Below are 64115 nucleotides of genomic sequence, written 5' to 3' on the forward strand. Positions count from 1 at the left end.
GACTAGGTGCAGTTTTCATGGCTGGTTAGGGTGCGTGCAGCAACTACTGCAGCATTGATTGTTTATTTTTAATTTGATATTCCATAACTCTGGCTGCATTTATTCAATTTTCATTCTGAACAGATGCAACTTTTCTTTAATATGAATGTTTCTTAGCTGCCTTATTTCTTATGTGCAGTTTTGTGCGATCACCTTGGTTTCCAGTAACAAGTATCCAATTACAAACTGTGGTAATTGGACACCTATGCCATTTTAAAAAATAATGCATCAAATGATAATCACTGTTATTTATGTCAAAATCTCACCTGCCACTGAAATTTCTAATACCAAGGAATGCGAGGCCTTATGTGCTACTGAGCATGACAAGGCAGTGAGTGAGTGAGTGTGAGTGAGGTTTACAGGTTGAGGTCCAAAATGCCAGTATTTTAATACATAGGTATAGATGATAAATTTCTTAGGTTTGTATCATATTTGACACAATCCTATGGCTGTATCCTTATTGTTAGGTCAGACACAGAGGAGTCAGTCCTTGGGCAGCACTTGTTTGGTGATAAGAATGGGTGATACTTGATGTAAAGTGAATGATGTCATCGCAGCCCAAAGATTATGACTTAAGTTACAAAGTTCTGCTGATTGGAGAATCAGCAGTTGGCAAATCATCTTTGATAAGATGCTATTCTAAGCCAGATCAACCTTTCACTTCAGCGCTTATGCCAACGTATGGTGAGTAGTTTTTATAGCTAATAAGTAACACTTGAGTTGACTTAATAGTCCATTTGATAGTTGTCTGCTTAGTGACCTGGCTTTTAAATGGCAGTGAGGCTGAAGGTGACCTTGTCTTGATACAAACCTCACTGGTTTTGTTGTGTGAAACCAAGCTGTTCTTATCCTAACTAATTGGCATTTAATGAGAAAAGTGGAGAGGTCTGTGTCAAAGCAAGGTCACCTCCAGCCTTGCTTGCATTTATAGGCCAGGTAACTAAGCACACAACTGTAAAATGGCTTATTGCTGGTCTTCAGTTTCTATGATTGTGGACAAAAGTCCTTGGGACACTTAATATGTTATTTAACGAATTGTATGTGTTTTACTACTGAAGTTTGAGAAAAGGGCTGCATTACTGTTCCCCCTCGCCACCCAATACCATGTTGAAATGAGAAGAAATTGCAGGTAGTAGTTTCCAACATCGTATGGGGGGCGAGGTTAGGCAGGTGAAGTTGTATTTGCGTCTGGCGTGTGGGCAAAAGTGCCAAAAGTGCAAATTTGTCCATGATTGTCTGTCGAGCAGTCCTTCTTGTGGATTGTACAGTAATGTATGGTCCTGAACCCTGAGTACAAGCATACTTTTTTCATACTTGATGGACAGGTGAAGGTTTTTGGCAGGGGTATAAACTTTAATAAGATTCAAATTGCAGAATGAAGTACTGTCAATAAGAAATCAACTGAAATTGTAGTTTTAATTGTATATAATATTCTATTTTGAATTAATTTATTGTGCCCGTGAGCAATTTTTGGGGGCTAGTGAAAATGACTGTCAGGCTAATACATGTATTATACTACTCCCCAACCTGTTCCTAAACAGGAAAACCATGGGGGACCTTTGTTAAGTAACCTTCTTTAACTTTGAAAATCTTTGTAATGAACCAATTCAAATGCACTTGAAATGCATCACTCGCCTGTGAATACTTCATGAAAGTTGCAATCGAAATTCCAAAGTTTTTACTTTTTAACCCCTTTCCTCCAAATAAGCATTTATTTCACATTATTTCAGAGAGGTAATGGCAAAGAACATATAATTTACTACCATACATTGTTTGCAATTCAACATTAGATGAACAGTGAAATAAAGTTTATTTAATAAAACTAGTCTTATACATAACTAACTAACTAGATCGTAACTTGAAATTTACTTTAGCTTCATTGATAAATTCTTTGTTAATTTGTCATCAAAGCCTGGTTACCATACTCAAATAGTAGTATTGTAAGTAGCATTTGTAACTGCATTGTATTGTAAGTAGTGTAAGTAGTTGTATTTACTGTTGTAAATAGTTATTACTGTAAAATTATTAGTAGTTGTATTACTGATGTTAATTGGGTAAGTAGATGTACCAGTGTTGTAAGTAGTGTGAATCATGATTAAAGTTAAAAAAAAAAAGAAAAATACTCAAAATAAGTTAGAGTAAATACTTAGTAAAATAATTGTTTTATTAATGTTAATTTAGTTTGCTTTTGTTTTTCTCTTATCAGGAATTGATTTTGTGAATGTCATTACCATTATGGATGGAGTTCGTGTCCGCCTACAAATATGGTTTGTGAAACTTATAATATGTCATTGAGACCTGTTAAAACCCTATATTCCAAGAAACACGTAACTGTTAGGTTTTTAGGCAAAACATTTGATTTAGAGTAATAATTGTTTTAATACAGTACATGCATGTTTTGGCTTGTTTCCACCTAAGGGATACAGCAGGACAAGAGAGATTCAGAACCCTGACTGCCATGAACTTTAGGGGCACAAAGGTGAGTTGCAATGTTGACCAACAGTTGTTAACATTTAATATATATTTTTATAATAGCCTGTGGCAGGTTTATAATAGCCTGTGGCAGGTTGCGGATTGGGTTATTGGACAAAAAAAAAAAAGGCAAGAGCAGTCTGGGGAGGAACAAATGGCGCAGAGACTCTCATCATGCTTTTGTGAGGAATGGAAAATGAGCTCATATTGAAAGAAATCTAAGTCAGTAAGCATGCATGTTTTCTCAAGCTAAGAAGAAATCTTCTTTCAAAACAGATTTGTAGCAAATCAAAATCATTCTACTGACAGAGCAATCAAACATACTGTGATAAAAACTTAAAAATAACTAAAAGTATTTTCTTATTACTCGACTACAGCAGACTACTGTTGGAGGGTTGTCCCAAGGTTTCATTGCTGTTATGTATCTACATATGTAGTGGAATTGATTGGCCAATAAATCATTAAAAGTAGTAAATAATTATGAGGTGGATAATACCTAGGTATAAATTCTTGTAAAGGACTGGCACTGAAGTCTATGACTGTATGTCAATTGTTACGTTTTCTAGGGTGTATTATTGGTTTATGACATTACAAATGCTCGCTCATTTGATCAACTTCAATACTGGCTGAGGGCAATGAATAAGGTACTAACAGTATAATAAATTTTTATTAAATAAATCTAATTTGCAACATTTGTTTGGGCAAGAATAAAAATATTGTTGACAAGCTTGGTGTACTTAACATAATAAGGCTGGAGAGATTGAGTGATATGCGTGGGTGACCTGTTTTATTGTTAGTCCTGGTCTATGTGTACAATTGTCTTAAATGAATGATTTCGTGCAAAAAGGGCATCGCTTTTTGGGCCGATTTTCATTTTTTGCAGGTTAATTTTTGGTTAATTTTTGGCAGACTGACTTGTTTTGACATGAAAAGCATCATTGTATAATTGTTTTTGATTTGCGCTTCGTTTTTTCGAGAAATAACGTATGCAAAAAAGCTCAGTTCTCTAAGCGGCATCTTTTGGAGCAAATCCTTCAAAGGTGGATTTCGACGTGGTGCAAACTTAAATGCTTCCTTTTAGCAGCTTTGACAGCACATTTTTTTTTTAAAAAAGATGTTTTGATTTTTGAAAGTAGTAGAGAAATATAGACTGGAAAAAAAATCGGCTGACCTCGTATCGAACCGGTGTCCGACAAAACAAACTCAAATCCAGCCTGTTCAGTGCCTTATTCACTTGCGCTAACAAAGCAACAATGAGCGATTAGCGTAATTATATGAATATTAAAAACTTGTATCAGTTCGAACAACTAGCGGCAAGTGCCACGCTTTGGTTACTTCATCATTTAGCAAAACAAAAGGTTTCTTTTGTTTTTTGTCCAGCAGAAGATCTCCAAAAGATGCCCTTGGAAAACTGAGTTTTTTGCACATGTTGTTTCTCCTAAACAGAGCGCAAACCAACAAAACAATTACGGAATAATGCTTTCATGTCAAAACAAGTCAGTCTGCCAAAAATTAGCTCGGTCCTGCAAAAAATGAAAATTGGCCCAAAAAGCGATATACGCCCTTTTTGCATGAAACCCTTCAATTGTAAAGTTTTCCACTAACAGGAACTTAAGGGGAGAATACTGACCTACTAGTCTTTCAATTCATGTATCAGGACCTCTCTATGCTTGATTTGTACTCTGGATAGTGGGCAAGACCCTGGAGGCTGGGCAGATATTCACCCAGTATAGCCCTCTTGTCCATTATTAGCCTCTGATAATCTTACTTTCAGAGCATGACTAAAATGTAGAACTGAAATGTAAGAAATTTATATAAGACATATCAGACCTGTCTCTCTCCTCTCCCCATCCATCACATTGGGGGGAGCCATTATTGATATCCCTTTGCTGATATACAGTACATCATACACTTCATACTTTAAACAGTTTGGAGAGGCCCATGCAAGTGTCGAGGTTGCCAAGTCACAACTAAAGTAGATTAAAATCAACAAATCTAAATTTTCTTTTGTAGCATGAGCTAATGTATGAAGAAGTAATCTTAGTGGCCAACAAATGTGATTTTGATGAAAAAAGGTGGGAAGTAGACACTCGTACTGGAGAGGAGGTAAATATTTACTACATGTAATTAAAAAATGTCTTGTAAAATAATATGAGTACTTACTGGTCTTTTTAATAATAATTAATAGCAGGATTGATCAGTAGTTTTTTTTTTAGTCCCAGCCAGAAGTGATTGTCAAGAATAAATCCAGGATGTAATTGAAGTTAGAACTCTGACCTGCATATATCTTCAGGATTTCTCTAGTGTACTAATAGTGTCCTTTTTTGTGCCCCTGTAGTTTGCAAGTCAGCTTGGTTTGAAGTTTTATCAAACAAGTGCAAAAACAAAGGAGAATGTTCAAGCGGTAAACAAACGTTTTGTGATATAAGAATTAATAACTTTCATTTCACCACTCTTTAATTAAAGTGTAATAAAAAATAGCAAGTGAAAAGAGATAAACCATGAAGACCAGATCATGAATGAGTGTGTGGGAAGTGCATCTGCGTTATCAAAGATTGACTGAATTATGAACAACAACAACAAAAACTTTATTAAAGTGTCTGGGGATATTTAGCATTGCTGCTAATTGGGGACACAACATGACGGAAATATAAATGTGAAAGTGAATAAGTACATATGTACAAATTAGTACAATACAATCCATGAAATCACTTAGTGAATTTATCAAACTACATGCTATGCAACTAGAGATTAGCTATTAAACATTAATTTAAAACTTAATTTAAGGTTAGTGACTAGCTCCTATCATACATTAAATGCTATACTTCATTTTCAAAACCCCCAAAAATCTAAAAAAATACCTAAATGGTGTGTGGGTCATCTGATTGTGTACTATAGGTATTCCAAGAACTTGCAAAAAACATGAAGTTTGCAAATCATCCTGATCTGGTAAGAATATTTTTTAAATTTTGCAGTGTGGTGGCTCAAGAGGTTAGCATTTCACTCTAGTTTCTATAGCACTGGCTCTCCCCTCAGGCTCTTCACTCAGTCCATTGTGCATGACACAAAAGAAAACTTATAAGATAAATAAATCGCTGCGTAAAATTCTTGGCCGATTTTGCATGACAATTTTTTGCCCAGAGGTTTATTTTGGTTATACTCAATGGACTAAGCGAAAGAGGGACTGTACTTGTGGTCTAACTAATTTTTAAGTTATTTAGTATCTGCCAGTAGTAACTGCTCAATACTAGTAAGAGAACTGTTTTGAATTGCTGAGAATCATGGAAATTACATCTGAATTCTGATATACTGACCAGGAATGACAATAATCGACAGGTAGCTCCTGATTCAAGATTATCCTAGCAATCTATTATCTTTGCAATGCTAATGTTAAATGTCCATCAAGGTGTACTTCCCATTGATTGATATTTGTCATTATGGGTTAATTTTAGGTTGTCAATGACGATCAAGTCGGGGAGGATTTTGATATGGTAGATGGTGGGATAAGATTGCCATCATTTGATTACCCAAAAGACAAGAGACAAAGGAATTCTACCCGCTGCTGCTATACCAAATAATTCATCATTAGTTTAAAAATTATGTACTATGTCGTGCTCAAATTAACTTTATTATAGGGGGTTGATAACAATTTCCTGCTTAAAAGATTTTTAATATTAATTTACAAAATAGCAGCTACTAGTATTGCGAACACTATTAGACATCTTCAAGAAACTTTCTTGAAGCAATCTGTTTTTTTTTCTTTTTCACTCAATTCTTGGTGGCTTTTGTCTAGCTTCATCAGAGCTACAATGTAGAAAGGATTGTCAGTAACTGCTTGTACCACAACCCCATGCTGTGGTCATTTTTAATGTTGAATCAGAGGTATGCAAGCATGAGGGAGCATTTGATAAGAGGAAACCGTTCTTCTGTGCTTATATTCCAGCACATGAGTTTGTAGCACTTGTAGGAACCTTTCTTCATGGTAGCTCTGATGAAGGTGGAAAGAAGCTACCGAACATTTAGTACAAAAGAAGAAAAAGAAGACTGATTGGTTTCAGAAAACATGTTACAAATTAGAGTTAACTAGCATATGAAGAATTGCATCAAGTGTGGCAAACACTTTATTTAAAAAAAAAATACTGCAATAAGTTTCCCCCTTAAAGTGCTACTATGATCAAAAAATTCACTCCTCTTTTTCCTTCAGATTTTAAAAGCGTGTTTGACACCTGATTGGCAAAATCTTGAGCTTTGAATTTTATCCAAAGGTTGTTTTCTTTGAGTGCAAGTTTCGGATTTCGAGTTTGTTTCAAGGAGTGCAAGTTTCTGCTATTTCACATTCAAGACTGACCGTTTGGACCTCAGAGGGTTGGATCGAGGATAAGATGATGTCAAAGACTCGCTAGTTTAAAATTGGAGCATGTGAACGCAGCTTATGGTGCATGCAAAACATGAGTTTAAAAGTCTGAAAGTTCGAAACTCCCGTGCTGCATATTAATTTAGGCACGTGCACACGCATTGCATTTTTAAACTAGTGAGTCTTTGACGTTGTCTTATCCTCGATCCAGCTCTCTCAAGATTTAAAGTTAGTAATGGCAGACCATTAATTAGGAAAATTTCAGTCAAAATAAACAAGTGTCTTTTTGAAATGAAGGCTTAAAACTTCGGTCACTTAGTGGTTCAGTTATACAGTTTTGAAGTACAAAGAAAAAGTAGAATTGATTTTTGGTCACAGTAGCACTTTAATACTCAGAGGACATATATCATATATATCCCAAGATAATTGGGAATTCTATCTGTACCTAGGTTGTGCAAAGCATAACAATTTTATTGTCAAAGAGTCTATTAATGAAACAATATTGTTATTCAATTAATGGAGATTAAGATTATAGCTGGACATATAGATCTCTACAACAGGGCTAGAAATATAATGTCTTTTTCAATATAAATTAAGGAACGTTTCTTCATATTTGTCAGTAGCTCTGATGACTTTTGGTAACAACTATTGTAAAAACCCGTTTTTTTATATGGTTACAGAGTAAACAAGTCTTATGCTAATGTGAAAAACACTAAAGAATGCCCATACAGTATGAAAAAAAAAAGCCACAGGACATCCACAAGCAGTAAGTAACAAGGCACTAATCAAAATTAAGGTTTGAATGCTCTTGAAATACAGATGACAATGGAACAATTTAGAAAAAAAAGGTTGGAACTGAAGGAAATCTACTTTCTTTAAATAATTATCTGCATGAATTGTTTCTAAGCATAATATTCATTTGTACATGCGTACTGCATTATTGTTCATATTAGCATTTAATAATTCAATTTCAATATGGTGAGTGTGAAATCACTATATTGCATGAAATGTCCTGTGTTGTTTGAAAAAAAAAAGTAAAAGTTTGATGTCATGAAAAATAAAGTCTGGAACTTACTAAATAATTGAATAAATGTTTGACAAATTCTTGTTACAGAACTTACATTTAATGGGTGGACGAAAGTAGAGAAATCGAAGACCCGCGGGTTACCTGGGATTATTTAAAATATAAAATACGCTATGAAACGATTGGTTATAGTAAGAAGAAAGCAAAAGAGAGAAGGTCAGAGCTGGTAAATTTGGAAATTAGATTAAAAGAGTGTCAGCGAAAATGTGACGAACACCCAAGTGCTGAAAATCTCTGCGATTTAGAAGTTCTCAAATCAGAATACGAACGCCATTATGATTATATAACACAAGGAGCAATCATAAGATCTCGGGTGAGTTGGTATGAAGAGGGCGAAAAGAATAGCAAGTATTTTTTAAATTTAGAAAGTGCTAAAAAGAAAAAGACATGTATACGGAAATTATCCGTGGATAATGATTCATATATAACAGACCCAAAAGAAATAATGAAAGAGATTCATGATTTCTATGAAAAACTCTATGATAGAGACTCGTATAATTTAGGTGAGAATTCAATTGATCGTTTCCTTAATGAAGTGGATACTAAAAAATTGTCTGATGAAGAGAAAATGACTTTAGATAAACAACTTACTAGATCCGAACTGTACGAAGCATTGAAGACATTTCCGAAAAACAAAACACCTGGAAGTGACGGTTTAACTGTGGAATTTTTCTTGGCGTTCTGGCACGTGGTTGCAAAGTATCTCGAAAAGTCTCTAAACTTCTCTCACCAACACGGGCAACTATCAACTTCGCAAAAGCAGGCAATGATTACCCTATTGGAGAAAAAAGATAAAGATAGACGATTTATAAAGCACTGGCGACCTATCTCACTGATCAACGTAGATGTTAAAATTGCATCCAAAGCGTTTGCTAGAAGGCTGGAGCCAATCCTGCCAGAACTTATTCACCATAATCAAAATGGTTTTATCAAAGGAAGGTCTACATTTGATGCAGTTAGAACAATCGATGATTTACTTGAATTGGCAAAACTCACAAATACAACAGGTATTCTAATAGCAATTGACTTTGAAAAGGCATTTGATTCTCTGGACCATACATATCTATTTAAAGTATTGGAAAAATTCAATTTTGGACCGTATTTTTTACAATGGGTAAAAACATTTTATACAAACATATCCAGCTGTATCTTAAATAACGGCTTTACTACAGATCTTTTCTGTATCCATCGTGGTGTACGACAAGGTGACCCTCTATCACCTTTATTATTCATCTTAGCTTTGGAAGTTCTCGCATGTCAAATCAGGCAGGATAAAACCATACAAGGAATAATGGTCAAAAACGTGGAGATCAAACTCACGCTTTTTGCAGATGACATGACTTGTTTTCTAAAAGACATAAATGCATATTCGCGACTTTGTACAACTTTAAAGGTTTTTTCATTGCATTCTGGTCTCCGAATTAACGACGATAAAACAGAAGTTTTTGGTATCGGCCCACATAAACTAGTACAAAATGACTTTACTCACAAAGTGCGAAAATCAATCAAGATATTAGGTACCTTTTTTGACTATCACAAACCATCACGAGACAAAGCAAACTTCGACTCAATATTCAAATCTATTAAAAAAACGCTGAGTATGTGGAAGTGGAGGGGTCTTACCCTGATTGGTAAGATTCAAATAGTTAAGACCTTCATTATTCCAAAATTTTTGAGTAAAGCGACTGCAATCTCAATATCAAACGATCTTGTCAAGGAGATAAACAGACTGATTTTCGGTTTCATTTGGAAAGGTAACGATAAAATTAAACGGACCGCGCTTATCAATGATATTGAAAATGGAGGACTAAAAATGCTTGATATTGAATCCATGATATCGGCTCAAAGAGTGATGATCTTAAAAAAGTATCTAGGAGAGAGCAACAGCACTTGGAAAACTATTTTAGATGATTTCTTTTTTGGAAATATAGGTGGAAAACTCATCCTGTTCTGTGATTTTGAAACTAGTAAACTACCGGTTCATCTTCCAATATTCTACAAAGAGTGTCTAGAGGCATTTCGTAATTTAAAGAAATCCAAGGTAGCCACCTATGAGGATGTTGTAGACCAAATTATTTGGAATAATAGGAATATTGTGATACACGGAAAATCTCTTTTTGATAAACATTTGTTTACTAAAGGAATTGTTAAAATTGGTGACTTGTTATCCGATACGGGTAAATTTCTTGAAAGCCCTAAAGTGTTGGAAGCGAATCTATCTCCAATCCAGTACTTCAAATTAATAGGAATTGTAGATGCCATACCAAAAGAATGGAGATTAATTATCAAAGAATCACATATTCAACATCAGCAACTATATCCTCAACAGCATTTGGATACAGTGTATATTTATATCGACGAAACCAAATCGGATCTGTTAAAAGCCTCTTCAAAACTTTTGTATAAAGGATTTAAAACAAAGAAACAAACTCCTCCAACCGCCAAAAGGAAGTTGAAGGACAAATATCCAGAGGTTATAGAAGACTGGAAAAAAATTTATTCTTTACCATTCACTGTCACACTTGAAACAAAAATTAGAGAGTTCCAATATAAATTATTAAACGATATAATTTTCACAAATGAGAGGTTATTCCGTTTTAAAATGATTGAATCACCAATGTGCACCTTTTGTTTGAAAGAGGTCGAGTCCCTCGAACATTTGCTCTTTTATTGTGATACAACAAAAGATTTCTGGCGGGCTTTTTCTTCTTGGCTTTCAAACCAGAATGTATCTTTGGACACTTTGACATTTGAAAATATATTGTTTGGAGTGTTCAACAACAACGAAGACTTTATTATCCTGAATCACTTGATACTGCTAGGAAAGTTTTTTATTTATAAATGTAAATTAAATAAAATTAAACCAACATTAGCAATATTTTTAGCAAAGACAAAAACCGTTTATTACATTGAAAAAAAAATAGCTACCAAAAATAACCAACTTTATAAACATTACAAAAAGTGGGAAAAACTAATGCCATCTCTTAATAATAGTTGAGCTTAATTTGTAATTTCTCCTTCTCAGCATGTCACTAACTTACTTTTTTTTTTTTTTTTTTTTTTTTTTTTTTTTTTTTTTCTGTATTTGGGTAGCTGCACTATTGTAAACAACGCATTGTATATTCTTTAGGTATAATTAGGCTACGATTAGTAATTATAATTTGTTGTATGTAATCTATTGTAGTTATGACGTATTGTAAGTATTGTAACTAGTGTTATGTCTTGTGTTGTATTGTATGTATTATAACCCAAAATGTTGAAAAAAAATAAAAATTACAAAAAAAAAAAAAAAAAAAAAAAAAAACTTACATTTAATAAGCTATTTTGTTCACACAGTTAATCTAATTTCTACATTAATTTTGAATGGAATATACTAGTTACTTCCGTGTCTGCCAACACTGTAGTCAAAGCTATTGTGTAACCAAACTACCTCAAACTGGAAATACTGTGTCATAATTTATACAGGATGTTTTGTTGGATGACAAATGAAAAACTCTAACTTAAAGTAACATATATTTTACTAGTAAATGGAAGGTAAACTTGGTTGTCTTAATAAAGCCGGTAGTGGGCCAGTGTATACTTTTATTCATTACTGCATTAGTAAACACATATTTAAAGATTTGATGGTAATAAATATCGAACAGTGATCAAGTTTTATTTTCTTTCCTTTTATATTGTTTAAAATACAATTTTTAAAGGACAATGTGCTAAAAATATAGTTTTTAGAATCTGCTGTAGTTAGTAGTGTACAGTCTCACACTTTTGTGATCAGCAGTGTTGTTACATACATCTACATTATTATTAGTTCATGTTGTTTTAGTCAAATTTATTAACATCCTAACAGTTGTATACAAAAGCAGCAGATTTTGCTATTATCAATATATTTGTCTTGCTGTAAGTTTCAATTGGACCAGCCAAATCAAGAAACCTTGAGTGAGAAATTGAAATAAATAAAAGGTACAAGTATTCATCAATTCTTCATGAGCGCTAAAATATCTATGGTGTGAGATAAAATTAATGTTGAGCTGTCAAACAACACGGGATGTATACTCTGGTGAAGGATTGTCCTTTACATATTTTTGCAAATATGTGCACGTTAGTTTAACCTTGGCATCTTGGACAACAGCATAATCCAGTGCTGCCTAAAGAGGAATAAAACAGTTCTTTAGTAACAGAAATGGCACGATGATACGAAATTTCCTCACTGGAAAAAATTAAACAAAATTTGTAGTATGCACATTCCATGTAGAAACTTAAGATGATTTCCCCTGTAAGGACTCACCTTGGCCAGGTGACCAGCGATACCCTGCCCTCTGTATTCTGTAGGTACGCCGGTGTGGTACATGTTCATGGTATTATTCCCTTCATTTTCATATTGCAGCACAGCCTTGCCTAAAATGGTTTGAAGAAAAAATTACCAGTCACACTATCTATCACTAAGTGTGGCATCATGCTAAAAATACGGCAATTAAAGGCGAAGTGCCCAGAGCCTCTTGTGACTAAAATTTGGCCATCTCTGTTTTCTGTCTCTATCAAATTATGAGTGAAACTTTGGGAAAACGAGGACTGCTGTGGGAGCATGGGCTGGATGTGAGAGTTTCCAAAGTTTTTTTGAGCGTTCCCACAGTTTTTTTGAGTTCTCTCAAACTTTTGTGAGTGCTTCCAATACTCGATAGAAACACACCAACCTGTCAAGCAGTTTTCGCTGAAAATCAATATGAACTTGTTTCGTGCATTACTTGGACGATATTTGGTGCAGATGGATAGTAATTAAGGCATTCCTGCATTTGCAACATCCCTTAAGAAAAAACTGCAAAAGGACATAATCGTTCTTCCCTTTTCCCTGGAAGATTTGATTCACTGCTTGGGGATGGCTCCCCTCTCCCCTAAGGACTTTAGAAATGCCCTTCCCCCCACCCTGTGATTTGGTAAGATGCCATCAACAATGTCATCTGCAAAATGAATTTCCAATACCTGTAAAAGAGAGGATGCACATAAAAAAGAATGGCTCGTTATTCAGAACAAACAGTTCAAGTGAGCTTGATTCAAAATCTTTCAGATCTTTTCAGGGACTACGATCTCAGTTCGATGTTGGTTTTAACTGCTACTTATTAAAATATAAATTTACATACACGATTCTAGAATATATACCTTTCTCCAAGGTAATGTAAAATTCACGCCCCTTCACATTATGTTTAACCTCGTAGGAACTCATCGCAATGTAAGACGAAAATCGACGAAGAAGTTGTCTCATAACTTCATGCATCAAAATTTCGCCAAATTGAGTTGTACGGGAGAAACTGGAACCTAGAGAAACCGTCCCAGGATTCTTAGCAAGCGACGATGTTTTGAAATGTTTGGAATGACTTCCGGTTGTGTTCGGACAAAGCCTGAAGGCTTGGTTACATGAACGGGCAAGAATGGCGGATAAAGAAGAGGGGAATCGCCAAATTTTCAGCCAATTTCTCCTTTGCTTACAAGGCCGTCTTCGTTGAGATGCCGGCGAATGTTTCGTCTAGTCTCTTAGTTACTTGTTATGCGCATTAAGCTGCTAGAATGGCGGCTATTTATGGCTTTGTACTGGCATGTTTTTGCTCTATTGACGTGTGGACCTTATTATAGCAATGGACTCGACCATAAAAGAACTTCGAACTCATCCAGTTTCACTTCATCATGGGCGATAAGGATACCAATGGAACATTATTCTAATATAACTGATCTTCATGCGCTAGCAGACCGCATCGCGGACGAGGCAGGCCTTGTCAACCGCGGCCAAATTGGAGGTCTTATTGGACATTACCTGTACATACATAATACTTTCTTTAACCAAAGCGGGATCAAAAGACATGAACTTGGAAAAGTGCAAAATGCTATCTCGGAGCATTTAGCGAATCATCCAGAAATCGAATGGTCAAGACAGGAAGTTGTTCGAATGCGCTTTCGGCGAAGCCTTCAATTCAAGGATCAGTATTTTCCGAGTCAGTGGCACTTGGTAAGAGTGAATTTCCTTATTATTAATTTATTTATTGAAATAGATCTAGAATATCTTGAATTGAAACTTTCAGTAAGTGAAATAATTGACATTTTCTTCAGCGTTTCTTTGATTTTTTTAATTTTAAATTGGCCACCGATCCTCTTGTTGAGTTTTTAAATTCGAGAATTCAGGGTCTTTTAATTAGTCACATTTCAAAAGGTCAATGACTTATCTCAATATTGAGTGTTACAATTAATTGGAGAGTGTCAATGACAATAGCTCGGCAGTTGAAGATACACTTACACCAGATGTGATTCAGATTTTGTTTTACAAGGCTGGTATATTAACTTAAATACATGTATATTAAAAGAAGAACCATTGACAAAAGAAAGGGAACAAAATAAAAGGACTGCAAATCACAAACCTACAGTTTTTAATAAACTGATAAAATACAAGCTTAGGTGAGTTGACAGACATCCTGTTCTGTGATTAAAGACATATGGCTTGGCCGTGACAAATTAAAGTTCTGTTGTGGTTGTTACTTGCACACAGTAAAATGAGTTCATTAGGAGATGTATGAATGGATCTCTTAACCATCATCATTGTGGGATTTTTTAGCACACAACTTTGGCATTTTTAAGTGGTTTAGATATTAAAATAAACATATAACAACCAGTAGTATCAATTTTGTCACCTATTGATTTATTACAAAGCTATGATGTTACTGCACTAACCTACAAGGTTTCCAAATTGTTTGTAAATCTTTTGAGCCTTAGAGTATTCAGTAGTTCACCTAGTGTGATCGTCTTGGTTTGGGTCAACTTCGAAAACACCAACAAGTGTTATTACACTAGCACATTTTGTGGCAAATAGGTGTCTCTCTTAACTCACAAACTGCTGATCAGGAGAAGTCTCCTTAAAGAGCATTCCCAATTTTGCTGAACAAAAAAATTATTTAGTTTCTGCTTCTTTCAGATTAGCGTAAGTTTACCAAAAATACTGAAAGTCATGAATTTTTCTAAATGGGTGATAAACACTACCCTAAGCTTGTAAAATGAGGACTGTCTAGCATCTTGGCAGGATCCCAGTAGCTATTTTACAAGTAATTAGGTGACATATTATTTTGCTATTAAGTCATAATTATAAATGAAGTTACCATCATGGATCAGTGTATTGCGTCCAAATTGTGGATTTCACGTTCAGAATAGACTATTTTCATATTTTCAGTATCAGTCTGGAACTAGCTTACAACTGAGGCTTATGCCAGGACTCTTTTCAAATGCAAATTACGTTAATCTCTTTTTATGATATTCTACTGCATTAGCCTCCATTGCAAGCTAGTTCCAGTCCAAAACAGAGAATATGAAAATGGCCCATTCTTAGTGGCTGCATTTTTGTCACCTTAATTGCAGGACAATTTACGGTTCATAGGACATGATATTAATGTTACTGGTGTTTGGGAGAACAATATAACAGGACGTGGAATAGTTGTTTCGGTGATTGATGATGGTAAGTAAATTTCTATTAGACAGATATGTGAACCACCTTACAGGGCTCTTAAAGCTCAAGTTTCTCAGAAATCACCTTTTGGCAACCTCCTTTGGTAAAGTGGTCGTTGCTAAGACCACTCTAAGGGTTTGCCAGGAGGAACAATGTGTGTCACTTAACATGGATTTAATACTGCTGACAATGATGAGCCCATATTGAAATTGTTGGAAGAATGCCCGATGCTGTTGTAAAGGATTTAGCAAATAAAATAAAATGAAAAAAAAAAAAGGGTAAGGAAGACAAATGTGCAGAAATTATGGTGTACTTTCTTTGGCGTATTGATTATACTACAAAAAAAACATTGTTGATGAGCAATCATTCAACTTTTGTGCTGCACTAGTTGTCAAGTTGGTGACCTGTTTGGAAAATTTAATTGCCAAATGTTTTTTCACTCACTCTTAATGACGACGAAAATGGTCGCAGCTTGGAGCACTACCTGAGGAGTAAATTGCTCAGATGACTCTGTAGTTAAAGGTAAAGCCAGGTACCCATCTTGTTGGCAGGAGCTTATTCCACCTCTGTATTATGTGACAAGGAGTATTTCTATCTGAGATTGTCTCAGTAGTTACAGTCACCATGTATTCTCTGCCAACTGAAGTGAAATGAGTCAATGTACTTGCATGTCAGTATAACTTTTAAGTTTCTATGGTGAGCTCACCTGTTTAGTTAGCAGTCTCTTCTTATTCTGCCTATCCAAGGTGTGGAATGGACCAATCCAGATATTCTTGACAACTACGTAAGTATGTAAGAATAGTCTCTTCAGTAAGTGCCTTGGTTTTCCTTCATCAAGAAAGAGTTCTCATGAAGACTTTTCAAATACCAATAATAAAAATAAAATAGAACCTAAATCAACAAATGAATCAAATTAATTGTTGGTTATAAAATGAGTGAATTTGATGATACATGAAAAGATGTACATGTACATAAAAAAAGAGCTGAAGTTAAAGATCTGAGTTTTGAAGTGTCTGCAGTGTATGTGAAGTGAATGATCGCAGAGTCCGAAAGAGAGCTTAGTTTAATTTATAACAATAAAAGAACATTTAAACATGAATGTTTAAAAACTATAATTTAATATTTTGGTAATCAAAGAATGCAAGTGCAATGAAGGATTTACACTAAGAGCTGAACAGTATATATTTTGAACATCTCTTGAAATTGCATGAGCCTTCAGGCAAGTGTGATGTAAAAAAAACAAATATCACAAGTAGTGTGTATAGATCCTTAATTGCTCAAGCTTTGGTATGTCAATTACTCATTTCATTATATAACAAAAAAAATCAAATTAACAATAGAAAACCTACATGTACATTCATATGTGAAAGTGAATTAATCAACATGACACGAGTGTGGGACAAAGAATGTCGGGGACTCAGAATTTTTCTTTGTCCCACGCTCGTGTCATGTTGATTAATTCACTTTCACATTTCATTACCGAGCTTAAGATTCACCATCTTTATTAACTTATCACTACTCTCGATGAATTCGATAGCATTGATCCTAGCAGTATGCAGGACACCTATCATATATGAACTCAGTTAAATGACCTTGCTCTCCATGAGTTCTCGTAGCTCAATGGATAGAGCGCCCGCCCGGTGTTCGGGAGGTCATGGGTTCAATTCCTGTCGGGGACTCAGAATTTTTCTTTGTCCCACGCTCGTGTCATGTTGATTAATTCACTTTCACATTTCATTACCGAGCTTAAAATTCACCATCTTTATTAACTTATCATGTACATTCATATATGTATTTATTTAGTTTCCACTGAGATCAAATTAGAAATTGACAATGAATCTGCCTGCTCTGAGGTTATCATAATGAAGTAATCTCCCAGTAATATGGTAAAAGTTATTATTAATTATGTTAATAATAATTATAGTAAGATAATAATTCAAAGAAAAAGAATACGTAAAATCATTTAAATCCATTGGTAACCATATCAACATCAATATAGTCTTCAGAAGGTAGCTGGGACATAAACTCTAATGATGATGATCCTATGCCGAGAGCAGATGAAGCTGGGCTAAACCATCATGGAACAAGGTAGTCAATAAGCATTGCTATTTTTCTGAATCACCATCTGATGCAAAAATGAAACCAATAATTCCAGTATCAAGATAAATTGACCATGCTTGGTAAATGTGATACGACCATGTGAATAATATTTTGAAAAATTTAGAAAATAGCATGCCTGTTAATATACATAATTATTTTTTCATCCTGATTTAAACATGGGAGGAAGTAGAGTCTGAGAATTTTAGATTTAAAATAATGTATAAAATACAAAGCTGCAGTCAGACTATTAACTACAGTGACTACTTTTGAGTTCTTCCAAACTAGCTTGTTTGCATCAGGCTGTGTAAAACTAAGATTAAAGCAGTTGTTTGTATTTCTTTTATTGTTACAATTTAACCACAATGATATAAAAATTAATGTGTTTACAAGTATGGAAATTGATACTAGCAATAAATTAGAACATGCATAATGTTATAAAAAACATTTAAAATACAATTTTAGCTCCATTCAAACATCATTGTTCAAATATTAGAACAGAACCATCCCTATTGATCAGATGTTAATGAAAATTACAATCAATGAATAATCATGTCCTGTAGAGCTATAGTATTACTACTAAAATTTATTTGAAAACATGTTAAGTTATTTTTTTTTGTATTTAATAATGGTTTTGATCTACAGGTGTGCTGGTGAGATTGCTGCTGTGCCTAACACATACTGTGCAGTTGGGGTTGCTTATGGGGCAAAAGTATCAGGTAATGAATTATTAATAGCTCCATAGATTTCCTCCATATTAATACCAGCGGGTAATTGACTGATGGTATTTTTGTCTTGACTGTTTTTAGGGGTACGGATCTTAGATGGTCCCATGACTGATAGCCTTGAGGCCATGGCATTCAACAGCAAGATGCACATCAATGACATATATAGCTGTAGGTCAGTATTGATAATGGAAGTAAAACTAATTATATTTAATAATTCATTAATACGATGGAACCCCATTAATCCAGTCACCAATGTGCCACACAAAGCTGGTAATATTAAGGGGGTTCTTATGTACAAAAATGACTGACTGAGCATTTGTTTGGGCCAGAATAAAGTGTCCGTAATTACAAGGTGGTCTTAAGGCGGGGTACCACTGTAATTTATTTTGATTCAAATTTCGTGTCACGCTAATATTGTTCTCCTCTTTAGTTACAAATTGTAAAGCACAGAATATATATTACAGTTAAAAATAAATATTATTGCTACATAATGCTTCAAGTCAGTTATTTTTTTCAGCTGGGGACCTGACGACAATGGAAAGACTGTTGATGGGCCTCATCAGTTGGCACAGGTTTGTGACTCATCACAGCTACAACTAGCTCATTAGAGGTGCAGGGGGTAAGGTTGAACTAGTTTAGGTCAATTGATGTATTCTTATAAGGATTCACTTTTAAACATACAAATCTACAAGTATTTACAAAAGCATGCAAATTGAAACAATGGAAAAATACTATTTTTATAGTAGCTTTGATTTGAAAAGTCGCATAGTTTTGTTTCTTGTTGTGGGTTCTGAGATAAATAAACAGTGGGAGATGAGTATAAGCAGTGGGGAGATGTATATATAAATGATAAAAAATATTACTTTTTGATCATTGGACTAGGTTGGGCTCCTAACTTTTGAATTCAGGACACCGAAGGGCTCCTGAAAAATTTCCTCAGGCAACAGCCTTGCTCTTCCTATGAAATACCACCTATAGTTTCTGGGCCAAACTCAAACAGTCACCATTTCTTATATTACAACAAAACAAAACATTGGAAATCAAAAAGTCCCAACTGTCGGAAGGTGGACCAGTCAGCTACATTGTAGTTACAGAGCGTGACAGAGGAGTTGAACTCAAGGCTACCGAGAACAAATCCATCTATTGACACAATGGAGACCTCCAGACACCCGAGGCTGCCGAGACATATTATTTTACTTTTGCACTGCACATTATTTTAACTTTTTACCATAAATTTTTAATAATAGGCCATTTTTTTTTTGTTTCATAGGCTGCCCTTGCCCATGGTGTTCTTGCTGGTAGGAAAGGCTATGGCAGTATTTTTGTGGTGGCTTCTGGTAATGGAGGACATTTCAAAGACAACTGTAACTTTGATGGATATGCCAACTCCATTTACACTGTTACAATAGGTTAGTGATCATTACTAACATTAATGTCTCTCTACAAAAATTACAGAAATTACTTTAAGCACATACATACAGACATACAGATAGAGAGACATACATACATACACACATACAGACATAGAGAGTTTGGGAGCATGAAGAAGACTATGTGCAGTAGCTGTAGGGCTTTGCACCTGTGCTTGGGCACCAGGGCAACAGTGACATTATTGTTAGTAACACTATATAGGCAACCAATGCATGCATAGAAAATTATACTTACAGAGTACTGTGTAACTACAGCCCTTAACACACATTACAGGCTTATGGACAATATGTAAACATTCTTTTCACTCATGAACACATAAACTGCGCTTCCCCTGCTGAAAGAGAAGACTGAGATTCAATCAGAAAGTGCTTATAATGTCCCTGATGATGGCCTACACCTAGATGTGTGCTTTTTACAGACAAGTGGTTCTGCGGAACTAGTGCTGCATATGGTTACTGGTGTACATGTACTTTGTCAGTAGTCACTTTATCCTAGTCTCTTTCAAGAGCATGGAGTCAGTCAAGAAAAGAGTTTAGTGTGGATAGAGATGTCAGTTTACTTAGAATACATTTAAAAAGTTCCTATCTCAGCTCAGAGCTGTTCCTAGAGAGGTTTACTTTGATTCCATCAACCAAAATAATGTGTCCTCCTGTTCATGCAGGTGCTGTAGATGAGTTAGGTGATATGCCATATTATGCAGAACACTGTGCTGCTATGCTGGCAGTCACATACAGCAGTGGACAAGGCATGCAGAGGAACATAGTAAGTGGTTATATTACACATCCAAACCGTACGTCTACTTACATTGGCACTCTGTGTATTAACAGTTTTAGTTTGACGTGGGGATCGACTATGTTTGTCCAGGTGTGGGACAGGAGATTTTAATGTGAAACCACAAACTTGAGAAACATGTTCACTTCTATTTACAGTCAAGATCAACGTATTGTTGTCACTAGATGGCAAAGCTTCTGTGAGAGAATAAATTTTTTGACATCTTTTTGACAAATTTGGGCAATGTAAACTTGCAAATCCAATTGCAAGAATTGTGGGAGGAAGAGATGTTAGAACACAGATGAAGTGAATTGAAACTGAACATATGCTAAGGGTTAAATAGACCAGAACTACGTACCCTGTTGATGTTGATTTTAATGCTATTTTCCCAGGTGACAACTGATTGGCGTCTCGGAACAGGGACAGGCTGCACTGATAAACATACAGGCACTTCGGCTGCGGCACCCTTAGCAGCTGGAATGATAGCTCTTATGTTACAGGCCAGGTAAGGCTTAAAACTACAACACAACTGATTGATTTAGCCACGAATAAAGAAAGGAATACTAAGATAAAATTTAATGTATCTGCCCAAATTTTAGGGATTTTTTGATAGCATTGAAGAGTAGTAAAGTATTTACAATAGTTGAAAATAAATTATTGGAATTTTGTGAATTATCCTAAGCAGTGACAATGAAGCGTACTAAGTATGGTTATTTTTGTCAGACCTTGTCTTTCATGGAGAGATGTTCAACATATTATTGCTATTACTGCTGTCAAGGTATGGAGAAATTACAGTTGTGTTCTATTTCACTTTTTTTTTTCACGTTCCGTTTGTGATAACTAGCTAAATTGTTTCATTTGAAGGGACATAATTATGCGAAAATCTGGCAGTGAGAGATCTGACGACAAGCGTTATTCCATGAGTTACCGTAAATCCTCGAATTAGCGCCCGGGGCGCTTATTTCAAATTTAGGAGAACAAGGGGGGTACTTATCCGAGGGGAACGCTTATTTAATTTTTCTCAAATCGTGGCCTGACATCATAATTTTGTATACACAATCTGCGCGTAAACAACAACATAAGTTGTTCATCGACATAAAAAGCTGATCCTAAAGTTTAAATCGCGGCACCCTTAGTACTTGTAATTTTTTTTTCAAACTTGTTCACAAACTGAAACAATGTCCTAATCTAATACTACCCGATGAAAACTATACATCCTTTGCTGTCTCATTACTCGTCCACAAAATGGGGGGAGGTTAGGGGGCGCTTATTCGTAGGGGGAGCTTATTCGAGGGGGGCGCTAATTCGATGATTTACGGTATTTCTTTACTGCATTCTTTTAGAGTTCGTACAAAAATGTTTGGATTAGAATAGTGGCATTGGAGTAAAATAACCCTTTTAATTACTAAGTATATCTTTGATCTGTCATGTTTATGGGCCATTTATTCTACCTGTTAGGTTAAGCTTTCTGTGCAAGACTTACCTTTTTAGTTGTGGTTAGTCAAACTATGCTCATGCTAGAACTGAACTGCCAGAAAAATTCCAAAGTTGGCATAATATTTGCCATAATGATCAAATGGTAGACATTCAAGGCTACAAATTTGAAAACACCGCACAGTTTTTATCGCTGTGTTCCGCTGAGGGGTGTCGGGTTGTTTCCTTTGGCAACACACCCGACCAAACATTTTCGCTCCCTTTTTGAGTGCACGTGTCAATCACGTGAAGGGTCGTGAGGCGTTTCACTTTCTTTCGCCCTCTTCCACCATGGTTTCACGAAAGTAATGGGCCGGAGTGAGTCGCCTCTGTTCTTATTCTCATGTACAAAAGAAACAAAGATAACGGAGGTTTTCTTTTTCTTTTTTTCCAGCATGATGTAGATGACAGTGATTACTACACAAACGGAGCTGGGTATCACCATAGTCATAAATATGGATTTGGACTTCTGGACTCCTGGCGACTGGTTAACACCGCTAAGGTAAATGTTGGATGCTTTTGAAAAGTTGTGCCGATAGCTGCAAGTACTCTATAGAACGGTCATGAATTAACCCTGTGTAACAAATAATTTCTGTTTGTTTGCTCCAGGTCTGGGAGGCAGCACCTTGGATGACGTCATGGTCAACACCTGTAATTCATGTTGGCAAACAAATCCCGTTATCAACCAATCAACTGATTGAAAAGTACTACGGTATGTCGGCCAAATGGGGAATGTCGTCATACTGACGTCATTGTTTTTAACTATTTTGTTATCAGCATGCCACCTTTATGTCGAGAATGCATCATAGTACAGAGATGCAAACTGACTTTAAACATGTAAAGAGCTTGTGAAACTTCGTAGTTTACAAAATTTTAAGTCCTTTGGGTGTAATAATCCCAAGTAATGAAGATATATTAGTTTTCAAAAAATGAAAAATCTTTGGGTAGCAAAAGCACCATACATTTTTTAAATTTCTTAGTTTTCAAGTCCGCTTTACACAAAGAGTATTTAATAAATCGGGCTCAAATTTCTTGGGACAGATAATCGTGCCACTACCTTTCAATATTGGGATTTGACATTTGATATTTTTGTAGCTCGTCCGAGATTGAAGGGCGCAAGTTATGCTGATGAGACAAATATCGTAAACAAAGATTCTCCAGACCTGTAATTTGCTGGGTCAATCAATCAAACAGACTGACAAACAGGCAGCTAATAGTGCACGCGATAACAGAGATATCTGCCCAGAGGAGCGTTGAAAACTCCTTCCTTCCTTGCATACACACATGCATACACTAACAGTATGTTCATTAACGCCTCGTTGCGTATCTCTAAAAACATGGAGGTACAGATGATTCTGACATGACTGCTTTCATTTTCAGTCTCTAAAGACAAAGTTACTGAATTGGTTACTTTAGAGCACGTGACGGTCACCGTAAGTAGAGATTTCTGTTTATCCTTTTAAAAGAAAGCCTCAATGTGTCCCAACATTTTATCCGATAGAGCAGCCTTCATACCTTTTTCCAAAAGTGGAAAGGTTAGTGGACAAGTCAAAATTGATTTCTGACAATTGTTTCTTCTCGAAGACTTCGAAACGATATCTAATGGCAAAGCTTAAAGATCGAAAAATCTAAGCCAATGATGATATTTAAATCGTAAGTCGTAAGTCTGCACTTGTTTGCTTCGGTTTAGTCTCCGATGATCTCCATAGATTAAATGGCAGCTTACTCGGTAAACGCGCTCTTTTCGCTTTAAGACTGAAGTACATTCATTCTCAGCTCTTTTAGCTTAATTGAATTGTTTCAAATTCCATGCTCACCTTTAAATATTTCTACCATCCTTTTCAAGGTGAACCTTAAGCATCGACGCCGTGGAAACTTGATGGTTAGTTTGGTGTCTGCTGAAGGAACAACCTCGAAACTGGCTACAGCAAGACAACACGACAGGTAAAGCCAACTTTGCGCTTATTGCTGTTGAGTTACGATGTTAGCTTGACATGGTGTTGTTGGCAAGAAGTTGCAAACTCTGCAACAGGATTCGAGAGCTATCTTGACAAACGGTAATTAACTGTAAGTTATTCTTGGACTGTGAATGAAAATACACACATCAAACATACACACTGCTAAGATTATGTCTCATCAAAATCCCTAGCTGACTAGCAAGGTCAAAACAAACCAGGAGTGAATGGCAGGGGTTATATAGGAACTGCATGTGTTACGAGTACTGCGTCAGAGCTATACATGACACTCTGCACTATCTGAGATTGTCTCACTAGTTTCTTATTCACCGTAGGTCTCCGGATGGTTTCGTGGACTGGACATTCTCCACTGTGCGGTGCTGGGGAGAAAAGCCACAAGGAACATGGCAACTTATTGTTATTGACAATGGTATGTAATCGAGTCGTGCATATCTTAAACATAGGATTTATGTGAATTGATCAGTCGCTTTAAAGTATAACTTACAATGCATGTAATTGTGCGGTAACTACGACTGTTGTCTGTGACAGCGAATTTCTTCTAATTGAGCAGTCGGGGTAAGTTGTTAGAGCAGCCTTGTGTCTGTAACAAAGTATCTAAGAAACTGAATCTTTTTAGATGACTTGATATCGTGCAGGATAGAGCGGTTTTCAATTGAGTGTCGGAAGTAATCAGGCAATTTCTTTGGTTTTGTTTTTGGTTTTACTACGGTCTGAGTTTAGCTGAGTAGTCTAATTGGTAAGTATGGTCTGGTTTTGGTTTCGGACACTCAGTTAAATACCCCTCTATGACTAAAATGTCTTATAATGCTATATTGCTTAATGATATCCATTTAACCTTTTGTTGAGTTGTTGCGTGATAATTTTTCTCGTCCCCGTAGGATTTGATAACAGCCGAGGTTTCTTGAAAGACTGGAAGTTAACTTTTTATGGCTCGTCCATGACACCAGAACAGATACGCAAAAGACAGAGGTACGATTAACACAACAAACAACTTGTTCCAAAGGGCTCGTCCGTATAGTGTTTGCTTGTTTGTTTGTTTGTTAGTTCGTTGGTTGGCTTCTTTGCTTATTTTTTTATCCTTGTTGATAAGTTACTGTTGCTAATTTTAAAATTGGCAGCGTGGGACTACAGGTGATTTATCTCTTGGACTTATTTCTTTTTTTTTAAAGAAACACAAGAAACACTATGATGTAATTTAAAGTGAACACGACATTTTTTTTTTTAGATTGGTCGAGAAAGCGGCAAGTGGCCGGTACCTTCACAGTAATGACACACCGCCATGTCCACCCAGGCCACCGCTGTACACACCACAAGACGTTGTATCCGAGAGAACGCTCAAGGTAATGCTCGGATTTCGACTGAAAGACGACTTTACATCATAGAAGTCGCTTCATAGTCTATATTTATGGCTTATTGACCAAGCTTGTTCTGTCAAGATGGCTGGATATTGGCCAAGCTCCATCTTGACCGAACAAGCTTGGTCAATAAAGAATTTATTTATTATATGGAAAAAGAACAGTTTCCTTGTGCGACATAGCGAGTAATTCCAAGCGGGCAAGATAGCGCCCTCTTGCCCACTTGGGTAGCCAATCACAGTGCAGGATTCAGTTCATTTTGCCCGCTCACGGAGCCAGCTATACAATTTGATTTGTCTTGTGATCGTTTTGCCTGAAGCTATGTAAACATTACTGCATTTTGTTGGCTTTTTGAAAAAACCAGTTGACTTAAATTCAGATATGTTAATTGACCACTCCCACAATGAAAACAGAAAAAGCCTCTTCCTTGTTTACAGAGTTTGATGTAAACATTCATGAAAGTTCGGGAGGATTCATTGGTTCCTTCTTAACTAGTGACTTTGTTTCTTATTTAAGGTGCTGCTTCTGTTCGGCGGCTTCTGTCTTCTCGTGTCCATCTATTATTCTGTTGACGTCATGTTCGATAGCGAGGCTAGTGACGAGAAAAGTCTCGATTCGACGAGTGCGGAACCACAAGAAGAGACCCCACTGTTGTCAAATAAACTTGCCGAAGAGGATCAGATCAGACTCAGGTCTGCTTAGCCAACATCTTATAGGGTTTAAGAATGACGTGGAGCAAACGGGAAATGGCAAAAGTTGCCCCTAATTTTGCGTTCTTTTCGTAGTCAATCCAACACAACAAGAGAAAAAATCCCCTATTTACAGAAAATGTAAATAATTTCACTTTCGTGGCCTAACAGCCAAACGCAGTCAGCAGAAGGTTGTTTTTCTTTTTTTGTTGCCGTTTGTCTGTGGCCGTAAACTTCATCCTCAACCTCTTTATTATGTTTTCTTATGGCGTAACTTTCTTAGTGCTCCTAAAACTGACTGCTAAGCAGGCTGTTGCAATCAGTGGTACAGTTATTACCGACGTAGAGCAAAACCGATGACTTTGGCGGTTTTCGTCTGATTGTTGTAAAACCAAAACCGATCTAATCACTCCAGCCAATCACAAAGGACACAGACAATCCAGTGAACCAATCAAAGCTCGAAGTAATTACATGTAGCTGACGCGAAGCGCGGGAAAACGCGGGCGAACGATTCACGATTGGTTTTGGTTTTACTTCTGATTGGATGAGGAAGTGGCGCGAGTCTTTTTAAAGCGAATCGTGTAGCGTAGTGAGTACAAAGCCAACTACTTTTCGACACTCGAATGAAAACCGCTTTAAATAATTAACATTTTGATTAAGAACATCGCAACTATCTAGAACTGTTGAGCGTCAAAACCATCCTTTACAGAGATACCGGCCAATGCCAGTTAAATACATATGAAACCTCGCGTTAAGGGTCCACGTTTTCGAAAATCAAGAAAGCTTGGTGATTTGCACGGCACGGCAAAGAAATTTACAAAGATTTATAAAGCGCGTGTAACGTTGGTGTATCACTCAGGTTCTGTCCACTCTACGTTGGGGGAATTTGAAAACGGAAGTATCACTTTGAAAACGCATCAAATGTTTTGCCATCGTTTTCGAAAAATTCCGTTTTCAAATTGTTTTCCGTCCCCACGAAAACACAAAAATGGCGTTTCCAAATTCCAGGTAGAAGAGCGTTTTCAAAAAGCTCTGGTTTCGTGGTGGATTAGTGTGGACGGCGGGCCTAACCGTAGAAATAAAGCTGGGTTTTCAATTTCCCACAGCGTAGTGTGGACACTGCCTCATTTATAAGCTGTTTTGGCGACCTCGCTGCCATTGTTCGGTGTGTAAGCTCCCTATCAACATGAAATACAAGTGACAGGTGGGATATTTCATGGTATACCACGAGAGAGCATTGCATAACTATATTATGTCATGCCATGGAAAATGCAGTGGATGACACACTCAATGCGACATTCGCGCGGTGTATGATTGGGAGGTTGGATGTAATACCGTCGAATATACGACGGGTTCTTGTATTCTGATTGGCTGTATTATCTATGGTGTGGCATAAAATAGCGTGTTGTATGTTTTCTTGTATTCAGCCACATACTGGAGAGAGGAACCAAGCAGGAGGTCACACACGAAGATCGTTTAAAAGACATCGGTCATTCAGCCCAACCCAAGCATGCTCCCTCTCCCGTGGACGAGAGAAGACGAGTCGAAGAGTTCGAAAGAAGGCTTCGCTTTGCAATGGAGCAAAGTTTATATTTACAGGCGCAACACTTGAGTGCCCTGGACAAATTTGAGATGGATCTTACACAGGCCAAAAAAGAGAGCTTACTCACGAATGCGCTCCATAAGAGCCGCTTAGAAGAGGCGCCTGCGAGCAAGAAGAGTAGGGCACCCCTGAAGGGAATTCTAAAGAAGTCTAGAAGGTAACAACGATTCGATTATACTTGACATGTGGTGTGAAAGACCAGGCCAACTTCTCTGAATCGATTATTAAACTGGAAAAGCTCACTCCTGGAAAATGTCACATGTTTGTTGCTGTTTGTTTGTTTGTTTTTTATTACCACGCGACCATTTTATCTTCTAAATGCCTTTAACCATGGTAAGTCATAAAGCTGACGAACAACATGAATGTTTGCCTACTGACAGCGTTTGCCTGTCACGGACGTCAGTCTTGGTCTCCCGCCCTGTTGTCACGCAATGCTACTTGGCGTGGCGTGACTGGGAGAAGTGTGAATTTTTATCCATGATGTTTTCTTCATTGCAGTAAAAGCTCAAGATAACCATTGCCGATCCTCGTATTGGTCTTAAAGACGTCAAATGGACGTCATATTACAGCCATGCAGGTTATGCTTAAATCACACGAGAAGCTTTGGACACTGCTTTCCGCTCCTTTATATTTTCGCGCGCTCACTCGATCAAGACCGCTTTCTCTTTGAGACAATGCAATGTGACCAGTAAATAGCAACTGAGTACGAGTCTGCAGAATAAGCGTATTTAGTGAACACCCGGGGGGTACTCCCAGAAAAGTTGGGTGGGGGTGTGCGGCCCACTTCCCAAACCCCTTACCCAATTTATGACCAAAATCTGCGATTTTTGCTACCCTATTTATGACCGTTGCGGCTGGCACAGTTACCCTAAGCATAAGTTATGAAGGGCTTTTGTTGAAGGTCTTATTGATAATGATGAAAAAGTAGCTTCGTCTAAGAAGCATACCCAATTCAAGACTAGAGTCCTAAAACCATACCCTATTTGAGACCAAAATGGCCAAAATCGATACCCTATTTATGACTAAAACGGCTGAAAAACCCTACCCTTTGGGGCCGCACATACCTATATAGCCCATATAAGGGAGTAAACCCCCCCCCCCCCCCCGCCGGGAGTGAACACAAGCAGCAAGTATAACGAATTAAGATTCAAAGCGTGTAGCAATTTGTTTTCATTTCCCACTTTTGTTTGACTGGTGCAAGGAATTTGAGCACGGTTCACTGATAACTAAGTTCCTTGTTCGACGCTCGAGACTTGCACAAATATTTATTACACTGTACTTATATATTTATTTATTATTTTCAGTTGTTTTAAGCAACAAGAAAGTTATCCTCTACGTTATGAACAAAGTGCTTTCTAAACAGCCGACAAACAACGTTTTTTCAAGAGTAACTATGAGGAGGATTTTGAACTTTGTCATTCCCAAGTTAAGCTTTACACTTATAGGTAGTATAGTATCCATTTTGTCGTGGCTGGATATAAACCAAAAATGAATGCTATCTTTATTTTTTCTTGCAACCGTTAAGATTCCATGACACAAACAAGAAAGAAAGTAATAAAAGTATTTTTTTCGATGCTGGTCTACTTTGTTGATGAGCCACAAGAACATATGTAGTGGGCGCTTAAGCTAAATTAGCTCAAGCTTGTTGAAGAATCGCGATGGAATTTACATAGTGTTAAGCCCTGGCCAAACGGACTCGCAAGTAGTTGCAAGTAAGTAGCCGCAAGTTGAACTTGCGCAGAGACTTTCATTGGGTGACCAAACGGACTCGCAAGTACATGCAAGTCGCAAAAAAAACCATTTCAAGGTTACGGGCGTAATTAGTGCCGCACGGCCAAAATGTAGCCATCACGCACTCAACTTGGAAGTCACTTACATGTAACTTCAGTGTTAACTTGTGTCGAGTTGGGTTGGGTGGCCAAACGGTAGCTAAACGGTGAAAAGGTTGCGTCGAATTGCGTGCAAATTCATTTCAAGTGTACAACGGACTCGCGCGTAGACCCAAGTCTCCTTGCTAGTTCGTTTGGCCAGGGCTTTTGTAGTCCCTATTCAATCCGGACACAATATGGAATGCCAGTGTATGCACGGAAGACTAAACGTCTTTGTCTGCAACAATTTTGGTAGATTCAAATACCTCATTCCAGGGCCCGGAAGGGAAAAACTCATTATTAAACCATTTCACTCTGATATAATTTAGGACAACAGACTTAAGCTTAGAGACTTAAACTTAAGCCCACCGGCTTACCGGCCTTTGTTCATTTGTGTACTTAACTCTGCTTTCTAATAGTGATGTTTAGGGCGTGGGAGAAAAATTCGGGATTAAACGTGGAAACCTAGCTTTTCTTCACAATCTTGAAACCTCAGCGCCGACTTGAACTTTTCTGTAACGTAGTTTACCACAGTTTTCGGTCCACTACTTAGAGCTGTCTTGTGACAGAAATCCACTGGGAAGGATGAAATCTTTTTATCTTCATCTAAAACACTGTTTCTTTATGATAAACCCGCTTGTTTGCAGGAAAATTTTCACAGATGAGTACTATCCAACCGGGTATTTTCCTCAGACGGACACTATTTAAACAATAGAGTGTTTCTGTCGAGGAACTATCGGCTGATAGTTGCCCCGCGGAAATTTGATGTTCTTAAAACAAATATTTGCCCGAGAAGCTTCGCTTCTCGGGCAAATATGCTAGTTTTAAGAACATCAAATTTCCAAGGGGCAACTACCAGACCGATAGTTCCGAGACATAAACACTCTATTGTCTTTATTGTTCACCACTAAATTTTCTTCCGTGCGCCAGTTCAAAAATCATATTGAATTATTTTCAACTTTTTTAGATGAAAGCCGTGAAAGCCAAATGTAGAATTTGAAGAAGAAAACAAACAAAAACCCTCTTAATACAAATTCACTCGTTTATTTTCTATAAGCCCGCTTGTTTGCAGAAATATTTTCACGGACGAGTACTATCCATCCGGGTATTTTCCTCGGACAAGCACTATGGGGTGCTAGTGTCTCTCCGTGGATGAACACTATCGCGTCACGTGATCAATTTAAACCAATGAGAATCGGAGAAAATTTAGTGGTGAACTATGAGAGCTGATAGGGTCTATCTTCGGATGAACACTTGCGGCACGTGATCAGTTTAAACCAGTAAGAAATGGACAAATTTAGTGGTGAACTATAACGCTTGATAGTGCCCGCGCGAGATCGCACCACGTGGTCAGTTTTGGCCAATGACAACAACGGAAAATTTAGTGGTGGGTTGATAGGGTACGATAGCTCAGCCAATCCGAGTGCTGCAATTGCATTTATTTAGTTTACTAGTAGGACTTCACTAATGTTTGAGTGTGTATGTAGCTTAGCCAATCAGATTGCATCATTTGCATCAGTATCTTAGAAGAAATTAAATCACCTCCGACAGTTCCTTTATCTTCAAAAAACCTTGCACTAAATAGCTATTTATAGTCAGTCTGCATTGCAATGTATACTTAATTTTTTATTAAAATGTAATTTATATACATGTATAAGCTTCTTTACACTCAGTATTTACAACACAAGCTCGCCTGGTGAAAGACTGAAAACACACAATGGCGCAGCTTGGAAACACTAAATACTTACTGGCTAAAAATTCACCCTGAAGTGACGTCAAAGGCAAGTATTTGAAAATCTTGAGGTTATACCTCAATGTTTCACAGAATCTAAAAAATGACATAATACTGTAAACTTCCAAAAGTAGTGACCCCCCCCCCCCACCCACCAACATTAGTGATAAAATCTCATAGCTGCTAGAAATTCACAAACTTAGTACACTCCAAACGTAGCGTCCACCCGAAAGTTAAGCAACCTCACATAAAATTTGACTCGTTATAAGAAACAAAAGAATGGAAATAACAGAAATGACACTTAATACGAAGGCAATGTATTACTTTGTTTTGGTCTAACATACATATGGATATATTTCTTTCTAGGTGTATCATTGAGAATAAGTCTATTTTATCACAATCGATTGACTCACATGCGGTATACGTTTAAGCTACCTGGAATTAAAACCCTTGCCCAAATATTGCGACCCTCAAAAGAGGCAAAAGCAACAAGAGCCGTTACATACTAGCCTCCTACACAGATGCTCTTTGGGCTCGTCACACAATCTTTATTGTTTCTAGGGGAGAAGTCCGATTAACAGCATCTGCATAGGAGGCTTTTGCATACGGAACTTTACAGTATGTTTGTACAATAAAAGATATTGCTCTAGTAAGTAACATTTTAGTCTTAGGCTGAGAAGCTTATCATTAACCTTAGAGTACTACTACAGAGAAGTAAGTGCTATGAACATTTAAATTAATATTGGGGTCTATTTGACAATAGACTCCTCACACTACTCTTAGAGGACAACCATCACCCTTTCGTCAACACAGTTTGTATATACTGTACATTATTTGTCCATGCTTTTTTCTTTATCAGGACTGTGTGAAATAACACGCCAAAAAAGACTAGATTATACTAACTTGTTACAAGTTGGACTAAATCTCATACTTTCTCCAGGCATTACAGTCACACCAATACTTTCCCCAGGTCTGGAAAACTGGTCAAGAGACTTAACATTTTTTCCCCAAAGTTCCATGTCACGTGTGGACTCTGGAGAGAAAAAGTGAAGTGTACATGTATAAGAGGAGAACAGTCATGATGGTACTGATCTTGTACTCTGATTACTTTGCTTATCATGTTTGAGTGTAAGCCATAGAGCAAACTAGTGTAGCCTACATTTCGGCCAGCTGCGCATGCTCTTCAAATCTGGTTGTAAATCTTATACGAATGGGCTCTGACCTTGATAAACCTTCACTTATGATCAACATCAGCTTGGATTCCAGGTGGAGAGAGTGCTAGCAGATTACCAGCTTTGTTAAAAACTCGATTCATTTCTGTCAAGACAGTGCTGAGGAACACTTTGGGATACTGCTGGTTTAGTTGAACTACTGTGTCGTCACTGACTTGGTCACACCTCACAAGCCCTGAAATAACACAACACATACATGTAAATGAAAAATTATTTCATGTTAAACTAACTTTGTGGTTGAGTAAGATTCATTCTGCACTGGAGCATAGTGGACCATCAGGGGCAGTGGGACATATATCTGCTGTCTATGAGGTGACTAACAGGATTTCTCCCCCTCATCCCACTGTGTAAGGAATGTTGGTTCATTTGAGGGTCCCCCTCCAAATTTAATTCACCAGTACCCATTTATACACCTGGATGGAGAGAAGCACTGTTAAAGTTTATGAAGTGCCTTGCCCAAGAACACAACAAAGGCTCCACCCAAGGCTCAAAATGAGACATTTTGATCCTGCGCTGAGCCACTGGGCCACAGGGCCTCCCGCATTAGTCATTACAAATTATGTTACAGATACATGATTGTATGTTGTAAGATATAGTGTTCTAATGATTTGTGCATTGCACTCTAAAATAATGAAGAGGACCCTAGTCTTGTGGTATGTAGTATACGGGTGTTGTTGCTCCCCAGTAATTAAATTCGTGATTTAGAACTGCCTTAGTACAGTCGAGTTGAGAATTTGTATTGTTAGTAATAGTTACTGACCTAAATGTCGGAGTTGAGGACATCCCTTGAGGACAGTTTTAACTCCTTCATCTGTCACCTCTTGACACCAACTAATGTCCAGTCTCTCCAGGAACTTACAATCATGACGCAAGAATGCCTCCAGTCCTGAAGATTGATCACACAAATTCCATACTTTTTATGCACAATAATTGCTGTGATAGAGCAAAGGCATTAAACAGTTTTTTTTTTTTTTAACAATGATGATGGCGAAGTGGTTAGCATGCAGGGCTGTCATTAAGTTTTGAGTCACCTGTAGCCTTGTTCTCCACACCCATAGCAAACTTGCTACTTTTTGGGTGAATTCTATCAACAAAATAATGGCAATTTCACTTGTTACATCAAGAACCTACATGTATCAAGCAGACTCAGCTGTAACAGGTGTTATAGGTTACCGCCCTTAATGACAGTCGCGACAAGTACGAGTTATGATCTGACCAGGCTTTGCCTTCATGTTGTCCTTTCAAGAAAGAGGGGTGCTACTTGGGTATATAAAATAACTGAGCCACTATGAGTGCTCTCAGTAGTTCATAGGTGCGTTTAGATGAGAGTACATAAACACGGTTGTGACATTTTAGATTCGCACATATTTTTTAGAATTATTTTATAAAAGCAATAGTCAGAGCACTTTTTCCATGTTTACATAGCTTCATCTAAACAGTAATGTGTTTGCATAACTGTCTCAAATCCTCCTAACCCTCCTCGTGTTTGGAGGAGGTTATGTAAACACAGAAAAAGTGCACCATTGCTTAAATATTAGTGTCAGGAAGGTGCAAATAAAGCTAAATAGTCAAACCCAGAAAGGTCCCACAAAGTCTATGAATTTCCATGACAAAATCCCAAATTTCTCACCCAAGAAAGGCTCTCATGATCAAGCTTTAAAAGAACCCTTAATACTAGAGTTGGAATCAACAACAGGCAAGTTTACCCATAACATCAAGGACCCATCATTCAGTCAAGCATATTTGGCCATTACAGGTGTTAATGGTTACAAGCCTTAATGACAACCCTGATTGGATCAAAATACATGACTGTGAAACAAACAACGCTCTCACCATTATCCGTTATTTTGCAATGCACCATGTATAATCCACGAAGAGAAACACACTTAGACATTATGTGCTCTAAGGATGCATCTGTCACTTCAAAGCACAGGCTTACATTCAAGACCTTAAGATAGGTGCAACCAGACACCAGTTTCTTAACTACATCATCCGTGAGTTTCGAACAGCAACGCAGATCCAAAACAGTAAGATTTCTACAATAATGAGAAATATGCAATACTGTCTGACAAGTTATCCCACATGAGTTTAGATGTAGTTTCTCAAGTAATGGGCATCGCTGTATAAGTTCACAGACTCCCGCATCTTGAAATTTAGTATTGTACTCTATAGAGATGCTTTGAAGGTTTGGACAATTCTGAGCCACTGGTAAAAGGCTAGCACAGGTAAGAGATCGGCACTGGTCCATTGTTAATCTCTCTAACTTGGTACAACCTTCACAAAGCTGAAAAAAACAACAGAAATAAAAATAACTAACAGAAATTATTATTTTTTTGGTCTGGTGACAACAGAATATTAATAACCTGGGTAGTAAAGAAGGGTAGACTGCTCCCATTTAGTCCTGCAGCCCAGCTAAACACATGTAACTTTTCAATGCGTCATATTGCAATATATTTGCTGCACACAACAGGTTGGAAACATTTAGCCACATCTGAGACAAATTTGCGATCTAAAATGGGTAATTCATCTGGGTGTCTGGAAAACCCGAATAGCGAATAGCGAATAGTCGCGAATAGCGAACAGCAAATAGTTCCGAATAGCGAATAGCGAACAGTACGAATAGTGCGAATAGTGGCAAATCGTAGCAAATAGGGTACGCAGTATCTCACAGTCAACCTCGCAGCAACGTAGGATGGGATTTTCCCACTAAAAAGCACAGACGCTTATCAGGACAAAAGGTGTTCTAAATGTAATTTCTTCTGTTTGAACCACTGCAAAAGCATAAATATTAGGTTGATTTATTGTTAGGTTATCCTTGTGTTTTCTGTTTTCTTAATGTCGGCGATGGACAGCCCTAGCCTGAGTCCAGAGAATAAAAGGTAATAAATTCACTGAAATTCTGTTGCTTATTTGGATAATTAATTAACGTAGGATATTAGATCTAAAGCGGTGACTATTGATGACTATTCGTCACTATTCGCCACTTTTCACGACTGTTCGCCACTATTTGCACTATTCGTACTGTTCGCTATTCACTATTTGGAACTATTCGCTGTTCGCACTATTTGGGACTATTCACTGTTCGCTATTCGCGACTATTCGCTATTTGCTGTTCAGGTTTTCCAGACACCCAATTCATCTGTCTGAGATGGGTGAATTGTCTAGGTATAAATTCGATGTGAAGAGAAATTTGGTCATGTAATCTATTTTAACACAAGACTGATACCTAGAACATTTATCCATCTCAGATGGATAAATCATCTACATATGTAGGATGGATAAATCATTTTCCTATTATACATTCGGCATCAGATAATTCATTTCTAGTATAAATTCTGTTTGCTCACTTTTTAAATATGTCGTTTGTTGTTGTTGTGGTTAGTCCTGTCTACTTCAGAGATTCTACAGACAGAAACACAGAACTAGCACGAGCTGCACAGTGGTGTCTATTTTCTCCACGTTTCTATCGAGCTATGGAAACACCTGTTAAAGTTTGGGAGAAATTCAAAATTCTGTAGAAACACTTGGCTGCGGCTTGTGTTACTTCAGAGATTCTACAGACAGAAACAAAGAACTACCACGAGCTGCACAGTGGTGTCTATTTTCTCCATGTTTCTATCGAGCTATGGAAACACCTGTTAAAGTTTGGGAGAAATTCAAAATTCTGTAGAAACACTTGCCTGCGGCTTGTGTTTCTACAGCATTTCTAGTTCTCCCAAATGTCCCGTCGTGTTTCTACAACTCGACAGGAGCACAGAAAATAATGTTCTCTATTTCTTAAATGAAGGACAAAACTGACCTCTTTAACTCCACTGTCTGTGACACCAGAGCACAAACTAATGTCCAGTAACTTGATATTCTGGCAACTTTGTGCCATTTCAGCCAGACATTTGTCTGTCACTGCCGGACACCTCATAACACATAACTCAATTAAATACCGACACTGCTGTAGAGCCTTGAGGAGCCCTTCTTCAGTGATACTACGACATTCCGAAATATCCAACACCGTGGCAGTTGATGAACCATAGTTTGTGATCCGAACAAGAACCTGATTGTCCACCTTTTGTCTTTTCTGGAGCTTGAGTCTTCTCCAAAGACAAGGATCAAGGGTAGAGTTATACCAATGCTTTGAAACGCACGACGCCCTTCCTAAATCTTTCACGTGCAAATACGACAGAATGCTCAGGAAAACTACTTGAGGAAGGCGGTTGATTTGAAAGCAGTTTCCACTGTCTCCGTTGTCCATTTGGCAGCCGTTTCTTATTCAAGCCCGAAATACCTACTATAATCTTTTCATCGCACAATAAAATGGCACGAGCTCGCGAAGTCGCTTGCAGAAGGCTTAAATCTCTCTGTAACCAAAGTGTACAGGACACCACTAACTCTGTCATGTATGAAACGCATTCCGTCTCTAAAACCGGATCCTCTGTGCGTGGAACTTCTGTACGTGTTCCTCTTTCTCGAATCTTTTAAAGTTTATTAGAGAAAGAGATAATTCAAATCATAAATCATCCCGTGTCTTTAAAAAAGGCCGTTTGATGTTCTTTTTTGAGAAAAAAAAACAACTTAGGTCTACGTCACCTTTCCACAATAACAATTTTATAATATGGTTGACGGATAACACCGGAAGCATACAGTCATCTTAAATAATTGATTTCTGTTAGATTTATTATCTTTGTTCCTTATATTAAATAGAAAGAGGATGAGTGTGGGGAAACATTTCGCGAACTTTCAACTAGTTCGTTAATGCATGGGACGGTATATGTACCATACAAGAGGTAATTACTAACAGAAAGCCCTCCGTCACTCGCTCCAGTCTTCTAGCATTCATCCAAGATAGCGGGCAAAATGGCGTCGATTTACAAGTTAGCCTCGCAAACCTTTCGTTCGAATAGGGCGTCTTTGGTAAGGAAATTTTTATTCTCTTGAGAATGCGTTGTAAAAAGATATATGACTTAAAATTCGGCCCATGCGATTCTCAAATCACACCGCGTTACAAATAATTTGTCAGACATGCAAGCCTCATCCGTACGTGATCATGAACGTGATGTGAGAACGTAAGAAGCCTCCTTTTGATCCATGCCCTACCCATCAGGTTACCACACATCCCAGTGTGTTTCTCGTGATGTTGAAAATGTTGCTTAAATCCAAACTGACGGGGCTTATTTTGTGTTTTGTTAGTTTTTGCCTGGTTCCACTTCATCATTTACCCAGAAGAGGAGCATGTGGATTGCTCACATGCCTGGTAAGTCAGAAAGTTATTTCATGTATGATTTATTTAACAAATAAAGAAGCCTAAGCCGTGTATTACACTGTGATAAAACACGACTGGCATTTGAGGAACACGAGGGAAATGCAGAAAACACGATCCGCAGGCGAGTGTTTTCTACATTTCTTGAGTGCTCTCAAATGTCCGGAGTGTTTTATCACAGTTTGTTATATGGCTGTGTCTCACAAGGACTGGAAACTACCGAATTCACGAATTTGATTGGCTGAAATCAATATTGACCGCAGTCTAGATTTTCCCATCTACACCGGTTTCATTTTGTGTTGAAAAAGTAGCAAACTGAAATATAAAAATGTTCACCATTTTCTTTTAGTTTCTTCTCAATCATTTATGGAAGTTCCAAAAGCCTGATGACAAAAAATAAGTAAAGATCGAGGAAGAGCAAATTTCGGCAGGTTTCAGTTAAGCTCATTGCCGTTCGCAAGCAAAATGTCAGCAAACCAGTTACATTAAACAAATTAAAGTTTTCTTCTTTGCCATATAATAAACATCTTATTAACCGAGCTGAGTCGGTCTGTATGAGAGAATCTTGACCTCGGTTGTGTGTACAGACCTCACTGCGTTCGGTCTGTGCTCACAACCAGGGTCAAGATTCTCCCATACAGACCTCCTGCTCAGTTAATAAGAGCTAAGTAATACACAGCTTAGGCTTGTTCATTTGCTTTATGATACAGATTTTCCACGGCAGGAGTGGAAACAACAAAGCACACAGATCAAAAAACAATAACACACACTTTTTTTCTGTTTTATACTCTGATAAAACAGGTTTTTGACCAATCAGAGTACACACAGGGTCCTTTCTACATTACACATGTTTATAATACTACTCTCCAGTGTTTAAATTAAAAATTAAGCAGAAATATTGATGAATGTTGTAATTTAGAGGAACCATTTGAGGGGGTGGGGGGTGGGGATGAACTGCCATATGAAAAAGGATGGGTTGCTCATCCTACCTTTAAAGGGGTCTAAAAAGCAGTTTTGGTACCTCATAGAGTGTTCAGCCTCAAAAGGTCCACAGCAGGAGCTTTTGCAGTACCTTTTCGGGTATCGAGCACAAAAAATATGACAGGAGATAAATGTGTTGTTTTAGAATTGGTACCTCTTACGGGTGAAAAAATTTCAAGCCACACCCAAAAAATAGGATCTTGGTACCTCTTAGGGGTTCTTTTCAAAATTCCCGACAAGCACCCCTTTCCTTTTTATATGGGAATTTGCCCCCCACCCCCTGCCCCTGGAACCGAATTGGTTTTGGTGAATTGCTTTTTCGATACACTGCACAAAAGAAAACAATTTATTCAAAACTTATTGTTTATAATTTTTTTCCTTTTGAGTTTGGCAGGCAATTTCAATTTAACAGTCATGAAAGCAACCCGGAAAATGGAAATAAAATACAATGCAATTGTTCTAGTTCAAGTTAATTGTAACTTGCTTTAAATATAGTTTGTTTTCAATTGTTAGAAATTGACACTGGTTAAAGATTTTTCACCAGCTGAAAATTTCAGTTACTTATATTTAAGATTATGGTAGAAAGGTGACAATGTTTCAACTTCTGTTCATCTCTGTTATATAAAATTAATATTGTTGTTTGTTTTTAATTCCTAGGGAAGAAGCTCTGTTTTGAACACCCCTCAATAACTCCACTCTTCTCTGATTGCATTCAGAAAAGGAATATCACTTTGCTCACCACCTTTAAAGTTGTTGACAACTCTATCCTTGGAAAGAGCGTGAAAAAGAATCGAAAACCATACTTAATAGGATTTTACAAAGGTAGAAAGACTGCTGAGCAGGGTGATGTGATCAAAGTTGCCATTGCGGGCAAGACGAATAAAGCAGTTGTCATTGGTACAAGAAAAACAAAACATCATACAATACCAAGATATGACAACAACTGTATTGTGCTTGTGGATGAGAACCTCGCTCCACTAGGAACTCGAGTAAAGGCACCAATACCAACAATTTTAAGAAAGCGACAAGACAAGTTGTCAAAAGTGCTGGCTCTTGCTACAAGGTTTATTTAGTCATGAATCATGTAGTTAATAACATTTTGTTTTGCTCGAATGTGTTAACTTTGGAGTGGACTTAGATAAATATCAAAATGCTGTAAAAATTCTAAAATTCTGTACACTTGCTGCTTCCAATCTTCCATCAGAATAGAAAAAGAAAATAATTACAATTTGTTAAGCTCCCAAAGAACTCACTGATCATAAGTCTGAATATCAACTCATGAGCTCCTTACTGTGGAAGCTCCTTACTGTAGACCCGTTTTTGCATTGTACATGATAAAGGTGTATGTACAGATGTATGTACATATTGTCAGTAGCAGTATGGATATTTGGATACAGAACAGTTTCATGTACATTTGACCCAAAAATTAATGTAGAGCCTGTATTGGTATAGCCTGAGAACACAGACAGACTTCTGGCTTTTGTATTTTTGGCGGCGTGAAACAAAAGCCAGAAACCCATCTGTGTTCGCAGGCTAGTATTGTTATCATTTACAAATAAAAATTAAAATACATTTTTACTCATTCACTGGGCAGGTGTTATGGTTTTATAGCAAGTTATGATTGTCGCACTGAATAACTTGTTCAACGATGAAAGTAGCTTGTGAGCAACCACTCCTCTCTAATAGCCATCTCTTTTCAACAGGAAAGATTTTTTTTCCAACTGTGTTGGTCCAAGCACTTGACACTTAACTTGCGTAGCAGACGTTCATTTTTAAAAGCATGTGAAGTGAACACAACTCCAAGCGGGTGAGAAAAAACAAGAAGCAGTGGAAGGGTGGGGCAAAACACTCACCCCTCATCTTTCTCCTCCATTTTTTGCTCACCTTCTCCCTGTTTCTCGCCATTTTTTGCTCACCCCAGGCACACTAGTTTGTTTGCTCAATGTCCCCACCTGAAAAATGGAAAGGAAGCATCCCCAATGCAGGCTACTTGACACTCATCAAATTGCCACCACAACAGCTGCCTTTCAACAACTGCCTGTTGATTTTCCTTAGCATTATGTTGCAGAGGTTAGACTAGAACTGTATCTTAATTCATTTAAGAAGTGCACAGAATCTTTTTTTAAAGTTCTCTGTTATCAACAGGGTGATGAGAGAACCATGGGTGTAAGTATAAAAGAGCTAGAGACTGAGACTGCAATATGTAATATATGTGGGCTATTGACCAAGCTTCAGGTCAAGATGACAGAATATTAGCCAAGTTCTATTTTTGTGTGTTTACAGAACAAGACTCAATCAAGAATGAAAATTAAGAAAAACAAGGCTAATTATCGCCATCTTGGGCAAACAATAAAGACAGTTTTTATTACATGGCACACAGGTCAACACCAATTTCTTGTGGGATACAGCAAACAATCTCAACTGAGTTGTTAACTCCATCTTGCTCACCTGGGTAGCCAATAATATTACAAGCAGTTCACCTTGTGTGGACTAGGTAGGAGCAAGTGTGAATTATTCAAGTGGAGCTGGCATTAAGAGCTGGACTGATTTTGGTAAAGGACATGCCTTGATATAAAATACAGAAACCGTGATATGTCGTGAATTGCCAGGCACTTATTAACCATTGATTTCTCTTCCAGATTTCCAATCTGTTGTGACTTTAGAAAATCTTTATAAAATTAAGAGGCCCACTGCCAAAAAGATTTTGAAATTATTCAAGTCAGAGCCTGTAACTGACCAAGAGCAACAGTGCTTGGACCATTTGAAAAAATATCTCCGTTCATTACAGGGAAAGTCACCGTCATTGTTCGTTCAGTTTAGTACACTCAGATACTGAGTAGTACTGGAAAATCAAGAAATGACTGCAGTAAAATGTGTCCTAAGTGGACATGACTGGTATCGGTAGAAATGTGTGCTTAAGAGAGGTGTCACCTATGGGTAGTTAATGTATTGTTCAGGGTTCATGCTCTTTTTAAGAAAAAAACTTCCAGGACTTTTCCAGGTCTGAGATTTATTTTTCTAGGACTCTAAAATTTACATTAACCCTTTCACTCCCAAGATCTGAACATTAATTCTGCAGACATAACTCATAGAGTAAGTTTTGAGAATTTAGTGAATTTAACAGATTTCCAGAACATTCCTGGACCAGTCTTGTTCCAGGACCTTCCAGTCCTGGAAAATGCTGCAATAAAATTCCAGGACTTTCCAGGTTTTTCAGGGCCTGTATGAACCCTAATTGTTTGCATGTAACTGGGCCAAGTGTCTGCCTACAGGAGGTAGTCCACCTACCGGAGTCCCTGTTAGTAGGGGTTTGTCTGTAGAACTTTTATAAATTATTATTCACTTGCCATGATGCAGTATGTCACATTTTTCCTTTGTGCTGAAATCAGTTTACCTATTTTCCAAGCATTCCACAAGATGGCACAGTAGAGGTATGTTTGTTGATGGTTTGATAGTCACTACAAATCCCTGTGACTTAATGAGGTTTTTGTGATCAATCTTGACCACTGGAGCCAATTAGCAAGAGGGGAAAACGGGCTGAAAGCTTGTCTGTTGGCTTTGGCAAGTTGAATATTGTTAGATTCTTAGTTCTCTCCAAGAAACTTGAAAACAAATGGTTTATTGCTTCAATCCAACAAAATCTTGATAACAAAATTTACAGAAGCTTACATCACCAATGACAAACTATTAATCATTAAACTAATGTTGGCACTAACAAGTTACAATAAAGCTTGTGTCATGACATGTTCATAACCGACTGGAACAGTACATGCTTAAAAGAGGTTTTACACATGCATTTGAATTACAAATCTTCATTTTCAGCTCTTGCATTTAAATCACCACACTAGACCACACCATTAGCTTGACTGCTTGGCCATCTGGAATCTCACAGCAATAAAAGGCAAGGTAAACATTGTTCCACAATACAGGATCATGGTCATAAGAAGCCTTGGCTTGTTCTTTGTCTGGAAAGGCATGTTCTAAAAATAGGCAAGACAAATAAATTACCTATTATTAATACCTTAAAGATTAAGGCCCCATCCATAATATGCAACAATCATCGCTCATTTGGGATTTGTGTTCGAGGAAAATTTGGGCAGACAAGTCACATGATTGTCATGGCACCATCGTTTTCAAAAAGCTCCCTTTTCAAAATTTTTTCCAAGCACACTAAAACGCAAGGCCAGTGTTTTCAAATTCCATCAGTTTGAAAAGCATTTTCAAAAAGCTCCCTTTTTGTGATGAATATTTAGTGTGGACAGTAGGACAAGCCATAGAAATAAGTTGTGTTTTCATATTTCTCCATTATAGTGTGAATGGGCCCTAATTTAAAGTGTATACATTAATGAAAAAACACACCACTGCATAGCGCTAGCAGGGGCTAGCAGAGTTCTAAGAAGCACTATGCTAGCCTATGGTCAAATGTAAAGAGCTGTAGTCAGCTGAGGGAATACACATTCATGGCTGTGCACCCGACTAAACCTCCCATCTTGTGACAATTTGTTTAATTCCATGTTTATCACAAACGCATATCTTGATTTGCTAGAAAACAAAGTTGTCCACTGGTTAAACACTAATTATTATTTATTAAGAGTAGTTATTTCACGTTCAACCACGCTTAACTGCTAGCTCTCTGTCTCCAATAAAATATAATGATAAACACTGCCAGCAAAGTTGCTTTGGTCTTTCCTTGGAAAATCAGAAAAGAGGATAACGTTTCCTATTTTTGAGGAAACGGCGAAGCAACTCTACTAGCAGGGTACCCACAAAAGGACCCTTCACATATTGTACAGTCTGGAATTGAGGTTCGAAAAATAGAACAACGAGGGAAGTGTATCATCCCGAGAAACAGTTTAGGTATGATTTAAAGTAAGATTCCTCTGAATAAAAGAACAGATTTCCATGAAAGTTTTCAATTAGCCACAATCTACAGGGAAAAAATTAACACGGTCACTGAAGTCGGTGATGACGCGTGGGAATGCCATTGCCTTTGATCCTGAAATAAGCTTACGTATAAAAAGAGAGGAAACACAAGTTGCCATTAAAGAGATCAAACACTTACATTTCCTGGTCCTTCCGCATACTCCGAACGTAAACGTTGTAATCCAGTGCAACGAACACGGGTGGCAGATCGGCCAAGAATATTGAGTGTCCTTCCCGAAAGCGACATCTTGAAACGAAGGCGCAACAGACTAAGGGAGTACTGAGTGTGCGCTGTTGTAATGAACGCTGACTTGAGCCAATAATTAAAGATGGCGGTAAGCATAGCGGCCTGAACTAAACTTCCTCAGCAACTTTCAACTTCTTCTTATGATTCTTCTCGTCTGATTCAAAGCCATGGTAAGTGAGATGTTTTAAATTATTTTGAAATGACATGGTCTTCAGCTTCTTGGGTCTCTTTCGTCTTTGATATAGAAACAGTTTCACTACTATTTGATCATCTAGACTAATTTTGTCCAATGTGAGCGCTTGATTCATGCTAACAGCTAATGTCCATGGAGCTTTATATTTAAACTATTAATAATCCACTGAAAAAATGACCTTTCTGATTGTTAAATTTTAATAATGTTGTCGCTATTCTAATGCCAAATGCATGGGTACCACATGTAAGCTTTACTTAGTAATAATCTGTAATGATTAATTTAAGCTTATTAAGCCCTCAGATTCGGACTAGGCCAGCTAATTATTAAGTAGGACAGGTGGCCCCGAAGACGAGTATGGGTGGTTTCCTTCGCACATGTCTGTAGTGATTTAGCAAACTTTTTAACTTTTGCTCTGATTTTGTTAAATTTATCATTACTTCAGCCTTATATCTGAACACTGATTTGAATTAAGAGGAAGTTAACTATTGGCCATCTTCAGTATACATTTAGTTTGTTTAGTAAACTTGAAGTTAATAAAGATAAGCTAGCCACAGTTGCGAGTTTGCAAAAATGACTTTTCAATACTTAGTGTTAATTTCCTGCATCATCAGAGCTGATGAATGGCTATTGCTAGGACTTGAAATGTGAACTTCACAAACTTTAACTTTAACTGTAGACTCCAAGTTGAGAGATTTTATATTACTTTAAAACTGCTGGCACAACTCAACAGTTTCTTTAGAAAACAAATACAGTACATTACTGAGGGTGGTAAAGGGTATTTTCGTGATCCGTGATCACCCCTTTTATTTCCTGTGAAATGTGAAATAGCCATTTTTTTCCTTGTGAATCGTGATTTCCATAGTCGCTGTGAACGGTGATTTTCCAAAACGTTCTCTTTTATTTTCCGTGAAGCGTGAAATGCCAATGTTGTATTTTTTGTGAATTGTGAAAGGGCTGCTTTATTTTCCGTGAAACGTGATCTATACCCCCCCCCCCCCCCCTTTACCACCCTCATTACTCACCCTCAGGACAGGGCTGTCAGTGAGGGCCATAACCTGTAGCTTCTTTTACGGCTGAGTATGCTTGATGGGCCCTTGATGTTATGGGTGAAATTGCCTTTAGTTGATACAGTTCACCCATTAAGTATCAAGTTTGTTATGGGTGTCAAGATCAATGCTACAGGTGAATTGAAACTTAGCGGCAGCTCTGTCAGGATGCTCTGAACAGGGTTTGAAGGAAGCTGTAACATTTTCTAATAAAAATCATAAATGTAAATGGGTTGCTTGTTCTTGTTCTAGTCACAGTACAGTGTATGCTTCAAGCAAGAACAAGGTAAGATATATCTCTAGACAAAATAAGTATGCGTAATGGTGACGAATTAAATTGGGACATAATTTCATGCACATTTCATCAAAATTCTAACAATTTTTGAGCCTAAAGAATTAGAATTTTTACAAAGCAAAATTGAAATTATTTTCTTATTTCACGAATATACCATTTGATTATTTCTTAATATTATAGGTAACAAATTAGGGTTTTTGACTTGTTTATTGTATTGAGAAATTTCAAGAAATTTTGTGCCAATGGTTGTCATAAATTAACACTGACATTTTGCACCAAAATCAAGGAGTAATTTGTCTGCACCCATGAATTTAGACAGCTGCTCCAGGATGATCAATTGAGAATGATGATGCAATTTTTTTTTATCAATAACAACTTTTTAAAACATCAAGCAAATGTTATGGTTAAGAGCCGATGTGTTGTCGGTCCGTTGTCGGTTCTTAACCATAAATAAATTTTTTTTGTAGGCTTAAAACAAAATTACACAGCAGGAAGGAGTACCATGAATTCTGACATTTTTGAACATTTACAAATGTTTTTGGTTTCCAGATAATTTGAGTAAGAATGACTTGTTAACATCAAGATCTTTGAGGATTTCCCTATAAAGAAACATTGTTGTTCTTTTGTAACTAGATGAAGTATTTACAAACCTTAAGACAATAAGGCTTGGGATAATCATTGGAAATCTTCAAATTTCAAAGACATTATTGAATTTAGCCTTGGGAAGTCTTTGGAGGACCTTTTGATGATATGCATGAATACCTCTAAAGACTGTTATGGTAGCTGCATAGCTTATGGGTATCTGAGTTTTAACTTTTTAAAAGCAAATTTATAACTAGATTTGATAACTGAAACTATATTTTTACAAGCTGTTGGTTATACATAATACACTGTACATCTGTCATGAAGCAGGTACAACTGTAAACTAAGTACTTACTTGTCGTAAATACTAAACACTGCAAGAAACAGCAATACAATACAATGCAATACTTTATTTAGACATGTCACGTCTAACAGCTGTACAAACTCGTTCAAAATACATATGTGTATTCCTACAATACAAAGATTTATGTAATTTATGAGTTTTAAAATCTAAAACTTTAAAAATTTACTATCATAGACTGATTCACACCTAATTAACTATTAACTAAACATCAACGGTAAGCAGGAAAACATAGCTGAACATTTTTTTTAATTAGCACATGAGGATAGTATTTGGACAGTAACCTGGGGAACAAGTGACAAGGATGGAATAGAAAATATCATAACAGGTGCTGTTGATGATATGGTCAAGTGCTGGAGATGGTGAGTATTAAGTTTGTACATATGTTTTTTACCTCAAAGTAATACATGGTGTTGTCGCAGAGGCAAGATACGTGAAAGTAAAACTTTAAGAAATCTATCTAGTTTTTTCCTAGCTTTTTCCTTCTTTGTTTATTTTCTTTGGGCAATTACAGTAGCAGTTGTTTTGAAGGAAAGAGAGGAATTTTAAAAGAAATCATATTATATAATATTCTTGCAGGAATGAGGAGAAATTGGAGCCAAGATTTAACTTTGAAGGACATCAACTTGGAGTTGTGTCAGTGGACATTAACTTAACTGGAACAAGTATCCTGCAATATTAATTCATTTGCACAATTGTTTAAGTCAGGGGTTACTTTGAGGTTGTCAATGGGTCGGTAATTGGTTTTCACAGGCAGGCAAACCAAACTTCTTTGTGAGAAAGAATTTCCTTGCGATAGCCAAGCCAGGCAGGCAATATCATTCCCAATATGGTTAATACGCTTAACCACGATAATATTTCAGACACAAAATGTGATTTTGTCGGATTATGCAACCAAAATCAGGTTTAATAGGGGGTAGGTCATGTAATTTTCAACCTTTATTTGGGAGTGGGTCACTCAGTGTTGTGCCAAATGGAAGGAGTGGGTCATGTGTTTTCTAACCACCACATTTTAAATATTAATGCTCCAGCCCACCCCCACCCACCCCGCCCTGTACATTTTGACCAGTCCCTAAGTTGCATATTATTTTATAAAGTTAATAACAGTCGTGTAGATCATCACCGTACAGTCATGAATGCTCTTGAAACAGTAATGTCTGCTAGTTTATAGCAATCACTAGTTGTGAAATCCTTGACCAAAACTGATGTAAAACAGTTGCAGCCTCAAGTTCACTGGACAGCCATATCAGAATATGGGATTTAGAATCAGGAAAACAGCTGAAAGCCATTGACTGTGGACCAGGTACTGCACCACATGATTATATTGTAAAAATTTGGGGTTCTACATTTCAATGAGTTTGCAACTGGTTCTTATGAAACTTCAAAAAATTTAACTAAAGTTGGTGTGATAAATCTAGCGGTGAGGCTTATTTTTGGTTTGACTGAAAAAATGAGAAAAGTGTGATATTGTCAAAGTGGTCCATTGCAGTGAGTCATTATTAATTTACTGTTCAATATAATTGTTTCTTTACAGTGGATACTTGGACTGTTGCATTCTCACCAGACTCAAGATACATTGCTACTGGCAGCCATGCTGGTAAAATTAGTTTAATAGGTGTCGAAAGTGGCAAAAAGGAGAGTGCTCTGGATACAAGAGGAAAATTCACCATGAGCATAGCTTATGTATGTTATTATGGCTTCTTTTTTAATGTCATGACCTGTTCAATGTACAGTCTTACACAGTGTACTCCCCACACATGCTTGCATCCTAAACAGCCCAAACTGTTGAGCAGGTGTCCTAAGTCCCATTCTGATATGTTGATGACCAGTGGAGACAGCAACCTTGTTCCCAGCATCCTCTCCTTGGAGTAGAGGACCCTGGGAATGAAAATGAATTTTAGTAATGAAAACGAATCAAAGTAAAGTACTCTAAGGTGTGTAACCAAAACTTCTGAAAACCAGTTCTCATGGCTGTTTGCTGCTGGGCTATTCTAAAACATGTCATGAAAATGGATGGCCCCTTTTCCTTATCTCTGATGTTAGCTGGAACTGGGTAAAATTGAATTATTTTCAGTGATCATTAATAATTATAAATTTATTTGACTTCAGAGTCCTGATGGTCATTATATTGCTTGTGGAGCCATTGATGGAATAATAAACATTTTTGACCTGACCACAGGAAAATTACTCCACACTCTAGAAGGTGAGAAATCAAAAATTTATCCAAGAAAAAATTATTTGCAAGCCAAAATGATAAGCTGGACTAATGAATTCATTTGACATGTAATTATCAGAATACATTGATCAATGAATTTTTTGGTTCTCTGCAGGTCACGCCATGCCTATCAGATCATTAACATTCTCACCTGACTCCCAGCTGTTGATTACTGCTTCTGATGACAATCACATCAAGATATATGATGTGTACCATTCAGGGCATTAACTTCGCTGTAGTTGTTCATTGTGGCTCCTCTGTGTAGCCCTGTTCCTTGGGCTATGTTGCATAAATTTACAAGGGACAATTGTTGAAACACGGATTTTAAACCATGAACAGTTCGTTAATTTGTTGGCTGATATTGCCTTGCATAAAATTTGTCCCAAAGTTGCTATTTTGAATAATGTGCCAAATTAGATCTGGGCAGAGTGCTAAACTATGGGTACTGTATGTGGGCTGTGGAAGTGTGAAATTTGTGTACTGCTGAAATTTCTTATTTTTTAGCTTTGTACAATTTCCAATGGTAGCCTAGAGTACAGTCTCTACAGCAAGTTATTGATTATTCATAACATGTTTGGTTTACACTTTGCTTGACTGCATCTAGATTTGAATGACTTGTTTCTGTCTTATTTTTGTTCGCTTGTTTGTTTGTGTTCATTTCACCTCTTACAGACAAAATGCTAACTTAGTTGGAACTCTGTCGGGACATGGCTCGTGGGTTCTTGGTGTTTCATTTTGTCCAGACAACACACACTTTGTCTCAAGGTATTCACTATGTGGTTAAAAATTTAAAAATTCTCTACTCGTACCAAGATATTATGTCTACGTCACCACAAAGTGATCTTCAAAACATGACAATAGAAACCAAAATACAAAGTCTTGAATTAATGATTGTATCTACTTTTCAATAGTAGTAAATCTACTTCTAACTGTGAGGAGACTGTGAAAGGAGAGTTAGTTGAAATCCTTTGAGAAGCATTGAAAAAGCTGCTATATAGTCAATAAAGCAGAAACACAGAAGTAATGTTTTGTCAAAACTTTACCCAGACAATGTGTACTTCCATAAAATATCCATACCTCCCCAAGGAAGGGATTTTTTCCAAGATCCCCCACCCACCCCTCTGGAAATTCCAATTAAGCTTCATAAATGTCTTTAAATTTTTCGATCTTACAGAACCCCTCACCTCACTCCCAAGAAATTCCAATCCTTTTTGTCAGGGGAGTATGGATATTTTCAGGAACTGCACAATCTTAGGTCAAAATAATCTTATACCAATAGAATAAACTGATTCAATGAATAAGAAAATAAAAGTTAGAACTAAAACAATAATTTTGAACAAAGTAGCACTCTGGCAGATAGATGTCATTGTTCTCCCTCTGCTAAAAGTTTGATTGATAAGTTTTTCCTTTTTTTTTTTTTCAAGTTCTAGTGACAAGACTGTGAAGGTCTGGGATGCAGGCTCAAGACAGTGTGTTCAGACTTTTTACGAACACAACGATCAGGTATATACTAACTTGAGGTGGCATATATTTACTTAGGGTGACAAATCAAAAACTATTGTCTAGTTTACAATAACTCCAAGCAGGCAGGTTATTAATTAAAGCACCTGGTTATCTGAGGGAAAACATCTTGGTCAGGAAACCTATTGTAAATTCTTCCTCAGAGAAATGTAGAAACTCGTTAAAGGAATTGTTATTTGAGGAAGTGTGATCACTGCCTTCTTACAAGGCAATGGAGAGTTCCCTGTATGCTGATCCCGGAAAGGTCGCGGGTGCTTGTCGGAAAATTTGAATTTAACCCCTAAAGGAGAGTAATCTGGGCGTGGCTTTGACATCTTTATTTGACCCCTAAAAGATACCACTTGAAACGAAATAGGCTTGATTACCAGTCGCTGTTCAGGAAAGGAGCCTATGCTAGTAGACCAGACTCGAGAGACCGGTAGAAATCAAGCTTAAAAACAGAAATAAGATAATTGTCTTAATATTATGTCTTCGAGTGCACCCTAGAAGATACTTTTACAGCTAAAAAAAGTGGCGTTTTCTCATGAACATCCTAGCTAAGTGAGACCAGAATCCTTGATTTATACCTCTAAACGAGACGACAAGCATCCCCGACCTTTTCATGTGGAAGTTCCCCCTTTCGGGATGTTGATGAGGCGTGTAGAGAGAGAGAAGGTGATCCCTGCATTTTCATGGAACAGCAAGAGTTTGATTCCTCTGTGATTTTTGTAGTCGAATCCCTGTGTGGTGGCATGGCAGTCGCCTTCATCAGCCTTTTACTTTCTAATGGTGCTTGTCTGGAATTTGGAAAAGAACCATCTCCAAGGCATCAAAATCTTGCTGTGTGGGTGGGCGTGGCTCACATTCATGTTCAAGGAGATACCGATTCTGATACAACAAATCAACATTGATCTATTTCTTGACGACAGGTCTGAAGGACTGTAGCCTGTTCCAGGCCTTCGTACAGTTGGGGAGCAGCCCGCGGGGAGGAGCACGAAAACGGCAGAGAAAAACACAGAACGGCGCCCTATTTTCGCTCTTGCTGTTTTGTGCGCTGCTGCTGCTGCTGCTTCCTAACTAAAAAACAGGCTAGGTCGGAGGACTGTGGTTATGTTTGACAAATAAATAAAAAATATCAAGTAAAAATCAGTTGAGTAACACGAAGTTCCTGTTATTTTTCGGCTCGATCTCCTAGAAGGAACCGCGATAGCTCTAACTTTTGTAATTTTACTACTTTGCACCCTGAGAGATCATCATCGTCATTTCTATAGGGGAGTCCCTCCAGGCTTTGCTCCTTCCTTATCCCTCCACCCAAACCCTAGAAGTTTTAGAAGATGCAACAGACTTGTGAGGTAGTTGCCAGGCTTTGTGATTTCCTAATCAGTTTTGTTTTTCTGTTCTGCTTATGTCAGGTGTGGGGAGTGAAGTACAATGCCACTGGCTCCAAGATCGTGTCCGTATCAGATGACAAGTCAATTATTGTTTATAACTGCCCTCTGTGATTTCTGTCATCATTAGCTATATCATTGTAACAAGTAGTGAAGTAAAACTGTTTTCTCTTTTCTTATTTTTGGACGAGCATTGCGTGACCCGTGACAATCAAACTAATAGTTAGCGGCTTGTAAATGAAACGAGATGCAGGACTGCGTTATGGAGAAACCAGCAACCCAGTTATGATCTGATCTAGCCTGTGTTGTAAGCGTCCCGGACCCAGAAAAAGCTAGACGGGACAGGAGTTGGGGAAGTGAAAAACGCGAGGAATACCCCCTGATATCCCCGTTGTCTCTCCCCCATCCTCCCCATTTTACGCCAGCTAAGCAGGCTGGATCTGATCTGATGTTGTTGTCTAGTCTGATATCATATTGTAAAGATTGTTACACATGTATCCAGTCCTAAGCTAACAGAAGGAGTGTAAACTTGTGATATACTAAAATAAAAATAATAAAAAAAACTGTATTAGCGTGTCGAATTGCTTTAGCCGAGGGATAACCCTCTACTAATAGAGGACACCCACCTAAAAGGAAATAACAAAGCCTGAGAAAAGCTTAAAATTTTTGGCTATTTACAGATTTCGTAAAATACATAACATTAAAAAAAAGACAAAAGCATTTAAAAAAACCGAATTAAACGTTGCACGGATTGCAGCTTCGGCATCCCCCATCCAGTAGAGTTTCGTCTTGAAAACATTGATACTGGTAACCAACCTTAATTCGGCGAGGAGCGTGTTCCATGATATCGTTGGCTTGTCTGATATCCTATTGTGAAGATTGATAATGGAACCTGGATATAGCAAAGGGCCGAGGGACTGGCAAAATATGTTCGCTACAACACGGTTTCGTTGTATCGAGGTTCTTTTTCCATACATTTTACCATTGCTGGGGCAAAGAATATCGCTCGTAATACCGAGGACTTCGTTATATAGAGGTTCCACTATACAATGTATTCCATCGCATGCAAGAAGAAACAGTGCAAACTCGTGATATACTCTTTTCTTTTATAAGAATGCCTTTTTTTTTTCATTCCCAGGCAGGATATTTCTATTTTTCCGCCTAAAGTATTATTATGTTCATTGTTGAATTACAGAGTATAGTAACGGTTGTGACCGGGAATTGAAGCCAGAGTGTCAAATAGAACTTTAAGGTGTCTGTACGACTAAATGTCATGGATATCTTTTGTACCTTTTTATATCCGTATCGCAACTAAATCGGGGTCGCGGTGTCTTTTTATACTTTTTTATTTCTGTCTTTAATTTTCTATTAAGGCTTTTTTTCTTTTCATTTCTTTTTTTTTTTTTTTTTTTTTTTTTTTTCAGCCCAGACACCGATTTTTCGCGATTTGCATCAGCAGTGCATCACTGCTGTGTAGTACTACGGCGGTACACCAGTGACATGGCCGCTCCATACTAAGCACACAAGGTAGACTTGTGCGAAACAAACATCTATTTGGAATAACGCACAGACCTAAACCTTGGGAGAATTGTTTTTTTCTTTATTTATCTCCTATAAGATCGCATCATCTTCTTGACTTCAAATTCATCCATGCACCGAATGGTTTTTTTCGGGTACATTCACAATTATGTGGCGGTTCAAAGCTTAAGAAATTATCGCGCGGTTGCGGGAAATCATAATTTTTGCTCACGGCTGTCAGTTTTTGCGTGGTTTATGTGGTGGTCATTCAAATATTTCGAGCAATCTTTTTGTTTGTGACCACCCATTAAACGTCCAAATTACTTTTTTGTTCGCTGGTTACTGGCATGAATGGAGTTAGAAAGAATTTGTTACGTACTGTAACTGTTAAGAGATACGTTGTGATGATAACCGTCCCGTGACTAGAAGGGCGGTCTCAGTCGATTATTGTAGAAAACGAAAGCAGTCTGCGGAATGTACGGCCCCCTACAATAGACCCTCGCTTTTTACACGTATACGTAAGCGGCAATGTATTATGTGTGTTGTTTAGCTCAGATTGATAAGGTTCAGTCCCCGACCTATTGTAGCTTCCCACGCAGACGCTCGAAGGGCGTGCGTCTGCGTGGGAGACTAGCCCCGAACCACACTAATCCGTTTTCAAAAGTACCCGTTTTCGTCTCAACGAACACCAAGCAAAATATTTTCGACCACATTAGAGCGATTTCCTTTTATTTTTACCTTTCCAGACTAATACGTTTTCATTCGAAAACGCATATTTTTATTACGTTTTCGTAGGTATATGGTCCACGCTAAAACGCCCGCAAACGCTGATGGAAGCGATAGTATATGACGGTTTTTTTTTTGTCACAGTTTTCGAAAGTCTCTGTTTTCATCAGCGTTTTCGAGCGTTTTAATGTGGATGATAGGCGAAAACGCATCAAAAAAGTATGAGTTTATAACGAGATAGTGTGGTCGGTTAGTTTACAACACCTCGCGCGTCGTTCCGGGTCTTCCAAGAAACGGTGGTTGTCACACTTATTTATGGAACCAGTGTCGCATTTCCGCACTAGACCGGAAGAATTAATTGTTCTAGTTCCTTATATATATATGGCAAGAACCTTACTTCTCCAATGTTAATCAGTCGATGATATAGCAACGAATAAGCACTTTGAACACTTGCTTTCCTACTATACAGAATCGATACAGAAAATGTCGGAGACTACTTATACCCTGATAGGTCCAGATGTTCAGAGGATAAACTGCCGATTATGCAGGCGCCAGGCTTGTGTTAAGGTTTTCGTAATGTTGACGTATCTTGCCGTTCTTCTGTGGCGATTCATTGGGTTAATATTGTACAGTATACATGCCACCGATTGCTTCTTCCGTGAAAAACTTGCCAGCTACCGTTGTAAGAATTTTACGTTGTTCTCCCATGCTGATGAATTGGAAATAGCATGGCAAATGGCTTCTGTTATCAACACCTTGCTTGTTATTTTAGTTCTCGTGAAAGTACCTGACTATGAGGGATATGTATCTGTTCTTCGAAATAACTCGAGGCATGCCCGGTTTTGGTCGCTTTTCGGGCAACTGACAATCGCTATTACTTACAACATCATTGTCATTTCAACTGAGCCATAGGGGATAAGTAAATTTATCGAGGTAGGGTTCATTCTTGGTGAGATTTCTACGACTCTCGTTGTGTACCTGTGGAATACTGTCCCTGCACCATGGAAGAAGCCCAAAGTTAGTGCTGAGCATCTACTTTACATGCTAACACTGATTTTGTTCATTCTGGAGAATTTTTATCTCTTCATTTTGATTTCGACTCAAGCTGCTTTCCAAGTAACAGGCGTCAACAATTTTCGTCGAACCCCATCCGCATTTCAGGCGATAACTATTGTCGTTAACGCGGCCGAGGCCACGTTTTATTACGCCATGATGAAGTTCTTCTGGAACAAGCTCTTTGATGATCGTAAAAACCTTTTGATCAATGACAATGTTTAACTATCACGGTAATTTTTAAATGTTTTTGAAAAAGATGTGTATGTTATAGCGGCAGCAGTGATGGCTGTCTATGGATTTTGAACTACCTTCTAATTAAGTAGCGATGCCAACAAGTTGCTAGCATCTGTAATGATGAAAGCGGAATGGCAAGGGATATTTTCTGTAAAACTCGGTTCGAAGCAACTAAATAGATGCGACAATTTCAAAGCCGGAGAGCCCAAAATCAGTGGATTCAGTGGATTTCATTTTCACATGGGTTTTCTTGTCGTAGAAATACTAAACCAAAGATGGCTAATTAAATATGCATAAATTAATGTCAAATGGCCATTTCACACATTCAAATGGCCCACCAACTTGAAGGAATAAAATATTTTGACGTACATTTTTGCCACAATCATTCACTCACCAACGCCAAAATTTGTGCCAAGTTTGAGCGAAATCGGTGATTTGAGCTGTCTCACCTCCTGCCGAGGGAGTGGTTCTCTCATGGATTCACTCTTAAATTTAAAGCTGCTTTATTATGCATGGACACCGCCGGAGACGCGAAGAAAGATTGTTGTTGCCTTGTTGATGTTATTCCAGGTAACTATTTATATATTTAGTTTTTAGAAAATGCAAAAAGGAATGAGATATACTTAAAATATTTTGGAACAAGATTTTTGCCACTAAAACCTGAAATTGCTCAATTTCCTATTCGTCTTAATCTGTTATCGAACCTTTTTGTTTCAAACTCACCCATCCCGTCGATCTCGCCCCATCTCGCCTAGGCTCGATTTCCAGCCGTTTTGTGAGCCCGCGTTCCTTCGCCCAAACAGCCGCACTCCCAAAACGGCTGGAAATCGAGCGGACAGACACACGAATTTATAATTTATGCAATGCGTCAACTAGCGAGAGCGGACAGTTTGACAATTGGTTATTGCAAAAAACAAATTGATGCCAGTTTTTCATGCGTCTGTCCTGTTATTATGAATTTCATCATAACATTATCAAAGTAGTCTGCGGATCCACTTGGCTACGTCTCGTGGATCCAAATCTACTTCAACAATGTTATGACAAAATTCATGATTAATAGCAGGACAGACGCGGGGAAAACTGACGTCAATTCGCTAAGTCGAATGTGCCCCTTCAAATCTCGTTCATCCAGCCTTCGTTCCTTGCTGCACTACTCGAGGTTGCTATACCTCAAGTAATACCGTGGCCACTGAAGAATCTTTGTGTTGATTGAGCGATCTTGAATATTCGGTGACCCCTGGATTACCAGCCTGCAAACAGGCTCCCAGCGAGGGCGGAAAAAAAATACGGTGAGCGAAGTGAGCCGTTTAGCACGAAATAAAGAATTCCGCGACCGAAGCGAAGCGAGTGGCGCAATCCGCGAGCGAAGCGTGGGAGCGGGTTTCGAACGGGGTAGGGTCCCATGCGCCTCCCTCGTCACCAGGACCGTTCTCGGTTAGCCCCGCTCGCCCTAGACCACACTCGGCTAGCTCACCGGGAGCCTGTTGGCAGGCTGCTAGATTACTTTCTCTATAGCCCGTTTCTGGGGCTTGGTAGCTGGGGACGAACGAAAAGAACAGGGCAAGTGAGAGAAAAAAAGAAGGGGGCCTTGTCCTTCCGCATTTTTTCTTCCGCTCGCCCTCTTTTTTTTCGCTCGTCTCCAACTACCGAGAGACTACTACTTTCTAGTTTCTCTTTCCTGTATTTTGCGAAAAAAAAAAAAGAGAAAAATATATCTAAGCTTACATATTAGACTTTGAAGTTTTTGCTCCACGCACCATCGAATTCTTCTCTTTTGAGCTCTTTGTTTACTCACCCTCTGATGGTTTCATGGCAATCTTTGGAATAATCAACGCAACAGACCCACTTACAAGCTCGGTTATTTGACTGATTAGTCTTTGGACATTAATATTATCTGTTCTTCAAAGCTCGCAGTTTTCCTCGAGCTATTCGCTACACGAGACAGATAATGTCCGCAGACAAATATCTGAGCATTTGCCCACGCCAAATGGAGGCTATTGTCTATATATACCCTGATGACGCTTAGCCAATGAAAACTCTTGAATTGCATTATCCAATGATCAACTTTTTAATAAAATGGAACAATCCACGAGTCACTTGTATTTTCTAGGTCCTGCTATCGATTTGCTACCTTGACCGATAAACTGAATTCACTGTAGCCACTGCCACTGTATGTGTATGGGTCTAGTGTGCAATTAAAATTTTTGTCATGAAGATCAGCTCCCGCGTGCGCAAACAAACCACTATATGACTGTTACAAAAAGTGCTTACCTCGCCTTTGTGGCAAACCGCTGACAAATGAGACGGTACTCGGTCACTCGGTGCACGCTGGGTAGGAGACTCGAGGGAAATGTTGTACAAGTGAAGACGCGGGAAATTTTAAACCAAGTAAGTTTTTTTGACCAAACACGTTGCTAATGTTTAGTTTATGGTAGAATGAGGGTCACATAGCTTTGATATATATGTTTAACCAGGTTACAAGCTTCTGTCGACTGTCGCCGAGTCTATTTGACTTGTTCACAGCGCTTTGTATCGTTCGTTGTGAAAAGAAGTGAAACGACCACGTTGTGTGTTGCATTTCATAATAAGGATAATAAGCTCGCAAAATGTTTTTAATGTACGTCATGGTTATAAACTGGTGAACACCGGTTACTTCTGTTGAAAGCAGTGCTTCATTCCTTTGAATACAATGTTCCCATGTTGAACTGTTAACCAGTTTGTCTACATGTACAGTTGTTTTTACCAGTTGTTCCTTCGGTGCAAGTGGTTAAAGCTCATGAACCGCTTAGCTAATGTGATAAGATCAAATGTAAGATTCCTTCTACTGGGAAGACAAGTTCATGCGAACATTAATTATTTGACAACTGTACAGAGTTTAAAAATAGGTTGCACATGGTTGTGTTGGTCCCACATCCTTCTGTTTGGCTAGAAAGAAACAAAGATATTTGTCAGTTACCAGGAATAAAAATACTTGATGGACAGTGTAGCTTCACTGTACAGGATGATGATCACAGAACAAGTGATTACCAGGAAAGTGCTGTGGAAAGGGAGAGCGAGGGCGGACTGATGAGCTCATTTCATATGTTAAACAACTGTGTACCTGGCCAACTATTAAAATGAAGTTTGTCTTGTTGGTATTTCAGCGTTGTTACAAGTCACTATTCTGATGACAAGTCCATAAAACAACTGTTTATAAATAACAAGCTGAGAAAGGTAGGACTGTACATGTATGTTGAAAGACGGATATTAGACTTTTCAAAATAACTGTAAGCTTACAGTGTAATAATTGTATGACTGTGCACAGCTGGTCTGCCAATGATATTTAATGTTACATCAAAGAAGAGGTTGTCAGTCTTAAAAAATGCTCCAGGTACATGGGCAAACCTTAGCCTCAAGTCAGTTTCCTGGCTGTGTTGCTGTATTTCACTTTTGTTACTTGTGTTTGGGTAGATTTGCAAAACATTCTCTCCCAAGTGTAGTTGGTCTCCATTGTACACTGAGTTTTGGATATTGCATTATCTCAAGGAATAAGTTCTTATCTATCCATTTATGCACCTGGGTATATAAATGGTTACACAAAATTATGCTTTCATACACAAATGAATGATTCTTCAGACTAACAGAGTGATGTAAATTAGGGCAAAGAGCAAATAAGCTTAGCAATGTGCTAGCTACTTGCTGATGGGGTGCTTTCCATTTCATTTTCTATCTTATAGACTCCAAGAAGTTCTCTTTGTCCTGTAAAACATAACCTGGAATGTTTCAATGTAAGTCCCACCAGTGAGTATACCAGACAACTTTAGTGTGAAAGTTGGGAAAAAACCATTCATGCTTTACCTACCGGTAAGTCATAACAATTAAGTTCATTCATTGCTAGCTGCTACCATCAATCAAATACATGTAACAAGGCAAGTTAAAATTGGCTTCGTATTAAATATCTAAAATGATGTATGGCCTGCTGTCAAAATGTTCGATCAGAATTCTTCATGGTTTAAAGGTATCATCACAAGTTTGACTGTTAACAATAATGTTCTTGCCATTGCTGGGAGGAGTTGATGCGGTGTTGGCCAGGGGTGGTGAGTTGATGGCCTTATGGTTAGTCAGTGAGAGTCTGGATCAATAGGTCTGAAATGGAGCCCAAGCTGGGGTCACTGTGTTGTGTTCTCAGTCAAGACACTCTACCCTCGCAATGCCTCTTTCTCTCCAAGAGTGTAAATGGCACTGACCAATTTGTGAGGGCAACCTGATAATTGCTTGGGGTCACCTGCAGTGGACCAGCATCTCATCAAGGGTGAGAAGCAGAACTCCTAGTCACTTCATGTCACAGAGACTCGAGTTGAGCACCCGTGCTGATTATCCATCTGGCTTCTCGGATCCCTTAGGAATGGAACTGGCTTCCATGCCCTGTAGCCAGTGAAAACATCATGTGAATGTACTCATTCTTAGCCACAAAGACAAAAAGGGGGATTTGGTGTCCTGTGTGAAGCAAACCTTTCACCATTTAAGTCCAGCACCCTTCACTAGATATATCACAGAACTTTTAAGTGAGGGAGGGAAAGGGCATTTGTTAACATGCACTTTTAGCAAGCAATTATACGACAGATGACTGGAAATGTGGAGTGGCAGATTGGGTCCCTGGGCAGTAGTGGATTGTGGAATCGGGTGGGGGAAATCAGGGAATGGTACCCCTTGAGTTTGGTTGTACTGTCAGATTGATTCAAGAATCCACAGTGAAGGACAATTCTTCAGTAGTGTTTTGGTCGGCACATAGTGTTGTGGCCACCAAGGTGAGGATTCAAATCTCTGAATGAGTTTTTGTTGTTATAGGAAAAAGACAGGTCAAATAAAACAACAGTCATTTCTACCTGATATTCAGATGATGCACCTCATTTGGATGATGCACAGCTTCTGATCGGCTGTTTAAAATTGTGGGAATGATATTGCATGCTTGTTTGGGATGATGTCACCTGTCTTAAGCCATAAAAGAGCAGCAGTTGGGGTGGAAAGTAAGTTGTGGTTGGTGATCTTTTCTCATATCAGAGACTTCTCCATCCTTTTTGCATTTCGCTCAAGATGTTTGAGTGTATTTCTTGCAGGAACTACAGTGCAAAGACTTTCCAGCTGTGACAAAGCATCATCTTCCATGCATTTAGGAGAAGTCCCAAGCAATGAATTGACACACCTTGATGAAGAAGTAGCTTACATCAGTCACATGAACTGGAGATGATTCACCATGCTTTTGCACAAAGGTGTTACAGCAACAAAGGTGGAGGCAATGCAGTTGTTTTCTTTTTTTTTTCCTTTTTTTTTGGCAGTTTGCAGGTAGGAGGCAAAGTTGGTGGCGCAGGTGGTGGTGCAGGCAGGGGTGCAGGTGCGGCATCTCTGTTGCTGTAACACCTTTGTGCAAGCAACGTGAATCCTCCTCAGTTCATGTGATTGCTGTTAGCCTCTTCTTCATCAAGATGTGTCAGTTCATCACCTGGTACTTCTCCTGAATGCATGGATGATTTTGTTTCATTGCAGCCAGAAAACCTTGCACTGTAGTTCTTGCAAGAAATACACTTGAACATCTTTAACTGAATGCTGGAAGGATGGAAATGTTTCTGATAAAGATCATCCATCATGACTCACTCTCCATCCTACCTACTGCCTTTATGGCCTGGAACATGTAACATTATTTCTACTGAGCATGGGATGCATTATTTCTTCAATTTTCAACAAATAATCAAAAGCCGAGTTTCATCCCTATCAGATGTGTCATCTAAATATCAAAAGGAATAACTTTTGTTACAAAGGCTGCCTGTCTTTTTCCTATAACAAAAACAGGACTCCTTCTGAGATCTGAATCGTAGCCTTGGTTACCACTACACCATGCACTGAGCACATCATTACTAGGGGGTTATCCTTCATTGTAGGTTCTTGAATCAGCCTGACTGTACAACCACTCTAGAGGAGCATCACTCTCCAATTTCCCCTCTTCATTCCATTATCTACCATTGCCCTCGTCCCAACCTGCCATTTGATATCTCCACCCATCTGCTGTGTAACTGTCTGTTTGAAGTGCATGTTGACCAATGTCCTTTTCCTTCCCTCACTGAAAAGTTCTGTTGGTACATCCGGTCAAGGGAGTTAAACTTCCATGGTAAAAGGTTTGCTTTACACTAGACATTAAATCCTTCTTCTGGTCTTTGCGGCTCGGAATGAGAACACTCTAGTGATTATTTCACTGGCTACAGGGTAGAGAAGTCTGTTCCACTCCCTAGGGATATAGAGGAGCTAGATGGCTCATCATTACCGGTGCTTAACTCTGGTCTCTGTAACATGAAGTGCCTAGGGGTAGTGCCACTCTCCCTTGATGGGATCCTAGTCTATCAGAGGTTACCCCTAGTTTTTGTCAGGTTGCCCTCACAATTGGTCAGTGCCATTTCCACTCCATGGAGGGGAGAGGTACTAGGAGAGCAAAGTGTCTTGTCCAAGAACATGACACAATGATCTCAGCTTGGGCTCAATTTTAGACCTATTGACCTAGAGTCCAACTGACTTACCATTAGGCCATCAACTACCCACCCCCAGCCAATACCCCTCCCAAACCCTCCAAACATTGACAATATAGTTATTGTTAACAGTGCATATAACATAGATCTTTAAATCCCAACAAAATCTTATTCAACTTCTCATCAGCGGGTCAATTTTAGACTTCTGATCCATAGTCTTTACAATCACCATTAGATGAGCATGTGTCTTCCACTTAAAGTGCAAGTAACTGATACTTACCAAATGTAAGGTCTTTGGAAATCTGTGGGGGCCAGTTAGAGGTTTCAAAAGCCATTTTTTTTACAAGAAAGTTAGAAGCTGAATCAGAACTTCTTAAGGGGTGGGCTGGCCACTCAAACCAAAATACATCAAAATGGCTTTCAGAGGCATTAAAAAGTTCTTGAAAATTTGCAAGATGTTTGAGAAGGCCTTGAAAATTTGAAAAGGTAAATCTTTCTCCTCATCAAAGTCTTGGAATTTTACCCCTAGCACTTGAATTCTCTTGATAAGTTCATGAGTAATAAATTATTAGACTACGGGAAGTATTAAAACCATTCTTTTCCACCACAGCATGGCTTGGTAAGCATTGTCAACATGGACAACTCGAGAAGAACATATTACTAAATGAGTTTTTGGTCTCAAAAAGTAAATCTTCAGGATACTATTTTTATAAGTGACCATTATTTGAAGCATCAAAGTATCCCCACTAAACAAGGTTTTGAGTATTTTGCATTTTGCAACTCCCCTTGACCAATTTTATCTTGATTATAATGAGTTTTGAAATATTCATTGGCTGAATTGTCTGGGCTTGAAAATCTTTGTCTTTATTAATTAACAGTCCTTTAAAAAATACGTGATTGCAAATGTGAATACAGTGTATTTAACAGCTTCATTTGACCCATTTTATTATATGTAGTTGGTTAATGCTAGCAGTTGGCACTGAAGAAACTTAATTTTAAGGTCTTGCTGGTAGATGACAACTGGGTAGTTCTTTTCCATCCTTACCGTAGAGTTTTTCTGGCTCACCCTGTGACTGGACTTATGCTGAAACATTTTGGTTTCTGTGTCACACAGGACATTGAAGGTTTCTTTGGGACTTTATAGACCCAGAATGAAATGAAAAATGTGAAAAGGCCCATTGGAGTTTCATTTGCTTATTCCATTTCCGATCACGTTGCTCTGGAGAGTGATGTTTTAATTTCCATTTTATAAATGCATGCTTTTGAGACGTATAAAGGCCGAGCAGAGGCTATTTCCAGGGAATGTTGTACATATTAAGGAGTCTCCATGCAGCTTCCTAGGCCATACCTTAAATTTGCAACCAACATTTTTGCAATCTTTCCTCAACTGGGTCAATGTGTTTTCACCCATCATAGATGCCAATATTAATATTTGTGATTGTGACACCTTTCACTGGTAAAGCTATGCATTTTTTGTATGGAATTGATGGAACTAAATATGAAATATTCTTTGAGGTATTCTAAAACAGGTATGATTCATGAAAACAGACAGCATGGGATTAAAGAGAATGGTTCATCTGATGTAGAAGATCACAAAATGATGCTTGAGCTTGTGGATTGTCAGGACAGTACAACAACTTGAACTTGATGTAAAAATGAATCACCATCCCCTGGGAGCTACAGTATTATGGCACCATGTGTGATTACATTGTATGGGTTACGTTGCTTGATGTAGATTACATTCAAGGTAACCCGATGAAGTTGGTGTTATCAGTTTTTTTTTTCATTTTGCTTTTACATTGCTCAACTTACATATTATAATTTATTACATTATAATTAAACAAGTAACGTTTTAAGGGATATATTTTAACACCTGCAGTGCACCAGGTGCTAAAATATGCCCCTAAACTTAATCGTTCAACAGAAAGCTTTACAAAAGCAAAAACAGATGCTTACAGGTATCACTCTAAGGATTGGAGTCCAGTAAAAATACTCTGTCATCCATTTTAAAATTTTTAATGAGCGACAATAGAGTGTATTAAAAATAGCCTATCATCCATTTTAAAATTTCACCCTCTTACTGTAGAAAGCAACCACAGCTGGGTTCATATGGGTCATGGAAAACCTGGAAGGTCATGGAATGTTCTTATTTCATTTTCCATGCTTGGAAAGTCATGGAAAAGCAATATACTTTCTGAAAATAAAAAGGCAAAAGGTCAAAAGTTGAAAAAAATGACAGACTAGTCAGGGAACCAGTTCCAATTCCAGTAAAAAATAAACACTCACACGCATTTTATGTGTCATAATATAATAGATTGTTTTGGCAATACGTTGAGGACAACTTCTTAACATAGATCATGGAAAACTCAGAAATGTTGTGGAAAAGGCCATGGAAAGTCATGGAATTTCAAAAGCTCAAACGAGGACGAACCTTAATCAGTTTCCTAAGAAATACCAATTGTGACTTGGTGGCATTGATGTTCTTGTGCTCTTATGGCTAATGGGCACTTGCCTCTAATTATCAAGTCATCGGTTTACATATAATTTAATTTGTTGTTGTTTGTCATGATAGTCAACAACAACAACAGTGCTTTATTTACTCTTGACACTTAATACACATTTGTGAAGAAAATTAGGCAGGACACTCAAAAACTACTCTTAAAACTGTAATGTAATGCTCTTATATTTATGCAAGATCTAGCTCACTCATCTTAATTCTCTAAGACA

General features: G+C 37.9%; 7 protein-coding genes and 1 pseudogene across 11 annotated transcripts in view; 5 read left to right on the forward strand and 3 right to left on the reverse strand.

Moving 5' to 3' along the window:
- Positions 1-7346, forward strand: part of LOC145479485 (uncharacterized) — an 8329-nt gene extending 983 nt beyond the window's left edge. For all 3 annotated transcript variants that reach the window (XM_081457864.1, XM_081457862.1, XM_081457863.1), the window contains exons 2-9: positions 507-723; positions 2246-2306; positions 2458-2518; positions 3078-3155; positions 4525-4617; positions 4850-4915; positions 5410-5460; positions 5964-7346. In XM_081457864.1, the coding sequence (XP_081313990.1) occupies positions 582-723; positions 2246-2306; positions 2458-2518; positions 3078-3155; positions 4525-4617; positions 4850-4915; positions 5410-5460; positions 5964-6089 (678 nt within the window). In that variant the 5' untranslated portion in view covers positions 507-581 and the 3' untranslated portion in view covers positions 6090-7346. The remainder of the gene's footprint in view (positions 1-506; positions 724-2245; positions 2307-2457; positions 2519-3077; positions 3156-4524; positions 4618-4849; positions 4916-5409; positions 5461-5963) is intronic.
- Positions 7347-11238: 3892 nt separating this feature from the next.
- Positions 11239-13315, reverse strand: LOC145479493 (protein NATD1-like). The gene is made up of 3 exons (XM_081457875.1): positions 13101-13315; positions 12232-12341; positions 11239-12091 (listed from the first exon to the last, which is right to left on the reverse strand). Exons 1-3 carry the CDS (start codon positions 13213-13215, stop codon positions 11978-11980), a joined length of 339 nt encoding a protein of 112 aa, XP_081314001.1. The 5' UTR covers positions 13216-13315; the 3' UTR covers positions 11239-11977.
- Positions 13316-13344: 29 nt separating this feature from the next.
- LOC145479475 (proprotein convertase subtilisin/kexin type 7-like) lies at positions 13345-28970 on the forward strand. Of its 3 annotated transcripts, none has more exons than XM_081457851.1 (21): positions 13345-13941; positions 15336-15432; positions 16170-16207; positions 17423-17511; positions 18166-18239; positions 18330-18420; positions 18766-18820; positions 19519-19657; positions 20341-20441; positions 20843-20955; positions 21174-21228; positions 22318-22425; positions 22533-22635; positions 23304-23356; positions 23770-23867; positions 24214-24308; positions 24778-24868; positions 25125-25239; positions 25771-25946; positions 27371-27703; positions 28045-28970. In XM_081457851.1, exons 1-21 carry the CDS (start codon positions 13486-13488, stop codon positions 28058-28060), a joined length of 2496 nt encoding a protein of 831 aa, XP_081313977.1. In that variant the 5' UTR covers positions 13345-13485; the 3' UTR covers positions 28061-28970. The 3 variants fall into 3 exon arrangements, with proteins under 3 accessions (XP_081313977.1, XP_081313976.1, XP_081313978.1); XM_081457850.1 differs by having other exon boundaries at positions 28851-28970; XM_081457852.1 differs by having other exon boundaries at positions 13761-13941; positions 15355-15432; positions 28851-28970.
- Positions 28971-31228: 2258 nt separating this feature from the next.
- On the reverse strand, positions 31229-36729 carry LOC145479480 (uncharacterized). The gene is made up of 5 exons (XM_081457856.1): positions 36178-36729; positions 34212-34662; positions 33139-33264; positions 32369-32553; positions 31229-32179 (listed from the first exon to the last, which is right to left on the reverse strand). Exons 1-4 carry the CDS (start codon positions 36622-36624, stop codon positions 32381-32383), a joined length of 1197 nt encoding a protein of 398 aa, XP_081313982.1. The 5' UTR covers positions 36625-36729; the 3' UTR covers positions 31229-32179; positions 32369-32380.
- A 382-nt stretch (positions 36730-37111) lies between these two features.
- On the forward strand, positions 37112-39723 carry LOC145479496 (large ribosomal subunit protein uL14m-like). The gene is made up of 3 exons (XM_081457878.1): positions 37112-37283; positions 37560-37623; positions 39268-39723. The coding sequence occupies exons 1-3, from the start codon at positions 37227-37229 to the stop codon at positions 39681-39683; spliced, it is 537 nt and encodes a 178-aa protein (XP_081314004.1). The 5' UTR covers positions 37112-37226; the 3' UTR covers positions 39684-39723.
- Positions 39724-42213: 2490 nt separating this feature from the next.
- On the reverse strand, positions 42214-43939 carry LOC145479500 (cytochrome c oxidase subunit 7C, mitochondrial-like). Its single transcript, XM_081457880.1, has 2 exons — positions 43673-43939; positions 42214-42590 (listed from the first exon to the last, which is right to left on the reverse strand). Exons 1-2 carry the CDS (start codon positions 43874-43876, stop codon positions 42468-42470), a joined length of 327 nt encoding a protein of 108 aa, XP_081314006.1. The 5' UTR covers positions 43877-43939; the 3' UTR covers positions 42214-42467.
- Positions 43859-51910, forward strand: LOC145479497 (uncharacterized). The gene is made up of 11 exons (XM_081457879.1): positions 43859-43950; positions 45272-45305; positions 46514-46619; positions 46837-46922; positions 47474-47560; positions 47792-47940; positions 48367-48460; positions 48588-48681; positions 49145-49237; positions 49897-49975; positions 51385-51910. The coding sequence occupies exons 1-11, from the start codon at positions 43948-43950 to the stop codon at positions 51472-51474; spliced, it is 915 nt and encodes a 304-aa protein (XP_081314005.1). The 5' UTR covers positions 43859-43947; the 3' UTR covers positions 51475-51910.
- A 2123-nt stretch (positions 51911-54033) lies between these two features.
- Positions 54034-54973, forward strand: LOC145479498 (uncharacterized; annotated as a pseudogene).
- The last annotated feature ends 9142 nt before the right edge of the window (positions 54974-64115 follow it).

Source organism: Orbicella franksi, chromosome 2, assembly GCF_964199315.1.
Source record: "Orbicella franksi chromosome 2, jaOrbFran1.1, whole genome shotgun sequence".
In the NCBI taxonomy this organism is placed as follows: Eukaryota; Metazoa; Cnidaria; class Anthozoa; order Scleractinia; family Merulinidae; genus Orbicella; species Orbicella franksi.

Bases quoted from the DNA above. Each gene is read 5' to 3' on its own strand.
- LOC145479493 (XM_081457875.1), bottom strand. From the start codon at position 13,215: ATGCATGAAGTTATGAGACAACTTCTTCGTCGATTTTCGTCTTACATT. The intron at 12,342-13,100 runs GTATATATTCTA...AAACCATTTTAG, and splicing joins TTACATTACCTTGGAGAAAG to GCAAGGCTGTGCTGCAATAT. The intron at 12,092-12,231 runs GTGAGTCCTTAC...ATTCCTCTTTAG, and splicing joins TCGCTGGTCACCTGGCCAAG to GCAGCACTGGATTATGCTGT.
- LOC145479475 (XM_081457850.1), top strand. From the start codon at position 13,486: ATGCGCATTAAGCTGCTAGAATGGCGGCTATTTATGGCTTTGTACTGG. The intron at 13,942-15,335 runs GTAAGAGTGAAT...CCTTAATTGCAG, and splicing joins TTCCGAGTCAGTGGCACTTG to GACAATTTACGGTTCATAGG. The intron at 23,868-24,213 runs GTAAAGCCAACT...TATTCACCGTAG, and splicing joins ACAGCAAGACAACACGACAG to GTCTCCGGATGGTTTCGTGG.
- LOC145479480 (XM_081457856.1), bottom strand. From the start codon at position 36,624: ATGGACAACGGAGACAGTGGAAACTGCTTTCAAATCAACCGCCTTCCT. The intron at 34,663-36,177 runs GTCAGTTTTGTC...TGTTTTTTTCAG, and splicing joins CAGACAGTGGAGTTAAAGAG to CTTTGTGAAGGTTGTACCAA. The intron at 33,265-34,211 runs GTGAGAGCGTTG...ATCAATCTTCAG, and splicing joins TTGCAAAATAACGGATAATG to GACTGGAGGCATTCTTGCGT.
- LOC145479496 (XM_081457878.1), top strand. From the start codon at position 37,227: ATGGCGTCGATTTACAAGTTAGCCTCGCAAACCTTTCGTTCGAATAGG. The intron at 37,284-37,559 runs GTAAGGAAATTT...GTGTTTTGTTAG, and splicing joins GTTCGAATAGGGCGTCTTTG to TTTTTGCCTGGTTCCACTTC. The intron at 37,624-39,267 runs GTAAGTCAGAAA...TTTAATTCCTAG, and splicing joins GTGGATTGCTCACATGCCTG to GGAAGAAGCTCTGTTTTGAA.
- LOC145479500 (XM_081457880.1), bottom strand. From the start codon at position 43,876: ATGCTTACCGCCATCTTTAATTATTGGCTCAAGTCAGCGTTCATTACA. The intron at 42,591-43,672 runs GTAAGTGTTTGA...GCCTATTTTTAG, and splicing joins ATGCGGAAGGACCAGGAAAT to AACATGCCTTTCCAGACAAA.
- LOC145479497 (XM_081457879.1), top strand. The intron at 45,306-46,513 runs GTAAGATATATC...TTTTTTAATTAG, and splicing joins ATGCTTCAAGCAAGAACAAG to CACATGAGGATAGTATTTGG. The intron at 48,682-49,144 runs GTACCATTCAGG...CACCTCTTACAG, and splicing joins CACATCAAGATATATGATGT to ACAAAATGCTAACTTAGTTG.